General features: G+C 37.1%; 1 protein-coding gene and 1 long non-coding RNA gene across 2 annotated transcripts in view; both read right to left on the reverse strand.

Annotated features, from left to right (window-relative positions):
• Positions 1–4,379: 4,379 nt before the first annotated feature.
• On the reverse strand, positions 4,380–25,408 carry LOC129347448 (uncharacterized). The gene is made up of 3 exons (XR_008599563.1): positions 25,339–25,408; positions 25,179–25,236; positions 4,380–4,617 (listed from the first exon to the last, which is right to left on the reverse strand). It is a non-coding gene; the product is annotated as an uncharacterized LOC129347448 (long non-coding RNA).
• Positions 25,409–63,341: 37,933 nt separating this feature from the next.
• meox1 (mesenchyme homeobox 1) overlaps positions 63,342–72,089 on the reverse strand; it is a 19,318-nt gene continuing 10,570 nt past the window's right edge. Inside the window, exons 2-3 of the mRNA XM_023267939.3 lie at positions 70,620–70,792; positions 63,342–64,024 (exon numbers count right to left, since the gene is read on the reverse strand). Of these exons, the coding sequence (XP_023123707.1) occupies positions 63,902–64,024; positions 70,620–70,792 (296 nt within the window). The 3' untranslated portion in view covers positions 63,342–63,901. The remainder of the gene's footprint in view (positions 64,025–70,619; positions 70,793–72,089) is intronic.

Raw genomic sequence — 72,089 nt, forward strand, 5'->3', positions numbered from 1 at the left:
GTGGACTTTAACCTAATACTGAGAATATAGTGTTCTCACTTAATCTAACCAGTAAACATGAACTGTGTACTCAGTGGCTTTCCTGATACAACAACCTCCAAGAGCAGTCAAACAGTTTGTCCCAGCGAGTAGGCGTCCCACTTATGAAGTCATTTCCAAAGATAGGCTGGATCAGACTGGAGAACATGTGCAAGTTTCATCAGGGTTTACTATTTATTAGCATATAAACTGATGTCATGAAACCGCTTCTTAATTCCTATACCTGACACTGAGCTTACATCTAATGAGGACATCTATGAACAAGGCAGGAAAGTGATTGGTTATAAAATCCGAGGAGAAAACAAAAGCAAACAGTAAAAATTCTCTCTAAAGTCAGTTAAAAATCTCTGGAAGCAACATGAAGATCAGTTTGTAAAATCTAGACTGTGTTCTAATTTTGCAGTTTGCCCCCTTTTGAATTCTGTTTTTTTTTTTTAATAGTTTCCCCACTTAAATGTTTAAGACCATCAAACAAATTTAAATATCAGACAAAGATAATCAAATTAAACACAAAATGCTGTTTTTAAATGATTTAATGTTTTAAGGGATGAAAGCTATCCAAACCTACCTGGACTTGTGTGAAAAAGTAGTTAATAAACTAAATGAAGGTTTTGGAGTGACCGAGTCAAAGTCTCTCATGTGAGATGCATTCAAGTATGCAGAACTTTCAGCTTTTATACAATTTAAACTAATTAGTTATATAAAAATTTACAACATTCATAAATGAGGAACTTCGCTATAGACACCAAAACAGCTTTAGTACCAGGCTGTAATCGAGTGTATTTCTGCTGTAATGCTGGACATTTTAACATGGCGGTCTATGGGGATCGACTTGTTTTGTAGCCAGCCTCTAGTGGCCAACTGAAGAACTGCACTTTTTTTCACACTGCTTCACTTGTTGCCCCAGAAGTTGCCCTGGCTTGGGTTGTCACACGGTGGTGATGTACGCTCTGTTTTTCCACGGCTATAATAAACAAGGTAGAAGAAGTAAAGGCTGCAAACTAGAAAAAGAACAACTTGTTTGCCAACTGAAACAAACAAAACCTCGTTAGGTTGTGACTTTGTGTACATACAGTTTTTCTTTTACACAACATTGGATTTAAACAGGCATTGCAGGTGCACTCACTTTCAGTTCTACTTTCAACTGAAGTGATTCATAGTTTTTAAACTGTTGGCTTCTTTACAACCTCTTGGACCTTGTAAACATTTGTGTTTCTTGCCCTGCTGGATTCCTTTTTTTGCGATGTTGTTGCTTTCCCAAAAATCCAATTTCCTCACCAAAGTGGAAATAAACTGGAATAACACTTCAACAAACTCGCTTTGAAGCAGAAACCGGGTGTCATGTAACATACGTGGCACCTTGTTTTCACCTCCTTCGGTCCATGTTTGGAGGGTATAAAGCCATGCAGCATGACATAATAAAAAACACAACTCCCCCGAGAGGACTTGGGTCTTTTTTGAAGCGACCACTCCCTTCTCGTGTCAGGATGTATTTTCTGCGCTCAGGTAAAGCTGCGCTGATGTCAGCCCTCTCTCGGCCCAACATCAGGGTATGAAGTCAGTGGCGTTTGAAGCAGTGAGATCATTTTTCCATTGACTGCAGAGTGGGGCAGTGTAAGGGACACCTCTTGTGGCAATCAGGGAGATGTTGCTCGGCCGGCTGCTGGTCTGTCTATCGACCTGCCTTTAGACTCACCTACCTGTCTCTCTGTCAGATAAACTGTCTGAACACTTCTATGTCATTCTAAAGACATGATGAACATAACTGAGGCTGGTTGTGATTTTAGTTTTTCTTTTTTTTTGGGTGCAGTTTGGTCTGTATTGGTGTTCATTCAACATACAGTGTAGACCCAGTATATATAGCTAATGCTTTAGGTAATAACACCCAAAATAAAGTCACATATAGTATGCACTATAATATACATGGTCAAACAAACAGAACCTGTAGAGACACCAAAAAACAACCTATAATTTTCAACAAGGAATAAGAAATATGGTTTCAAGATTCACATTACAGGGGGTCCTTGACTTACGTCAGAATTCCATTCCTACGGCACGACGTAACTCGATTTTCGCCTCAAGTCGGAACTCACATACTGTGACGTAGGTGGCGTACAACCGGCCAATGTAAACAAAGCCGTCTTCCTCGTATAGCGCCGCGTGATGACGTATTCATCCACTCACTAACTAGTTCCCGCGCAAAATTTGTTTCAACGTCGCAAACGCCATACACAATGATGGAACAAGATTTTCTTAACCCTTTGATGCACACATGGGTCAAGAGAGACCCATTTTCCATTGAATATGGGTCACTGTTGACCCATGTTGTGCACCAAAGGGTTAATAAATCAATGGGAGATGGCGATGTAACCACAAAATGCTCAAAACATAAATACAGCATGTTTACGGTCAAGGACGTCGTGAACCGAGGACCTGCTGTAATTATTGACACTTCTACAAATAATTTCCTGCTCAACAGTTCTAAATTGTCACCATGAAACTAAATACAACATGCTAAAATTTAGAGGTGTATTTTTGCATCATAAAACTTCGCTTATCCTTGCCCTAATGAGTCAAGTCAATATAAAGCCACCTTAAACCTGCATTCTTTCTAACGGCCAGCAGATGGAGACTCCTCTGGCTGCAAAAGTCTATAAAAAATGACCTTACTTCTCACTTGATTTGTTGCCTCAGTAAACATTTTTCTAATGGGTTTATGGTCTCAATTGCTAGTTTGAAGTCTCCTTCAATACAAAATTATGCTTATTTAGTAAACAATGCTCCCAATTAATAAAGTAAAACAGACAATAAAGCAGCGTGTGTTTTAAGGTGTTGCTAGCTTGTGATTGAAAGAGTTTTAAGTCAGATCCACGCCTCATTATGTCCAGTTTCAAAAGTCCAAGATGGTGATGGACAAATTCCAAACTCAAAGCTTCAAAACACTTGTCTACCTTCAAGAAATAGTTGTTTAATGTGATTTCTCTGTCCAGTCGGTAGACTGATATGAGCATCAAGAAGATGCATCTCTATCTTTAGGTTCTATAAAGTCTGGTTTTCCTTTTTGCAATGCTTTTCTTCTTTCTTTTACATTTTATTTATATTTTTATTAATTTTATGGATTTGTAGATACTTCTAGGCTTTTAACTGTTTCTCCCATACACTGCAAATGAAGGATGGACCATGCAGTTATGGTCTTGAACTGTCCAATAACAGTACCCACCCACCACTCAAGCACCCACCCTGTTAGTTATGCATAACTTTAATCCTTAATACAATTTTTAGGTGAGTTATATAATAATTCATCCCCCATACAGTTGTCACAAATGGAGAAATTATCTATTGAAACCAAATTTGTATTTTGTGCCAGGTTTTAAATGTGTTTATTTTGGCTGTAAAGTTGGATATATTAACATGGAGGTCTATGGGGATTGGAGGCATCCTCAAGTGGACATTCAAGGTACTACACTTCAACATTTATTTCATTTTTCAGCACTGGAGGTTGCCAGTTGGTTGCCTCTTCTTTAAGGTTTTTTGGCAGCTCTGGCCTCTTGTTTTTCTCTGTATAATGCAGCCATGCAGCCTATAGCGCCACCTTCTGATGACACTATGCAGCCAAGTTTATTTGCTCGAAAGCAGTTCATGGAAATTAGCCAAATTTGCATTTTTTTGCAACGTTTCAAACGTTTACTTTCAATAGTCTTGATAGTCATGTGGAAACAGACCACACATTTCATACCTCCTGATGGTAAGACTAAGGATTTAGGAAGTATTAACCCTCAAACAGTCCCTTGAAGTTTCACAGACCGACCAAACTGTCCTCACAAAGCAGAAAAATGTCCTCACAGTGGTTTTCAAACTTGCACACACACTCACATTTCACCAGTGCTGCCTGTGTTACATCAGATGGTCCACAGTTAGTCATCCTCACATGACTTAACCTCATCAGCGGACCTCTGAGGACAATATAAGCCACACACTCAGACAAAAAGACACACTCTAATCAATCTCTGGCTCGCAAACACAAACTGTCTGATCAACACACCAACACACAAACCTCCTCCCCCCCTGGCTTCACCCATCTCAGCATGACATCAGCTCATCCTGGGTTACTCGGCCTCCCGAGTGTCCTGATAGCAGAGATAAGGTTGGAAAGTCACTGATTAGCTGGGAATCTCGTTACACAGGGAGCAACGGATCACTCCCTTCTTCCTCCTCCGCTGTTCTACCACCGATGCCATGCAAGAGTGAATCTGAGGCCGAATGATGAGTGGATAAAGAGGGAAATGATGGTAAAGAAATGCAAAAAAACTAAGAAATACATTCTTAGAGATTCTCACTTTAACACCAGACTTTGATGCATATTTTCTGTTTAAATTGAAAATGAAAAAAAGATATAAACGCCCAAGTAAAATGATTGTTTGGTAATATTTTCAGCCTGTCTGTGTACCTACCACAGTTGTGTAAATATTGGATGAATTAAAATCACATGATTCTTCCTCCTCCATCGTCTTCTACCACTGATGCCGGTCACGAGTGATCCTGAGGCCGAATCATGAGCAGAAAAAGACGAAATGAAAGCTAAAAAAATGCAAGAAAAAAAAGAAACATTGTCTTAGAGACTCACACATAAACACAAGACCTCTATCCATATTTTCTGTTAAAATTGAAAGTGAAAAAATAGAAAAAAATACCCATTTATAATCTGTCTTTGCATTCACCTCGCAATTACATGATTAAATACTGCACAGATATTCATGGTTCAGAGAGGATGAATCCAACCGAATTCAGATGTATAATGACTTTTCTTATAGCGCCACCAACAGGTCAGCAAGTTTTTATCTTGTACATGAATCTACATAAATTTTCATCTATACATTCATGGTTCCCAGATGATATACCCCAACAACTTTACTCTACATTCGACATTTCACGTAATGGCACCATTAGATTCAAGATGAAAGCTTGTTTATTGTTGTTATTTTTGTTAATTATCAGTATTTGGGAAATAAATTCTCATGAGATTCAAGATTTAAGCTTGTTATTTGCCATTTTTTTTGTTTATTGTCACCATTCAGGAACAAAACTCTCATGAGATTCAAGATTCAACCTTGTTTATTGTCGTTTTTTTTTGTTTATTGTCAGTATTTGGGAACAAAATACTCATTACCCTGCTGCTAACGCAACAATGCACACAATAAAAAAACTCATAATTCTCATTCTAGTGTCACAACTGTAGTGAGAATTATGGAATGTAGACATAAAAGTACACAATAATACCATACAACTGAATTAAACCTTTAAAAAATGAAATTTATAAGAATACCAATAAAATACTTCATAGTTTGTGTACTTAAATATGGTACAAAGGGATCATAAAGGTGCGATGTAAAGCATCTATACAATATAAAGAAAGTGAACATAGAATAATCAATGTGAATTTTCAGACATAAAGTCATGGTTCCCAGATGATATAACCCAGTTATTGTCATTACTTTTGTTTATTGTCATATTTGGGAACAAAATTCTCTTTACCCAGGTGTTAACACAATTTTTTTTCATAGAAAATACAAAATAAATAAAATAACTAATGAAAATTTTAAACTTACAGCAGCCACTCAGAGTTTTGGAATATAGGTATGTATACATATGTACAATAAACACAAAAGTATATAAATAATGCTGTGCAACCGAATTATAAATTCTGTGAGAATATAAATAGAATAATACCTAGCTAGTATAAATCAGAGGATAATGGGTGCAATATGAGGTTTATATGTGATATAAATTTGACATTTGTAGTCGTTTGAGCCAAATTTTTCCCAAAATACTGAATCCTAATTGTTTATTTCTTCAATTAATTTTAGCATTAGCTGGTTTAAATTCACATGTTGGTACTTTTTCAAACATTTAGGCTGTAAGTCCATCCTGAAGCTGCATGTGCTAACACAAGAATACAAAAAAACTAACAAAAATACACACAGTAAATAAAATATGTAATGAAAGTTCACAGTTTACAACAGCCATGAACATCAGTGAGTGTTATGGAATGTAGTTATGTATACACGTCTATAATATAAACAAAAGTATGTAAATAATACTTTGCAACTGAATCATACATTTTACAAAAATAAAAGTGAAATAATACCAAGCTACTGAATTCTGTGTACTTAAATAAATCAGAGGATAATGGTGCAATATGAGGTGTTTATACAATATAAATCTGACATTTGTAGTTGTTTGTAGCAAAATTCTTCCAAAAATACTGAATTTAATTGTTTATTTCTTGAATTAATTTTAGTATTAACTGATTTCAATTTTTAGTTTTTCAAACTTTTAGGCCATAAATCCGCCCTGAGGCTGCTCAGGATGGATGTTCTGTTGACTTTAGTGCCCTACTCTTGCGATGTTACAGCATTTCCCAGTAATGTCGGAGGGCGTAGTTGCTTTGCTGCTGCACTGGGCCCATTGTCTCGGCTACAAGGGGAGCAAACATATGCTTGAGGGAGCCCCTTTTAAGACTCAATCAGTCCTTTGGTGGGGTCCACTGACCCAGAAAATGGGTTTCCACAGCTAGAGGAAATGATACTCCGTAATCACCTTACTGGCAATGCTGGGGAGGGAAATGCACAGGGGGGATCTCACACATAGCTGCAGAATAGGACTGAACCGAATCAAACCTTTTAGCTTAAAAATGCCTGAGGAACTTCATCGATAACATTCAGAAACCGGTTTCTTTCTTGGAAGGTTTGCTTGTTGCGTCGCTCGCAGCTTCGGTTGCTTTGGTAGCCTGTTTCCCACACATTCCTGTCATATACTTATTATAAAAGACATTCTGCAGGTGGATCATGTGTCTTTCATGCTACTTTCTCATGGGAGATGTGTTTTAAGGCAAAATCTCACTCCAAACTGTTAATTTAAACTCTAAATCCGAATGTTTTTTTAACCCAAATCTGAGTAATTTGTTTGATTTTCATGACATTTTGTGTAGATATTTACTCTCCCCAGAGGATGAATCACTCAAGTTTCAAATCTTAGTAGCTGTTAAGTGACATAAAAAAAACCCTGAAACCAATAACGTCGTATTCTGACACTGCTCATCTGATCCGGGTGGGTCCGGTTCAGTGAAAACATTTTCCCTCTGCTATCCGGTTACACATGGTGTTGCATAATCACAAGTGGTTCTGAATAGGTCATTGAGGCACTCGTTATTTAAGATCTTTGGAGGACCTGTTTTGACAGTCACGCTGACTGATCAGGCCCGGAGTCCAGTTTCACATGGGAATTGATTATGTGATAAAGATAGAATGACTGATTGACTTGATTCAGGAAGCATTAAATTCAGCCAACGACTACGGAGTTCTAACTGCACTTTATGCATTTAGTTTTTTTTTGTTTAATAGAAATGACATAAATCTAAGGAGGAGCTCTAATTTCACATCTTTAATCTAAATGAATTTAAAAGGAGGCTGAAATCATTTTAAATAAAATAAATAATACTGAATGGAACCACTGCAAGAAGTCAACCTCATAATGCTTTTAGCAAACATTTAGCAATCAATTAGACCTCACTCATATAGCACTTTTCATACAGTAATCAGTTACAAAACTCTTTATAGTGATCCAAATACACCAAATATCACATAACAACAAGCTATAATTACCGTTTACACTTGTACATATCATTTTCACATTTTTTTGGTTATATTTTCACATTCCTATTCCTCTTTTTTGTCTGATTATGTGATTGCATTGACAAGTTTGCTGCTTATTCTCATTGTGTAACGACAGTAAAGGAATTCTATACGAACAGAATGTAACAGAGCGCTCAACAGAACAACTAGTAAAAATCAATAAAAACAACACCCCACCCCCATCTATTTGCCCGTAAATGCTTGCTCTATAAATGATAGACTGAATAACAGCAAGAAAGGAGGAAACCCTACCATGATTAACTCCATATATTGAAAACATTTGCAATAAATGAGCACCAGGTGCAGAATTAGTTCAGAATTTAGAGGATTAAAATAAGACATAGTGCAAAAAGAGAGATAATATTAAGAAAAATCTATTGAAAATCAGACTAAAAAGGTAAAGCTATACATATAACTTGTGAGAGAAGTCACAGAGTCTTCATCTTAGCTAAAAATGAAATGTTAAAGGGCGAGTTTTCCTAACTGAACATGTATGACAAATAGCTTGTTGACTATTTAGCTGTCAACAAAAGATGCTTTAAAGTGGCTAAAATCTAAAGTTTTATAACAGGAATGCGTGAAAATACATTATGAAAACAACAGATTATAAAAGAGATTACCGGTAGTAATAATTAAATGGATAATTAGTTCCTAAATCAGCTGGACGTAGTGCACGTGACTCAAACCTGCATTCTCTCCAACAGCCACCAGGAGGCGACTCTGAGTCAGTGTAAATGGCAGTCAATCAGAAAATGACCCCATTTCTCAGTTGAATTATTAATTCAGTAAACAAATGACTTTATGATCTCAATTACTAGCTTCAAGTACCTTTAAATACAGCACGATGTTTGTTTAATAAATTATGATTTTACTTAAAGTGAAGGATATGTCATAGAAAGATCAAATTTTTAGAAAAAAAATCTGTTTTTCTAAACAAATAGTTTGACATTTTGGAAAAACACGCTCTATTTTCTCTTTTTTTGCTGAGAGATACCTGGATGAGAAGTTTGATATTACTGTCATGATTGTGCTGTAAGTCTGAAGCTACAGTCAGTTAGCTTAGCTTAGCTTAGTGTAGCTAGCTTAATTGGCTCTGTCCAAAGCTTAAAAATTAATTTTCCAGAGACTCTGAAGCTCATTTATTAAAATGTCACATCTCATCTTTGTTTTTGTAATCCAAACTAAACCCTAAAAGTAAATGAACTATAAAAAATATGCAATAACTGGATATCTTTAAGGTAAGCTAAGCTACGTTAGTGTTTTCTACGTGTACGTGTAGCTTCATCACAAATTGGAAATTTAGCACAAATGTCAGACTGTTTTTTATTTTAATGTTTTTTTCTTCAAATTTCCTTAAATTCAAGTCTTTCTAATTATAATCTATTTTCTTAAATAAAAAGTGTAATTGATAAACACTTTCTGTGGAAAAATGCAGCTTTGTTCTCGTTTTTTTATCAGTTCAGCTTTTTCTAGTACAGTTTCCTACACAAAACTTTGTAAAAAAATTTTTTAAAAAGGCAGAAATAATGGGAATAAAACAGCATTGTGACGATAAATCCACCCTCTGACTGTGTTTCTACCTCAGTCCAGTATAACGTAAGTGAGAGCAGATGGCGGAGGTGATCGCCTGCAAGAGGACGATAAGGTTTATGGGGACGTCCCCAAGCAACGCAGATAAACTGCTGCTGCCGTGTTTGGTTTGGGTAAATATTTTTGGTGGATGTGTTGCGTTCAGCGCCGCCGTCAATGATGGAAGAGGAAGAGTTCAGCAGCTCCTAATCTGGTTATTGTTTTGTGAGTGGCTTCCAGTAATAATCTCTGAAAAGGAAGCTGAGGTTTATTATAACCTGAAATCAGATTAAGTCAACAGTGGTCATGTTGTAGACACAGGCGCCCCCATCTGGCCACTTCGGGTAGAACAAGACTTTACTGCAAGACTGTTTAATGCAATATTTGTGTCAAAAATATGAAATAATGAGCAGAGCAAGAATTAAACTGCAGCAGAATCAGAAATTACTTTGTAAAATAACATAAATATGAAGTAATATTAATTTTGCACAAACATTCTCACAGTACAACAGCTTAAAACTTTTTCATATTTTAAGAGCAATTTCTGCTTGACCCTCTCTGATTGGCGGGATTTTTTTATCGCATAAATTATGGATATTTGTGAAATTTATTTTTAAAAAATTGTTAAAAATATTTGTTTTGTGTTTTCTATAATTTTTTGCAACAATTCCTGCTCTAAAAATATTTTGATTGCATAAATTATGGACATTTGTGAAATTTAATTTATTTAAAAATATTTATTTAAAAATATTCTACATGTTTTATTTTTTGCTTTCTATAATTTTTTAGAACAATTTCTGCTTTCAAAAAATATTTTGATAGTCCAAAATATGGACATTTGTGAAACTGAATTTATTTTAAAAATATTCTACATGTTTTATTTTGTGTTTTCTATAATTTTTTGGAACAATTTCTGCTCTCAAAAATATTTTGAGTTTCAGCTTTGGCATAATGTTCACATTAGATCACCAATGTCATTAAAAATATTGCTATAAGATGTAGAAATACTCTGTAACAAGTAAAAGTCCTGCAGTCCTGTGGAAATTAACAGATCTTATCAGCAAAATGTCTGTAACCATCCTATATTCTTCTTCGCACAGGTAACTGTAAAGATATGAAGGATAATGCAATGTTCAGTCCTTTTGGAGTACTCATTTTTAAAAAAAAAAAAAAAAGCACATTTTGGTGGTAAGTTAGTTGAATTTTTCCTGAAAACAACCACTATAAAGCAGTGTAATTTTAAAAAAATGCTTCCATTTTATGTAATATACTTAATTTCTGTGTGTTTTGATGATTAATTCATCCAAATCCATCAAATTCACATCGTGTTTGTTGTAAATTCATTTGGAAATGCATTTTTTCATCATTTTGAGTCCTCAGTAAGAAAAAAAGAGCGAATTTTGGCAGCAAATTGGTTGAATTTTTACTCAAAACAACCACTATAATGCAGCAAAATTGATAAAAATGCACCACCATTATGCAGTATACTCATTTTCTGTGAGTTTGTGACAGTAAATCCATGTAAATCCATCAAATTCACATAATATTTTAGGTATATTCACTTGTAAATGTACTTTTTAGTCCTTTTTGAGTCCTTAGTATGAAAAAAGAGCAAATTTTGCCTGTAAATTAGTTGCATTTTTGCTCAAAACAACCACTATCATGCAACATTATTGAAAACATATCCTTTTTATTTAATATCCTCCATTTCTCTGTGTTTTTGATCATTAATTCATCCAAAACCATCAAATTCACATCATATTTTAGGTAGATTGTTTGACACAAAGAAAAAAATTATTAAAATATGAAGATTAATGTACTTTTTGTCCTTTTTGAGTCCTTAATAGGAAAAAAACTTAGTATTAGTATAAATTAGTAGAATTTTTGCCCAAAACAACCACTATAATGCAGTATAATTTTAAAAAATACACTAGCATTATGCATATACTCCATTTCTGTGTGCTTTTGATGATGAATTCATCCAAATCCATCACATTCACATCAGAGATTGATTGTGTTCATTTTGTTTAATGGAAAACTTTTAAATTTGCTTTAATCAAGCAAATTTAAGGATAAAAATAATTGCTAATCAAATTCACATCCTATTTGTAGTACATTCTTTGATAAATACAAAATCACTGTACTTTTTTGTCTTTTTTGAGTTCTCAGTAAGAAGAAAAGCTAAATTTGACTGTAAATTAGTTAATTGTTGCTCAAAACAACCACTATCATGCAGGATAATTGAAAAAAAATGCACCATCGTGACACAATATACTTACTTTTCCTGTGATTTTGATTAATTAATTCATCCAAATCCAAATTCACATATTTTGTGTAATATGCAAAAGCTCTACAAGTTTATTTCTGTGCATGAAAAAGACAAACACCATCGACTTTACTTTTATTCTCATTGCAGGAAAAAGTTTTTAGTGACTTAATTTAAACACCTGAGCAGAAATCATCATCAGGTGGATCAGAGGAAACACCTGAGTCTTTACATACAATCATCATTTACTGGAACACACAACTTCATTTAAACTCTAAAAAATAACTTGAGGCATCTAGTTTCAATTCCTAATTAGATGCATGATTGCAAAATGATTCTATTATTAGGATTATATGATTATATAAACCTTTGAAGCTGCAAACATTAATTTAAAGGGTTGGTTTGACAGATAAATGCTGCATCAACTCAATATTGTGTGGGTTCGCGTCGTTCACGGTGGCCCCGGTGGCTCTCTGGGGGTGCCGCCCTGTGGCTCCTATGGCCCGGGGGGAGGGATGCCCTGTTGACTTGGCCCTGCCTTGCCGTGATTGCTGTTCTGGGCTTCGGGGTTCTTCACACTTGCATGTTTGATCAGGTCTTGCCAACTACTGCCGAGTCCCATTTCAGCGATTGATGGGTCCCGCCAGAATGTGCTGAGAATTTCTCCAGTCTCTACCCTAAACTCATTCTCTCTCGCACTAGTATCCTTTTCTGGCCTATTCTATTCTATTCTATACTATCAAGACACCCACAATTATGGTGCTCAGTACCATTTGTTCATTTATTATTGAATCTCTTTTTCTTTTGTGTTGGTTTGGTTTTCTTTTCTTTTTTCAAATTTTTATTTATTTATTTATTTTTTTTATTGATGGGCAATTAGTAGTTGGGCATAACACACCACCTTACAATCTTTAATTGCAATAGCAACGCCTGTTATTTTCTATCCCTGTTCATCCTGTTCGTCCTGTTCGTCCTGTCCAGTCTTTGTTTCCCCGACACATCACTGAGGTGTAGCACTCCCCTCCCTGGCTCATAATAGGGAATTCTAATAAAGAATATCTGCTTAGCTTTCAGGGAGGGCCGGTGATGGTCACACACATGCACTAAATATTAAAATATTTGGCTGCAAGACTAAAATATGCATCAATCTCATATAATGTTGACTCCCCTTTTGTGGAGTTAAACAATGAGAACAAATGCAGACAAAAAAAAAAAAAAAAATATTGTGTATAATTAAAGCTCAAATTTCTACATAAGAGGATTTAAAATTCAATTAAAGTTCATGAAATTGACCTAATAGTTCATTTTTCTTCACTTTGACTTCATAATTTAATGCCACCTCCTTTAAAATGAACAAACCTGCACAATTTCAGAAAGTTAATTAAAATAAATTAGATTTTATAGAAGAAAAACTAACTCTAGTAACTCAATATAGCTTGTTAATTGAACATAATTTCATTAGAAGTTGTTTTAACTCAAAAAGATTCAGCAAAATGAGCCAAAACAAAGTCAAAACATAAAAGTTCTGCAAGATATGGAAGATTATTTGCTCCTATTTTGCTTGTCTTGTGATATTTAAGTAAATAAATGAACTATTCATGAACTAATTTACTAGCAAGTCAAATTATCCTTCAAGAATCACTTTTACTCCTCATTATTTAAGCAGTCAGGGAGCAAAAACAGACAGAAAATTACTAACAGAATTCATAATAAAACTCAAAATTCTCCATCCTGCTGACTTAAAACATAAATTTAAAGCTTAATATGGCTCCAAAAATAAAGATAATTACATTTAAACCTCACAAATAACGTGACTTTTGCATTAAATTCACATAAACAGAGCTTGTTCTGTGTCTGAACACTAGGTGGCGCCACTCAACTGTTATTTTTCTAAATAAAGCGACTACAAGGACACCAGAGTGAAAATATTAGAGCAGAACTAAAATATTCTGCAGCCAAAACACACACAGGACTGCGTTTTTCACCTTCAAGAACATAAAGCAGCTTCCAGTTAAAGAGTTTTATCATCAGATCGAGTTTCTTCGGTTATTTTTTGTCCAACGGAATGGAAAGTTTAAGTTCTGCCAGCGTCAGAAGGCCACAACGACAAAAATAAAACACTAAAAATAATAAAAAAGTAAAGCACAACCGCACAAACCGAGCTTCTATGGTATTTATAATAAATAATGAAACCTATATTTAAAATAAAAGGTCCATTCTGGGATGTTTTAAGCTTTTTTTCCCCTTAAATTTACACTTAAATTGACTCAGACAAAACAAACTGCAATTAAATGTCAAAAAGTAGTTATAGTTGTAGAAAATATTCATATCAAAAACATAAACAGGAATTCAATGACAAAATGACAAGTTGAGTCAAAACAACTCATATAATCTGGTGCTTTTCCTCTTTAAAATGGAGTTAAATGGACCAAAAAGTGATTTTTAAAGAGTAAGAAACTCTGAAATATGATTATTTATTTGTGTTTGTGTCTGATTTATCACTGGTATGCTCATATCGAGGCTGCTTAAGGGCAAATCTGATGAAAAAATGGTTCAAATATGTTATATTTCAACAAAAAGACGACAAAAATGCTTCACATCAGACATAACAAGAAACACGAGGCTAATTGAAAGTATAAAAATACAGATATCAGTAGGATTTGTAAAGAGTAAACTAAAAATAAGCTAAAAAATGAATAAAATAGACTGAACTTGGTGTGAATTATGATGCATTAGAGCAGATCAGACATATGTTTTGGCCACAATTCATTTAAATCACATCATATTTTAAGTAAATTCTTTAAAAACAGAAAACCACTGTAAAGCTGTCAGAAATTATATACTTTGTAAGGACTTTGGATGGCAAAAAGCAAATTTTAGCAGTTAATTAGCTATAGTTTTGCTCAAAACAAACACTGTCATGCAGGATAATTGAAAAATGCATCAGCTTTATGCTCTATATTTATTTTTTCTGTGTTTTTGATGAATAATTGATCTAAATCCATCAAATTCAAGTAATATTTTGAACATATTATCAAACAAACTGTAAATATATGAAGATTAATGCACTTTGTTGTCCATTTTCAATCCTTAGTGAAGAAAAAAGCTAATTTTGGCTGTAAATTGCAAAACAGTCACTATCATGCAACATAATTTTAAAAATGCACCAGCGTTATTCAATATACTCATTTTCTGTGAGTTTTTGACAGTAAATCCATTAAATTCTCATCATATTATAAGTAAATTCACTTGTAAATGCACTTTTTTGTCCTTTTTCAGTCCTTAGTGAGGAAAAATGCAGATTTTGGCAGTAAATTAGTTGCATTTTTGCTCAAAACAAACACTATCATGCAACATAACTAAAGAAAATGCACCAGCGCTATGCAATATACTTATTTTTTGTGTTTTTGATGATTGATTAATCCAAATCCATCAAATTCACATAATATTGTCAGTAAATTATGTAACAAGCTGTAAATATATGAATATCAATGTACTTTGTTGTTCTTTTTTACTCAATGGAGGGGAGGAAAGCAAATTTTGGGGTGTGTGTGTGTGTGTGTGTGCGTGTGTGTGTGTGTGTGTGTGTGTGTGTGTGTGTGTGTGTGTGTGTGTGTGTGTGTGTAAGTGTGGGTGGGGGGGATCAGATTTTGTCAGTAAATTAGTTGCATTTAATGAAAATCGCCACTATCTTGCAGGATAATTGAAAAAACGCACCAGAATTATGCAATATATTCCATTTCTGTGTGTTTCTGTTATTAAAATCTTCCATATCCATCAAATTCATGTAATATTTTAAATAAATTCACTTGTAAATGCGCTTTTTTGTCCTTTTTGAGTCCTCAGTAAGAAAAAAAAGCAAATTTTGGCTGTAAATTTGTTGAATTTTTGCTCAGAACAGCCACTATCATGCATCAGTGTTACGCAATATCCTACATTTCTGTGTGTTTTTGATGATTAATTCACCTAAATCCTTCAAATCGACATCATATTTTAAGTAAATGCATTTGAAAATGCACTTTTTTGTCCTTCTTGAGTCATTAATGGGGGGAATCAAAATCTGTATCTGTAAATTAGTTGAATTTTTGCTCTGAACAGCCGCTATCATGCAACATTCTTGAAAAAAATGCACCAGCATTTGTAATATACTACATTTCTCTGAGTTTTTGCCGGTAAATCCATCTAATTCCATCAAATTCACATCATATTTTTAGCAAATTCACTTGTAAATGCACTTTTTTGTCCTTTCTGAGTCCTTAATAGGAAAAAAAGCACATTTTGGCAGTGAATTAGTTAAATTTTTGCTCAAAACAACCACTATCATGCAGGAAAACTGAAAAAAAAATGCACCGGTGTTATGCAATATACTCATTTTCTATGAGTTTCTGATAGTAAATCCATTAAATTCACATATTTCCAGTACATTCACATGTAAATACACTATTTTTTGTACTTTCTGAGTTTAAATTAGAGGAAAAAAGCAAATTTTGTCATTAAAGGCATTAAATTAGTTGATTTTTTTGCGTAAAACAACCACTACCATGCCGTAAACTGCACCAGCATTATGCAATATACTAATTTTCTTGTGTTTTTGATGGTAAATCCATCCAAATCCATCAAATTCATGCAATATTTTAAGTAAATTCACTTGTAAATACACTTTGTTGTTCTTTTGGGTCTATAATAGGGGGAAAAAGCAGATTTTGGCAGTAAATTAGCTGCATTTTTGCTCAGAACGGCCACTATCATGCAGGATAATTGAAAAAATGCACGTGTTATGCAATATTCTCCGTTTCTGCGTGTTTCTGCTCATTTGTGCGACACATAATCTGCTGTAATGAGTCCATATCGAGATGAAGAAGATCAGAAACAGAAGCTGAGGTTGCGTAGCGTCTCGTTCGCTCTCAGATGCTTCAGATAACATTTTTTCAGGCCTGAACCCACAGAAGAGCGACTCTCCGGGTCCTGATGAAGCTAAACCACGTTCCGACTCCACATTTCTGCTCCTTTCACCACGTCTCGGGGCAGAATTTCCCGTCTTGCCCCCTTCCTTCGACCTCTCTGGTGGTGGTGATGTCACTTTTCCGAGCCCATCAGGATCAATTAGCGTCGGGACACGTGCACGCTCCAGCGCCCCGTAATGAAGAAATAGGCTTCCATAAACAGAGAAATATAATATCTTAAAACCCATTTAGAGCCCTGACTGCTCCTCAGACTGATTGGTGAAACGCTGAGCAGCAGATGAGTGAAAGGTCGCTGATAAAACCACGTCTGGAGCAGGAGAAGCAGGTAATAAGGAGGTTTTTTTATTCCTCTCAGAGTGTAGAATAACTCAGAAATACTATTTCTCTCTCCATCTTCCTCCTAAAGCCCAACGGTTTCCTCTTAATGAGAAAGTGGAGAAGAAGAAGGAAAAGAGAACATCGGATCAAATCATATCTGTGGTTTCCACATTTTCCTCTTTTAGAAATAGAACAGACCTCATGCTTTGTACCGAGGATGCATCCATAGACAATATTTGACATTATAAACATGAAAACAATTGAATTATTCTTCATATTTTAATCATTTTAACTAATTTACTCAAAGTTCTTGTCCAGTTTCTTGTGTTCAGACCGTATTCATGCTGTTTTTGAAGATCATATTAGCATATTTTATACTCAAAATCTATTAAAAGTGCTTTAAAATGTTTAAAAAGAAAGAGAAACAGCATACACATATATAATTATTATTAATAATAATAATTTTAACTAATTTCCTCAAAGTTCTTGTATAGTTTCTTATGTTTGGACAATAAATATGCTTATTTGTAGAGAAGATTAGCATATTTTATACACTAAGGCTATTAAAAGTGCTTTAAAATGTTTAAAAAGAAGAAGAAAACAGCGTTAAAAACATAACGCCGTTCCTTGGTGGAGTGATAAAGCTCTTCCATTCTGTTTCCATACAGGTTCAGAACTTTATATTACAGTGAAAAATGAGTCTGTACCAGGAGCAGTAATCAGCTAAAACTTGCCAAAAGTTAAGAGGATTAAATACGGCCAGAAACAACTTTTTCACAATATTCTGTTGTTTTTAGTGGCACCAGTATCTGGGTTGTTCCAGAACTGGAGACATTTTACATCAAATTTCATATAATCCATGCAGAAAATCCTAAAACATGCAGTTGTTGTGTAAATGTTCTTGTCCTGAGACCGAATCTTAAAAAAAAACAGGAGAAAGGAATGTTTGAAAATGTTTTTAAAATATCAAATAAGTCTGAAGTTCCCCTTAAAATGCTATTTTTCTCTTGTCCCCCTGATGACCAAACTGAACCTCTAATAAAACAGTTCAAATGAAATTTAAAGATCCTTTTTTTAGTTTTGTTTTTTTCATTGTTGTCTCTTGTAATTGTGGGAACATTTTTATAATCAACATAATATTTAAAAAAAAATAATTATTATGGATGGAATGTGTCCCACGACAACCGTTAACATAACCTGTTGATGAAGTTTTTGTCATTTTGTGTCTTTTTTTGTCATTTTATGTCTTGTTTCTGGCATTTTGTTTTGTTTTTGTCATTTTTTTTGTCTAGTTTTTGTCTTTTGTGTCTTTTTTTATCATTTTGTGTCTCATTATCATTTTGTGTCTCGTTTTTGTTGTTTTATGTCTCATTTTTGTCGTTTTATGTCTAGTTTCTGTCTTTTGTGTCTTGTTTCTGTCATTTTGAATCTTTTTCTGTCGTTTCATGTCTAGTTTTTATCACTGTCTCATTTTTGTCGTTTTGTGTCTTGTTTTTGTTGTTTTGTGTCTTGTTTTTGTTGTTTTGTGTCTTATTTTTGTTGTTTTCTTTCTTGTTTTTGTCGTTTTGTGTCTCATTTTTGTCTGTTGTGTCTTGTTTTTGTCATTTTATGTTGTTTTTGTCTTTCGTGTCTCGTTTTTGTTTTCTGTTTTGTTTTTGTCGTTTTGTGTCTTGCTTTTGTTGTTTTGTCTTATTTTTATTGTTTTTCTTGTTTTTGTCATTTTGTGTCTCGTTTTTGTTGTTTCCATCACCAAACAGTTTTCCTGCAGAATGTGTAGAGCAAAGCTATGTCCTCTCTTCTATTTTCCATATTTTCATCCCATTATCAGCCTTGATTGAATGTCTCACTCTACCTCATATTATCAGGATCAGACTCATTCTTTGGACTGTTTTCCATCAGTCAGTTTGTCCTCTTGGGCAGCAGTAACAGCAGCTAAATATCTAGCTTCTACTGCTGAGAAAAAGATCACATTAGCATGGATTAGCAACCCTGTTACTGTGATTAGAGTAGGGTTAGCAAACAACACAGAAAACATGGAATAAAAATGCTACCATTGATGTGGAAGCTGAGCCAATCAAGCCTTTGATAGTGTATTAACTATTATTAATCAATATGGAGTAGAAAACTGGATAAGAGAAGGTTTATTTATCAAATATTTTGAATCTCAGATGTCCTCCAGCTCTGGAATGATCCTTATATGTTGAATAAATACAGATTATTTCTTGGTTTCTGCACTCGTTCTAGCTCTAGTGTTCTGTCCTGAAGACTAAATCTGCTTAAAAACATCTGTTCATCCCCAACATTCTGTTTTTTAGACGCAGTAGTGCATGTCTAGAGTAAACCCAGGTTATTTCTGGGTTTATGGTCCAGAAAACAGACATATTTAGAGTTCCAGTATTGTGTCCTGAAGACTAAATCTGCATAAAAATTAACTTTTTCCCCAACATTCTGTTTTTTAGACGCAGTAGTACATGTCTAGAGTAAACCCAGGTTATTTCTGGGTTTATGGTCCAGAAAACAGACATATTTAGAGTTCCAGTATTGTGTCCTGAAGACTAAATCTGCATAAAAATTAACTTTTTCCCCAACATTCTGTTTTTTAGACGCAGTAGTACATGTCTAGAGTAAACCCAGGTTATTTCTGGGTTTCTGCGCCATCATTTCCATGAGATCTGGTCCATGTTTGTCCACCAGCAGAGCTCTGCTGTCAGTAGAAGTCGGGTTCATGCACTTTGCGCTGGACGCTGCATTTGCATCCGGCCAGACGAGGAATGTAGATTTACAAGCCTGCGTGGCCGTGCAGATGTGGAACCAAAGAGCAAGTGTTATTGTGAATCCCCCGGTGGGCGAGTCCTCCGTCTCCCCCGTCGCCTCCTCCCCCCGTCAGGAGCTGCAGCATCCCTGCTGGGCTCTGCCTGTTTATCTCTTCCGAAGTGGCCATGATTAATGAGGCCCTGAACACATCCTCTCTTTCCCCTGGACCTGGAGCCCCACAGCTGAGTAAACAGCTCCGTCTGAGCCGGGGAACCCCCACCCAGGCAGGTAGAACCCAGCAGTTCTGTCAGAACATCACGGAGATCTGTGGAGGCGTGCGTGAAAACATCACGCGTGTCCTCAAGCACACGTCCAGAAAAAGCCTCCTGAAGTTCAGACCTGCTGCTGCTGGAGGCGACAGACTCAGTCTCCTCTGAAGAAACTCAACGCAGATTCACGTCTTTTCTTACGTTCTTTAAAAAGCATTTAGAGGATTTTACATCACCAAGGAACACACGAAATGATGAGAAGTAACTCAAGTTAATACAAGAAATGAGCTCAAAGATGAGAAATCTCTACCTGAAACATTTTTGTTTTGGTGCCATCATCAAATCAGACTAAATTACAAGTAATGAGCTCAAACCATGAAGAACTTTCTCCTAAAAAGGTATTATTATTATTATTATTATTATTATTAATAATAATAATAATAATAATAATAATAATAATAATAATAATAATAATAAATCCAGGTTATTTCTTGGTTTCTGTACCAGAAAACAGACATATTTTGAGTTCTAGTATTCTGTTCTGACGACTAAATCTGCTTAAAAAACTAATATTTGATAACTTAAAAACACTGATGCAAACTGTAGCGTACAACATTATTTTTGAGGAGCCCCCATGGTTTTTTTCAGTATTCTTAGCACGTTGGAAAAATCTTCTACATTTCGACTTCAGGTTTTTATATTCTTTGCAAATAAAAATAAAAATAAAATGTTTTCCTCTTTTTTTTACTTTTGAAAGATCAAAATAAAATCTTTTATCACAAAGAGAAGCTGTAAAAACAGGTCGAATCATTGGATTTTTAACTTTCCCACTTGCCTTGAATGCACCATGTTTGGGGTACAGTTTGCAATAATCAGATTCTGCAAAAAAGTAAAAATTCTCTGCTTCTCGACGTAATAAAAATGCCATGACTGACTCAGTTGTGACCAACAGTCAGGTGGCAAAAATTTAGAATATTTTACAATTTTTATTGATCAGTTTTAGTGAGATGCACAAGTATACAAAAAAATATAAATTTTTTCACAATACTCAGTTTTTTTTAGATGCACTTGTATACATATTGAGGAAATACAGGTTATTTCTTGGTTTCTACACCATAATCTAATAAAATGTGATTCATAATCATTGGAATTAAAGCAAAAACAGGCTTGAAATATTTCACTTTACATGCAACAATTACAGAATATAAGAAAGTTTACCTTTATGAATGAAATTACTAAAATTTCTTGGCTATTTCTTGATTTCATTTCATGAGATATAGGGCAAAATTATCAAAATGAAAACAAAAAAGGCCTGAAATATTCCTCTTAATGTGCAATTAATATGGAATATATGAACGTTGAACTTTTTGAATGAAGTTATGTAAAAACAACTAACTTTTTCTCTCATTCTTGGCTATTTCTTGGTTTCTGCACCCTCATTTTCATGAGATATTGGTTAAAATCTTCAACATTAAAGCAAAAAAGTCTTGAAACATTTCACTTTACATGTAACAGATACAGAATATATGCAAGTTTATCTTTTTGAATTGAAAAAAACGAACTTTTTGAGATGCACTAGTAGATATATTGAGTAAAAAAGGCTTATTTCTTGGTTTCAACCCAGTTTTTGTGGAATCTTAAACACAGATCCGACTCAGATAAAAGGATTTTGACATTCCAAAATCTCCCATAAATCTTATAGAATTCCTGTGGAGTTTTTGCAGAAACCCTGTGAATGTTTGCGGCTGCTTATTTGGCGAATCCGTCCGACATGAGTAATAGAAGAAGCTTTTGTGTTGGCAGCCGGTCTGAGGATTGATCCGTTGATCCGGCGCTCTGACAGGACGGCTAATCTGAACAGATACCTCCACGACAAACGCATCACTTGTGGGCAGAAAACAACATAATTGCCGGCAGCGTATGGAATCTAAAACAGCCTCCTTCAGCAGAAAAACCCAATAGTTTCCACGTCGAGGAGCGCCACGCGTCAAATAGGATCTGACAGATTCCTCCTGCTTCTGTTTCTATCAGATTCCTCCAGCAGTTTGTCTAGAAGATGGATGCCAGGAGTTTGTTTCTGCCCTGATCTGGATTTAACAGCCTCTAACGGCTTCTTCACAGGTGAGGCAACGTTCTACAGCTTCATGTCTGGGGCCATTTGTCGGCAGGCATTTCCTCCTCTGGGTGTGTTTGTGTAGGAAAGTGTCGAACGCGACGCCTGCAGCTTAACGGCGGAGCAACAAACAGGTTTACTGCACCTTTTGACGGAGTTCCATCATCTGATTTGTGCTTCTAAATCTTTAAGTGGGTTCATGGAGAAGAGCTTGGCTTCTCTGGACAAGACATGAGCTTCACTGACGACAGGATTTGTGGAGTTTTGTGGAGTTTAGTTCTATTTTTCTCCATCTTTCATCATCGTAGGTCATAAAATTACCATCACGCATGAGTAAAATCATAAACTTTACTCACTTTGACCCCAAACATCGGAAAAAAACAAACCTGCTTGATGTGAACTGCAGTAAAATACAACAAAAACTCAAACACAAACCCTCCGTGCCACTTTTCAATTGTTTTCTAATCTTGTAGGGAGGTTAAACCCACAAAACAGGTCTTTGACTTCAGGTCATGATGCAAAGGTCCCCTTTGGTATGGAAGCACCTTAGGGTTATACAAATAAATTTATCCTAAGACATGAGAGAGATCACTCTTTGTATCGGAAATAAACATGTCTTTTCAAAATGGCCGCCAATGCGCCAAAAATGCTCTGAAGCCCATATCTTTGCTTCTCTTATAGGTATAATGACAAATTTGGTGTCAAAGTGTACATTTTTGGGGTCAATGAATCCAATAAAACAGGTTTCAAGTTTTATATAACCAAGCGTTTTCCCCTTACCATGACAGCTGGGGCTAAATATGAACATTTCACATAAAAAATGTCTAATCTTTAACATTGACATTAAACTTCTTAATATTTCTATTTAGAGGTATATTGTTAAATCCAGTGCTCTATCGGGGTCGTATCTGTTATTTTTGACCATGACGAAGTGAAAAAAGTGAACTCCTGAGAAAGTAATGGTGAAATTCTAACATCACACACTTTGTATAATAATCATAGACTTTAAAATCTCTGGTTGTTAAACTCAGTCTCCTCATTTAAATCTCTTCCTAAAATTCACCAACACCCAACTTTTTGTCTGGCAGTATTTTCTATATTAAAAAAAAAAAAAAAAGATTTTATCTAGGTTACCTGTCAAGTTCAAGTTCATATTTACTTTTATGACAGGTATCTCCATGTATTTTCTTTACCAATGAAGTTTGTTATCCTTGTTATTAGAATTTCCATTAGTTATGATGAGATTAAACTCATTAAATTATGCCAGAAACAAGAGCAAACAGGTTGAAAACAAGACAAAATGACATCCAGATTATCTGAACCGCTTCACTGAGGCTGCATCCACTATAATATGTTTTTGTTTTAAAATCCAAAATGAGCGCATTAGCTCAGTTTCTTAAATACTCAGAGGCCTTAAAACCATGACTCTTCCTGTCCAGTCAGGATGCAGGTGCTGGTTAAACATGAAGCAGGAGGTTGGTTTGCTTAGTTAAGTTTGTATGGAGGAAGAACAGCAAGGGCAAAAAGTCAGCTTCATAGATGTTTAGTTATCTGAAGCCTGGTGTTTTTGTTTACATTCAGAAGACCTGATAGCAGCCTGACCAACCAGGGAACAACACGCAGTGACAGTAAGACCAAACCAGAAAACCAACAATTCCAAAAATCTCTGCTACCGCTCATCCAGATTAAACTGCAGCCCTGAAGTATTCAAACTTAAACAGTTTCTGTTTTAGGAGGCGTTGTGTGAACATGAGGTGTAAACACAGCAAACGTGAAAACAAAGTGAGTTCTAAACTCAAAATACACAGCCTGTCCAAAAAACAAGTCTCCATCTGGATTTAACGAAGCAATCAGGTAAGAGCCTTTCATTGGATAATTACTGCAGTGATGACAACTTCTTTAACTCTAGCTGATGCAGTGAGCAGCTTCTCATTTCTTAAACAACCATGTTGGAAGTCATATCCTGTGATCATGGAAAGGATGTTAATCTGTCTCAGAAGGGTCAAATTATTGGCCTGCATCAAGCAAAGAAAACAACTGAGGAGATGAAACTACTAAAATCAGGTTAAGAACCGTCCAACGCATCATTAAAACCTGGAGGATAGTGGAGAACCATCATCTTCAGGAACAAACTCTTAGATGATCATAGGAAACCAACAGTAGAACTCACAGCTGTTTAATAGTGAAAGTAAGAATATTTCCACATGAAGGGAACTCAAAGGATTGGGACTAAACAGCTGTAGGATTACCTCCATGTTCTTCAGGAAAACCTAAAACCATCAGCAGAAGGTTGATCTTGAACACAGTTGGATGTTCCAACAAGACAATGAGCCCAAACACACATCAGATGTGGTAAAGAAATGGTTCCATCAGGCTAGAATGAAGGTTCTAGACTGGTTTCCACAAAGTCCTGACTTAAACCCATCAAGATCTTGAAGAACCAAGTCAGAAAGATGACAAATTTACTGGAACTGCACCAATTCTGGTGCAGTTCCACTACATTTGTCGTCTTTCTGTCTCAGACTTGAGTCAGTTAAATTGATAGTATTATGATACTGCCACCTCCATGCCTGTCAGAAGGTATAGTGTCCAGAGGAGTCGTGGATTAACCAGCAGATGGGTTCATCAGGGTAAGAGAAGAGGTGGATGAAGTGATGCCCTCATCATGTGTAGTGCCTACCAGCCTGTGGGGGTTCAGGTTATGATCTGGTTTCGGTCAGGTTCAGCAACGTTATATTCCCAAAGAATATTCCCAAAATTAGAGCAGGAAAGACGTGAGGCAAAGAGGGTTTAAGGTGCGTGATTCATGAAAGTAAGCAGCGTGTTTAAATCAACTATGCGCAAACATCTCGTCTCCAATCTCGTTATAGACGGTATAATGACAATAAAGCACATTCTGTTCTAGTAACACGAGGCGAAAAGTCACCAAGCTACAGCAGATCCGATGTACAGGAAAGACTCAAAACTAAAACCCAACCAGGAGTGTTTCCTAGTGGACACTGGGAGCAAATCCTGTAAAAGTTCTGTGTTTTTAAATGAAAGCATCTTAGCGTGGAGTCTGAGTAACCCATAATATCAGCAGTAGCCTCTGAGCACGTAGAGATACTGAACGATCACAGCAAGTATCACAGGTCAAAGATAATTCATGACAATTACAGAAGAGTTATCGGTAATATTTCAGCTTCTAATGCTCACCTAGAATCTCAGTGACGTCTTCTCCACTCCAGACCAGTGTGATTCTGGATTCACTCCCCTGTAAAACAAGATTTAGAGGAAGAGTCAAAGATTCTGTCCAACAGAAACATAACAGCACTTGATTTTAAAGATGCCCTCCATTAAAAATTATTTTTTTTACCTCATCAACTTGTTTTTATGGTGTTTTTGAAGATGTATCATAGGTTGAACTGAGTATTTCCACCTTAAAACTGCAGAGAAACACAGATTTGGACTTCAGGTTGAGGCTTTTTATATCATTATTCTTCTTTAAAATCAATTTTAAACATGTTTAGCTAAAAAAAACACCAATATTACAACTTATTGTGTAGCACTGAGTAGTTTTACAGTGTTTGAGCAGAGTTGTAGGTGAGCTGGTGTGCTCGAGAGGCTGGAACTTCATAAATCCACACATTCTAGGGCAGTGTAGAGTTACATGTGAGCCATTTTAGGGCAGTAAGGGACTATTTTAATGGAGAAAAACTCTCAGTTTGTAACTTTACAGTGCAGAAATTCATTTTGGAGGATTTTAGGGACATGTTAGCATGAGAATCTGCAGATTTATAGTGTTTGTTCATTTAGGACATCTTTTATGCCTCTTGTCCTATTTTAAGATGAATTTTGGTGCATGAAAGTGCAGTTTTTTCCAATTTTGAAGAATATGTGCAGCTTAAAAAAATCAAAAAGCTGCTTTCTAGTTCAACATGTGAAGCAGATAAATCAACTTCTAATTGGAGATACGTGCAGATTACTGAATAAAACCAGAAATTATCTAAATTCTCCATTTGTCTGTCTTTCACATTACACCGTTTAGTTTGTATTTATTCTGGAAAACTCTGCTCACTAATCTAAATAAAATAATTTGACCAGTATGAGGTTCAGCTGGCATGAAAGTCGCCCAAAACTACTAAAAATCTGCCCAGAATGATAAATTAAACACAGATTTCTACTGAATCTTTCCACGTGCTTGGGTTTATCTGACGATAACGGCCTTCGTACTCACTGAGGAGGATCCATTAATTCCTCTGCTGCTCTGTTTGGACGTGCGCTTGCTTCCTCCACATGTGTGAGTGTGTTTTTTAAGTGCATCAGAGCATCGCTGTGAGTGCTGAGGATTCCCCTGGTAGCCGGTGCCACGGTCCGGGATCAAGGAAGTGTCTAATGGATCCGGTGGTCTCCAGGATCGGGGCCTGGAGGACCGGCTGGAGGACTGGGGGACGCCTGGCCCGTCCGTCCCCATGTCTGCCCATCTGTCTCTGGGCTCGGCTGGAGGAGGTGTGGGCTGAAGGATGGGGAGTCGGGCAGATGTACAGATATTAAGTGGTGACATGGGTGAGAGTCGTAGTTCTGAGAGTCTGTGGGAAACAGAAACCGCAGATCTCATCCTGGAACCTGGTGGACACCAACGAAGAAAAGACACGGATCACATACATGTAATATTCTACATGTATTTATGTACTTATACTACCAGTCTACAGTTTAGGGTCACTTAGAAATGTCCTTATTGTTGAAAGAAAAACATTTTTTTCAATTGAATGAATGATAAATGAAGATAACATTAATGAATGATAAATCCAGTCTAGACATTGTTAATGTGGTAAATGACTATTCTAGCTGGAAACAGCTGATTTTTAATGGAATATCTCCATAGAGGTACAGAGGAACATTTCCAGCAACCATCACTCCTGTGTCCTAATGCTACATTGTGTTAGCTAATGGTGTTGAAAGGCTCATTGATGATTAGAAAACACTTGTGCAGTTATGTTAGCACATGGATAAAAGTGTGAGTTTTCATGGAAAACATGAAATTGTCTGGGCGACCCCAAACTTTTGAACGGTAGTGTGTTATGAAACAGAGCTGTAGTGTTTATCTCCACCAAATCTACTCTGTGTGTATGTTCTGATTACAACTCTGAGAAATAAGTGAGATTTAAGGGAACTGATCATAATAAACTTCAACAGAAAAACAGCTTTTAACCCTCCTGTTGTCCTCATTTATGGGCATCAAAAAATATTGTTTCCTTGTCTGAAAAAAATCCCAAAATTCAGCAAAAAAATTCCCCAAATTTCTGAAAATTTGCAAAACCTTCAGGAAGAAAATTCCAATACTTCCTTAAAAGTTTCCCTTAAAAGTTTTATTAAAAAAAAAAAAACAAAACAAAAAAATTCCCCAAATTTGGCAAGAAAATTCTTGTAAATATTTTCAAAAAATGAGTAAAAATCTTCCAAAAAAATCCTAAAAATATCTAAAGTGATTACATATATATCAGTAAAACTTCTAGTATTTCCTTTAAGAATATTTTTTTTACATTTCTTTTTTAAAAAATTTTTTTGGGTGGAAAAATTTCCCAAAAACGTTGAAAATGTGGAAATTTTCACTATGACAATATGGTTTTTTTTCCCACATTTTCCAACTTTAAAATGGGTAAATTTTGAGCTGCAGGACGACACGAGGGTTCATTCTTGCCGTTGTGCTTCCTGTAACTGAATCTATCCTCCTACTGTGAGGTGGCAGTGAGAAACAGCTGGACTGAAGCTAGACGTGAGTGAACTCCACTGAAGATCGTGTTTCTGCTGGATGTAAATGGCGTGTGATGGTGTGTTGCAGATTGTGTATCCGTGCTTGCGTGTATTTAGCGTGTTGTCTGGCGTGCGGGTGTTCGTCCGGCGTCGTGTCCTGAAGTCTCGGTTTCTGTAAACCCAACCAGACTAAAACAGGGTCCACCACGTCTCCGTTTCAGGCGTCCTAAAACACTGGAGTAGTTTGGACACGAGGAGGAAGTTATGATTTGAAACTGTAAATATATTACTAGTGATGTAGCTTTAACCCTCACAAAATCAACCAAAATCCCACGAATTTCGCTTTCTCATTTTTATAAATTTTTGTCTCATTTTTGTCATTTGTCTACTTTTTTGTCAGTTTGTAACTTTTTTGTCAGATTTTTTTGTCTCTTTATGTTTTGTTTCGTGTTGTCTCATTTTTAGTCATTTTGTGTCTAATTTTTGTCATATTTTATCTTGTTTTTGTCTTTTTTTGTCCAACTTTTTTGGTTCATCTCTTGTTTTTGTTGTTTTGTGCTTCCTTTTTGTCTTTCTTGTGTTTTTTGTCTTATTTTTTGTCATTTTGTTTTGCTTTATTCGTTGTTGTATCGTTTTTGTGGTTTCGTGCTATTTTTTTCCCACTTGTGTCATTTGTCTATTTTTTTTGTTGTTTTGTTTCTCGCTTTTTGTCATTTTTTTGTCTCATATTTATCGTTTACCCAGTTTTTTGTCACTTTGTAACTTTTTTGTGTAATTTCTTGTCTGTTTTTTGTTTTGTTGTGTTGTTTGGCTCATTTTTGTCATTTTGTTTCTCGCTTTTGTCATTTTGTGTCTCATTTTTGTAATATTTTGTCTTATTTTCGTTGGTTTTTGTCTTTTTTTCCTCTAACATTTGTCTCATGTTTTTGTCCTTTTTGTTTCCTTTTTGTCTTGTTTGTGTTTTCTGTCTTATTTTTGTCATTTTGTGTATGAGGTGTGTACGAGTATGAGGTTCTGCTGGCATGAAAATCGTCCAAAACTACTACAAATCTGCCCAGAATTATGAATTAAACACAGATTTAGACTTCAGGTTGAGGCTTTTTATATCATTATTCTTCTTTAAAATCAATTTTAAACATATTTGGATAAATTACTCCAATAAAACAACTTATTTTGTCGCACTGAGTAGTTTTACAGTGTTTGAGCAGAGCTGTAGGTGAGCTGGTGTGCTTGAGAGGCAGGAACTTAATAAATCCACACATTCTAGGACAGTGTCGAGTTACTGAGCCATTTCAAGGAAGTAAGGGGCTATTTTAATGGGAAAAACTCTCAATATGCAGCTTTACAGTGCAGAAATTCATTTTTAGAGGACTTTAGGGACATGTTAGCATGAGAATCTGCAGGTTTTCAATGTTTATTTGTTTGTTTAGGGCGGTTTTAATGCTTCTTGGCCTATTTTAAGATGGATTTTGATGCATAAATGTGCATTTTTCCAACTTTGAAGAATATGTGCAGCTTAAAAATTCAAAAAGCTGCTTTCTGGTTTAACTTGTGAAGCAGCTAAATCAACTTCTAAAGGAGATACGTGCAGATTATTGAATAAAACCAGAAATTCTCCATTTGTCTGTCTTTCACATTACACTGTTTAGTTAGTATTTATTCTGGAAAACTCTGCTCACTAATCTAAATAAAATAATTTGACCAGTATGAGGTTCAGCTGGAATAAACACATTTGGATAAATGAGTCCAGTAAGACTGTCGTTGTGTTTTATTGACTCGTGTCTCTGCATTGTTCTCTCGGTGCATCGTAGAGGTTAACTGATCAGGACCCGTCTGTCTGAGCTCGGCCTCCCCCAGAGGTTTTCGCCCTTCGTTGGAAAAGCTTGGTGACGCTCTTCCTCGGCCTTCCCCTCCTCTCCCACCGTCGGGAGGAACACAAACAGAGGTGCTGCCTTCGTGAGGCACAAATCCCCACTTCCTCTGAAACTTCCAGCGCCGCTTTTTTCCTGTCCAAATTCCACAGCCATTAAACTTTCCTGGCAGGAATTCAGAAAACAACTCAGAGGAGAGAAGAGATGGAGGAGGAGGAGGAGGACGGAGCTCTCCAGCCTCCCAAACCTCCTCCTCCTCTGGATATCACAGATCTGAGCTCCTGCTGACGACCTTAAACAAAGATCTGACTTCATTCGTGTTTTCTCTGCCGGTCGGGTTTCCTCCAAAGTGTCTACTGGTTTTAGCAGAAGGTCACGTCTGATTCCGTGATAGAAAGCATGAACAGATGAGTGTGAGGTAAATATGACGGTCCAGCTGTGACGTCGGGGCTTTATTACTGCTTCGGTTCTCCAGCGGTAGCTACACAACACTAACAACATGGCCTCCCAGGCAGAGCTGCTGCTACCGAGCTGGACGGCTTCTCGCTTTCTGTCGGAAAGATTCAATAGAAATCTGTGTTTAATTAATAATTCTTGGCAGGTGTTTAGTAGTTTTGGGCGACTTTCATGCCAGCAGAACCTCATACTGGTCAAATTATTTTATTGAGATTAGTGAGCAGAGTTTTCCAGAATAAATACTAAATGGTGTAATGTGAAAGACAAATGGAGAATTTAGATCATTTCTGGTTTTATTCAATAATCTGCACGTATTGTCATTAGAAATAGATTTAGCTGCTTGACAAGTTGAATTATCAAACACTTTTTACATTTGTACTTTGAGTATATTCTTCAAAGTTGGAAAAATGCACATTTATGCATCAAAATCCATCTTAAAATAGGACAAGAAGCATAAAAAAAATCCTAAACAAATAAACATTGAAAACCTGCAGATTCTCATGCTAACATGTCCCTAAAGTCCTCTAAAAATGAATTTCTGCACTGTAAAGCTGCATATTGAGAGTTTTTCCCATTAAAATAGCCCCTTACTTCCTTGAAATGGCTCAGTAACTCGACACTGTCCTAGAATGTGTGGATTTATTAAGTTCCTGCCTCTCAAGCACACCAGCTCACCTACAGCTCTGCTCAAACACTGTAAAACTACTCAGCACTACACAGTAAGTTGTAATATTTGCGTTTTTTTTTAATCTACATATGTTTGAAATTGATTCTGAAGAAGAATAATGATATAAAAAGCCTCAACCTGAAGTCCAAATCTGTGTTTTTCTGCAGTTTTAAGGTGGAAATACTCAGTTCAACCTATGATACATCTTCAAAAACACCATAAAAACAAGTTGATGAGGTCAAAAATTGTCATGAATTATCTTTGACCTGTGATACTTGCTGTGATCATTCAGTATCTCCATGTAATCAGAGATCAATTCAGAATCCTAATGCTAAGATGTTCTCATTTAAAAACAGAGAACTTTTACAGGATTTACTCCCAGTGTCCACTAGGTCACGTCTGCGTCCATCCCATGATATAAACCAGATGAGCGTGAGGTAAATATGACGGTCCAGCTGTGACGTCGGGGCTTTATTACTGCTTCGGTTCTCCAGCGGTAGCTACACAACACTAACAACATGGCCTCCCAGGCAGAGCTGCTGCTACCGAGCTGGACGGCTTCTCGTCCGTCGGAGGGAAATTACACAGAGCTTAGGTGTCTTTATGGCCACAGCTGGTGTTTAGGAAATAAAAAAATAAACTGGCATAAATAGCACATGAAAATAATTTGACAGTTTCAGGTGTTTTATTGACTTCTCTGCTCGTTTGGCAGAACGCTTTAACCTGCAAACTGCTGCTGGAGTGAAACCCAGCTCAGGAAAAAAGGTTGTTATTGGATCATTCTGCAAACCCAAGGATATTTTTTAACCAGGCGTGTCCAACATGCGGCCCGCGGGCCAAAAGCGGTCCTCCAGAGGGTCCAGTCCGGCCCTCAAAGTGTAAAAATTACAGAGAAGACATTAACTGCAGATTGTAAATTAGTAAAACTATAAATATAAAATAATATCTAGACCATGACAAGTTGTTCTGATCATGAAGTAAAATAGCAGATTGTTGATTGTTCTTTTGTCATTTTGTTTCTCGCATTTCTCATTTTTTTGTTTTTGTTTGTCACTTCTTTTTCACTGTAACTTTTGTCTCATTTTTTGTCTCTTTTTTGTTTTGTGCAGTTTGTCTAATTTTTTGTCATTTTGTTTCTTGCTTTTGTTGTTCGTTATTTTGTCTTGCTTTTGTTGTTTTTTGTTTGACTTGTCGTTTGTTTTTCATTTTTGTCATTTTGTGTTTCCTTTTTGTCTCGCTTGCACAGTTTGTCTATTTTTTGTGATTTTTTTTCTCACTGTTGTCATTTTTTGTCTCGTTTTTGTTGTTTGTCCATTTTTTGTTGCTGTAACTTTTTTGTCTCGTTTCATGTCATTTGTCTCATTTTTTGTCATTTTGTTTCTCGCTGTTGTCATTCTGTCTTATTTTTCTAATATTTTGTTTTGTTTTTGTCCTTTATATTGTCTCACTTTTTTTGTTTCTCATGTTTTTGTTGTTTTGTGTTTTGTTTTTGTCCCGCTTGCATAGTTTGTCTATTTTGTCATTTTGTTTCTCACCTTTGTCATTTTTTGTCTCGTTTGTCCATTTCTGTCTTCAGAATCTGTCCACTGCAGGATGGTTAAGAATCCCTGTTGAGGTTTGGAAAAGTGGCAAACACTAATTCCTCATCTCTAGCCTCTTCTATAAAAGTAAAATATGCTGCGTATCCACCAACCCAAAGCTTCACATCCTTCCTTTCCTTCCTCCTACGTCAGGACACTCGACTCCCTGCCGTGACAGTGAAGGTTGTGAGTTGTGTGCTGCGAAATCACCAAATATGTGTGTAATTCCTGAGATACCAGGCCGGTGTGTCCACAATAAGCCAGCTGAAGATGAAAGCTCATCTTTCTATCTCAGATATGGCGCTCCGTCAACGATATATTTGAGATTTTCTTGCTTGAATTGAAGTCTTGAGCTAGAATGAATCTAAAAACATGAAGAAATTCTAGAGAGAAAAATGTAAAGATGATGTATAAAAGATAGAAGATGGTCAGATAGAGTAGCTTTACCTACGAGATTCAGCTGAGTCCATTATTTTTAGATGCAAGTTTTGTTTTCAATCGCTGTTTGGTTTGGTCTCGGGTTCAAGACTAGTAACAAATGTCATGTTTTGGTTTAAATTAGCCTCACATAGCCTGACCTACCCCCATAGTGCAGTAGAATGGTCTGACTGCACCCCATTCTGCTACAGAGGGGAAAAATGCTTGTATTTCTTTAACGAGCAAATTTTGCTGGATTTTGGTGGATTTTTTGTGAATGTTCTTAAAGAAAATATTAGAAGTTTTACTGATATATATGTAATCACTTTAGATATTTTTAGGATTTTTTGGAAGATTTTTACTCATTTTTTGAAAATATTTACAAGAATTTTCTTGCCAAATTTGGGCGATTTTTTAAAAATAAACTTTTAAGGTAAATTTTTAAGGAATTATTGGAATTTTCTTCCTGAAGGTTTTGCAAATTTTCAGAAATTTGGGGATTTTTTTTGCTGAATTTTTGGGTATTTTTCAGACAAGGAAACAATATTTTTTGGTGCCCGTAAATGAGGACAACAGGAGGGTTAAACCAATCACACCCATCTTGGGTGTCACTCAGCCCAGGAAGCAGCAACGGTGCCCCAGTAAAACACTGATGGTGGAGTTGTTTTAATGGAATATTTGCACACAGGGATGCAAGAACTGTCATTAAAACTGATTTAAAAAATACATTTTGTGTGCATTTTTTAATTTTTTTTTATGTCTCTCTGTGTGTAGTTCTGTCTTTCTCTGGGTGTTTTGTGTCACTTTCTGCTCTTTTTGTGTGTCTTTGTAGATTATGTCTCGTTTTTGTCTGTTTAGTAGCTCTCAGTATTTGTTTTGAGTCATTTTGTGTGTCTTTGCTGTTGTTTTGTTTCATTTTGCATCAGTTTTAATCTCTTTCTGGACATTTTGTGTTTGTTTTTCACCTCTTTTTTATTGTTTTACATCTTTGTATGTCTAAAAGGTGGTTGTTTCTGTGCTTGCAATGGTTTCTGTTTATTTTGCGTCTCTTTTCATCAGTTTTGAACTCTTTCTGGTCATTTTGTGTGCATTTTTATTGTTTTGTGTCTCTGTATGTAGTTCTGTCTTTATGTGGTCATTTTGTGTCACTTTCTGCTCTTTTTGTATGTCTTTGTAGATGTTTGTGTCTCTTTTTTGGGTGTTTTGAAGCTCTCAGTATTTGTTTTGAGTAAATTTATGTCTCGTTCTGTTGATTTGTTTCTGTTTGTGCTCATTTTCCATCAGTTTTAATGTCTTTCTTGACATTTTGTGTGCCTTTTTCAGCTCTTTATTTTTTTGTTTTGCTTCCATTTTGCTTCTTTTTGCAAATACCAAAGTTTTATGCCAAAGCTTTCTCTGTAAAATGACTGAGGAAGCTGCATTTTGTTCCAAACTGAGCTGAGATTTTGAATATCATTTGGACATTCTGGATGACATCTTTAAGAAAACAACATTTTAACGTGCAAACAGTGTTTCCTAAATGATCCATTTGGAGCGTTAAAGGAGGGAGGGTGACTCGGGGCAGATGAGGTGGGAAAAGGTCTCACTTTCCTTTAAACATTTAACCAGCAACACACATACATCCCTTTGGTGTTGAGCCTTGAACTTTCCCTCTGTCACCTTCCTCGGGCTTTATCTTTTTAACTATCCCCAATCCCCAGAGGTGCAGCGGCGGTTAAACCAGCTGCTCCGACCTGTAAAAACCCCCTGAGAAGGATTGATGGAGAGAGGAACATGTGTGAGACGGACGGGCAGCAAACTGCAGCGAGATAACGACTAAATGAGAACAATCTGGACGGCCTGAGCGAGCCGGCTAACCCAGAAAAAGAAGGAAAGAAAGAAAGCGAGGAGCGTGGGAGGGAGGACGGGGGAATTAAAGCTCCTCGTCAAAGAGGAGAAGGATTGACAGGAGGTGGAGAAGAAAGTCTCAGACACCTGTGGCGGAAGCAGCGCTCGGCCTGAAGGGGGAGGAAGCTGAAGGGGTGAGGTGACTGACTGCAGAGCTCAGAGCCGGGCCGGACCAGACCAGACCACGCTGGGTTAGTGCTGCTGTGAACAGCCGCACTGCAATAACTCAGGGACTGGGGGGCTGAAAGGTGATAGCCTGGCAGGAGTTGGTTTACAGCCAAAGGCAGCGCTGGATGCTCAGACTTCCCCTTCAGACAAACTCCAATGTAAGCGGTGTAAGAGTAGCTTTCCTGTCTGTGAATGGAAACTGGATGATGGAAGAGGACAGAGCGATGAAGACCGACTATGGGGTTGTGAAAGGCGCTGATGATGATGTATAGCACCGAGGTGGCATTTTTGGGCTCCACCAGGTGTTTTGCAGAAAAGGCGTTGGACAGCCTCCTCGAGAGTTGCTGTCGTCTGTGGGTCGGGATTAAGAAATAAGATCCAGGCCTCCGGTTTCACACCAGCTGGTGCCCGAGATTCCAGCGTGTATTTGGTTTATTTACCGCTGGTTTTGATGTGGTGTTAAATGGCCGTAATAATCGGGCGGCCTGACAGTAGGAAGTGTTGAGACCCAAAGAGATTACTTCCAACCCGTAACTACAAAATACTTTCCTGAAGACTTCCTCGGATACATTTCTTACTTTAGGCGCTCACATCCTCAACAGATTTTCAAAGATATGATTGTGCAGGGCCAGTTTTCTTAACCCTCGTGTTGTCTTAACATCCTGAACATTCCCCTAAGGGTCAAAAATGACCCGCTGAGCCTCTAAAATAAAGCACTTAAATTGAATTTTCAACCCAAAATCTATCTTACACGTAGAAACAACCTGTCATGTATCACACACTTTGTGAATATCTGGATTTTCCCTCTTCAGAGGGCAGAAAGACTGTATGTAATCAGTTTTCTTTACCAAAGTACAGCTTTATTATCACTATTGTTGCTGCTAAAGGTACTGCATAGGTGTAAACATCATTTGTTTCACAAGAGATACTACTTCTACATCCTAAAAAGCAACCAGAAATGTGCAGAAAGTAGCTTTAAATGCATTTTTTTGAAGAGAAACAACAGCGCACATGAAAGTTGATGCTAATGTTGGGGTCACTTTAGGAAGAGTCATCAAATTTCAAGTTAAAAAAAAAGGTCATTTAAGGGTTTTTCTCTGCTGTTAAACATACTGGCCAGGTCATTTTTGACCATAAGACGACACAAGGGTTAAAATAAAGGATCAGAAGTTAAAGAGAAGCCATGTCCTCACAATACAAAAGAACTAGATTCTACCAGGGAAGAATCTCAGAGAATGTAAGGCCAAATCATGGTTTCTTTGAAAGCTGTAAACACAGAAAATACAAGTGGATGCTTCTGAAAAGCTGCGACTTTACACTTTCTACAGAGTACAGCAGATAATTACACACTGGAGTTTAGTTTTCCTTCTCTGTGTCTGCAAAGGCATGCATGACGTAAAGTTTGTCATCCATGTCAGCAGGAGTCCATGTGGAACCCAAAGTTTGTATCCGTGAGAAATGACTTTACTGCAACTGCCAGGAAATAAAATGTTTTTTGTGTTTTTTTTTAATATGGCATGGCCATATGAGGAGATTCTTCCCCATAGACCCCTTTATAATTCATCATTACAAGAGTTGTGATTGAAGTAGTGACACCCAAACTATTGGGAAACAGTGAGAAACTCTAAAATCTCCAGATATCCTGTGCTATTTTCACCCTTTGCTCAGTAGTGAAGCCCAAAGTTTGCAACTGCGTCCTCACTGCAAATGTGCTGACTGAACATCAATGAGGAAATAAAATGGTGTTTAAAATGATGTTTGTTATAAGGAGAGTCTGTATGAATAGATTCTCTATCATGTAGACCTTTATAATTCATCATTTTAAGGGCCATTATTGAAGTAGTCACGGCACAACTTTGCGCAGACACAGTGGGAAACCCTAAAATCTCCAGATATCCTATGCTAATTTCAGTACACCTCAATCTGTAACCATTCTGAGGTATACTTAAACCCAAAATGTGTAACTTTATGGACTCACCACACTTCAAATGCAGCAACTGCACATCTGCCAGGAAATCAAACGGTGCTTAAAATAATGCTTGTTACAACGAGAGGCTGTGTAAATAGATTCTCCGTTGTGTACACCTTTATAATTCATAATTTTGAGAGTCATTACTGACGTAGTCGCAGCCAAACTTTATCCAAATACAGTGGGAATTTCTAAAATCTCCAGCTATCTTGTGCGATTTTTATTCACTATTTTTATTCACTTTGCTATATGACAAATTGTTGGTGTTTTAACCCAAAATTTGTAACCATGTGGACTGTCCTCACTGCAAATATGCCAACTACACATCCGCCAAGAAATTAGAGTGGTAAAAATGCTAGCTATTAGGAGTAAATCATGTAGACATTCATAATTCATCATTTTAAGAGTTGTTATTGAAGTCGTCGCTCCAGAACTTTGCCCAAACACAATAGGAAGTTCTAAAATCTCCAGATATCACGTGCTATTTCCACTGTTCTCAGTACACATTGATTCCTAACCTGCATAATGTTAAATCTTTTCAAGAACATCACTTTTGAAAAAGAAGAAACAAAACCATTTATCATCTACGAGATGTTCTTGAGAAATTGTTCTTGAACTAGAAAGTCGTAATTGTTTTTGACGCAACTGGTATCGGCCATGTTTCATGTTGTCCATAAGCGAAGACAATGAAAGTCCTGTAGTTAAATGTCTGGTTATTTGGTTCAGTCTCCTATAAAAGGCATTATGTATTGTTTTTCGACAAAGTCAGAAACCATCTCAAGAGTGTGGAAACTTTTGAGAAATTGTTTCTTCAAATTTTGCAAAATCCATCAACTTTATCTACTGCAATAACTCAAGATACACATAAAAAACATTCTGGAAACAAGGCTATTGTAACATCATCTACTAAAATGTGTTCAGCAGCACATTCTTAGCAGGCATAGTGATGTTGTAAAATGAGTACTACATTCATTAATGCTATATTCCCATTTTCCTGACAGTCATTGTGACAAAAAATAAACGGTTTCTGTGATCAATTCACTATAAATTGATGGATTTTGGTGTCTAATGAGCCAAAACATCGACTCTATTACTCAAACTTGTCCTACTGGGTCATATTTCATCATCTCACCAGTATTCTGAGTCATTAGGAGGTCCAGTAGGTGTTTAAATTCTCACATAATCAGTTACAAATATCTGAAACTATCTAAAACACTTCGTACGGTTAAACCCACGTCCTTAGCCCATGTGATTTCCAGAAAAACTAGATAACTGTGAACATGCAGCCACCATACTTCCTCTCTGAGCACATTTGTGCTGCTGCTGGCCGGACTCCCCCGGGGTGAAGCTGCTGGTGTTTGCAGAGCGGTAAGTCAACACTGACCCGTGTCCACAGATGGTCTGCAGTAATGGCTCGTGTTGCCGTCGGAGGAGGGGGATGTGAACCTGGCCCAGAGTAAACAGTCAAACAAACACAGAGGTAATCCCAGGGCTGTTTGGTTTGGGCCCAGACCGCCTGCTGATCGGCAAAACAACCTGTCAGTTTACCGAGACAACAATCCCAGAGGCTTCACTGATCTAAACCCAACAACGGTGCCTACAGGCCGCCCCTGATTACTGCTAATGAAGTGTTTCTGATTTCATTTGCAAAGAAATTAAACAGAGTATAAAGAGCTTTATCAGAAAAACAAAAACAGAGCTATTCAGTCATTTACTTGATTTAAAATCTCCCACGACACACTGAAAGACAAGCCACATTTCCAATGGCACATCCAATAATTGTAGACCTACTAAAAATCAAATAGCAATGTAAGAAAACCCAACTGTCATATCAGATATAAACAAAATTTATCAATGCTACAAGTGTAGGACTCAACAGTAAGACAAATACATAGATCATTCCAAAACTGGAGAACATTTTACCATCAAATTTCAAATAATCCATGTAGAAAATCCTAAAACATGCAGTTGTTGTGTAAATGTTCTTGTCCTGAGACCAAATCTAAAAAAAACTAAGAGAAAAGAATGCTTGAAAATATTTTTAAAATACCAAATAAGTCTGGAGTTCGCCCTAAAATGTATTTTTCTTTTGTCCCACCTCCCTGATGTCCAAACTGAACCTCTAATAAAACAGTTCAAATGAAATTTACACACATGGACAAAATTGTTGGTACCCCTCGGTTAATGAAAGAAAAACCCACAATGGTCACAGAAATAATTTGAATCTGACAAAAGTAATAATAAATAAAAATTCTATGAAAATTAACCATTGAAAATCAGACATTGCTTTTGAACCGTGGTTCAACAGAATTATTTTAAAAAATAAACTCATGAAACAGGCCTGGACAAAAATGATGGTACCCCTAGAAAAGACTGAAAATAATGTGACCATAGGGACATGTTCAATCAAGGTGTGTCCTCTAATTAGCATCACAGGTGTCTACAAACTTGTAATCAGTCAGTCGGCCTATTTATAGGGTTACAGTAGTCACTGTGCTGTTTGGTGACATGGTGTGTACCACACTAAACATGGACCAGAGGAAGCCAAGGAGAGAGTTGTCTCAGGAGATTAGAAAGACAATTATAGACCAGCATGTTAAAGGTAAAGGCTATAAGTCCATCTCCAAGCAGCTTGATGTTCCTGTGACTACAGTTGCATATATTATTCAGAAATTTGAGATCCATGGGACTGTAGCCAACCTCCCTGGATGTGGCCACAGGAGGAAAACTGATGACAAATGGAAGAGACAGATAATATGAATGGTAACAAAAGAGCCCAGAACAACCTCTAAAGACATTAAAGGTGAACTCCAAGGTCAAGGTTCATCAGTGTCAGATCACACCATCCATCGTTGTTTGAACCAAAGTGGACATCATGGGAGACGACCAAGGAGGACACCATTGTTGAAAACAGATCATAAAAAAGCCAGACTGGAATTTGCCAAACTGCATGTTGACAAGCCACGAAGCTTCTGGGAGAATGTCCTATGGACAGATGAGACAAAACTGGAACTTTCTGGCACATCAGCTCTATGTTCACAGACACAGAAATGAAGCATATGAAGAAAAGAACACTGTCCCTACTGTGAAACATGGAGGAGGTTCTGTTATGTTCTGGGGCTGCTTTGCTGCATCTGGTACAGGGTGTCTGGAATCTGTGCAGGTACAATGAAATCTCATGACTATCAAGGTATTCTAGAGAGAAATGTGCTGCCCAGTGTCAGAAAGCTTGGTCCCAGTCACAGGTCATGGGTCTTTCAACAGGATAATGATCCAAAACACACAGCTAAAAACATCCAAGAATGGCTAAGAGGAAAACATTGGACTATTCTGAAGTGGCCTTCTATGAGCCCTGATCTAAATCCTATTGAACATCTGTGGAAGGAGCTGAAACATGGCGTCTGGAGAAGAAACCTTCAAACCTGAGACAACTGGAGCAGTCTGCTGATGAGGAGTGGACCAGAATACCTGCTGAGAGGTGCAGAAGTCTCACTGACAGTTACACAAATGGTTGGATTGCAGGGATTGCAACAAAATATTAAGTTAAAGGTACCATCATTTTTGTCCAGGCCTGTTTTATGAGTTTATTTTTTCAAATAAATATGTTAAACCACAGTTCAAAATCAATGTCTGATTTTCATTGGTTAATTTTCATAGAATATTTATTTATTATTAATTTTGTCAGATTCACATCATTTCTGTGACCATTGTGGGGTTTTCTTTCATTAACTGAGGGGTACCAATAATTTTGTCCACGTGTGTAAATCATTTTTGTCTTTTTCCATCGCATTTCTATCTGTGTTATTTTTGTTGTTTTCTGTCTCATTTTTGTCATTTTGTGACTCGTTTTTGTCATTTTATGTCACGTTTTTTTTATTTTGTGTCTGGTTTTTGTTACTTTGTGTCTTGTTTTTGTCATTTTGTCTCGTTTTTTTTTAAATACAGACTATCATTAATTCTAGGATTGGAAATCCAAAATTATTGGCTTTAATAATCGATAAATCAATCAATATGAGTCTAAATGTAAAAGGAGAAAGACTACGGGACCCAGTATGGAGCCCCGAGGAACTCTGGAATGTACTTATATAGTACCAGGTCATTTCATTCAAGTTAATTCCTTTAGATTTTACTATTTTCTACATTATAGGAAAATACTGAATTTATTAACATAACAACATAACACATGTGGTGCATCACAGCATTTGACTGGTCCTATATATCAGCCTTGTCTGCTAAAAATGTTCACTCCTGCACTAGTAAGTTTGATTTTTTTTTTTTGTATTTTCTTCCAGATTATGTTCGTTTTTGATGTTTCTAACGAACATTTTGTCATTTATTTTATTACTTTACTGTTGCTCCTTTCCAACCAACACCAAAAATTTCCCTGCTGCAGGATCAATAAAGGTTTAATCTATCTATCCATCCATCAATCCATCCATCCATCCATCCATCCATCCATCTGATTAGATGGAACTTCAAACATGTTCTGAAAGGGTCACATTTTAACCTTCCCTAAAACCTAAACAACCACTAAGAACTGAGGAAGCCTCTTGGACGAGAGTTGAAACATCTTCAAGTAACCAAAGAAGTGAAGTTGCTTTTTACTGGAGCTCTTAGGATTAGGAAAAAAAAGTGGCTTGGATGATTGAGAATCTGCACAGATGAAACAACTTGTTTTGATGGCTAAACCAAACCAAATCAAACAGCGAGTGATTATTAAAATCTCACTTCCAACATCCAAAAGAACAGACTTTGCGTTTTTTTCCTACCATGTCCGAGTCTTAGCTTTTGCATTTTCACTTTTAATTGTGATCATGTGTCACAGGCAGAGCGAGCAGATGAATTAAACCCCTTTAATGACGCACTTTTCAACATGACAGATCAGCTTTACTTTGTTTCATAAAGACAAAGAGAGGAAATGCTTTGCATCACTATTAGTCTCATTACTCACAACAGTTTGTAAATCTGTTCTCTTCCCACTTTGGAAAAACATAAATGCTTTAAATAGGGCTTTCCCGCTGCTGCATGTTTCCCACAGATCCCCTTACTGCCCCCCTCTTGGGAGTGTCTGAAGGCATCGACTCCCACTGAAACCAGAGGGTGTGGAGGCGACCAGCGACACACAATGACCCTGGCGGCTAACAATGGGCACACACACATATTGTGTTGTGTTCTGGCCCAGCGTCGGACCCCCTCCTCCTGCCGTGGACCTCCGGTGATGGATGGCTTTCCTCACTCTCGTTGCTTGGCGTGTGCTGAGGCCTCGCCGGACTCCAGCCGGCCGCTGGGAGCTGCCCTGTTTTCCCTCCAAACAGTCAGCAGCTCCGCTCATTACCCGGCCGCCTTCTCCACCGGATTGTGTTATTTTACTGGCAGATGAGCACAACGGGTTCTGCAGAATCCAGACAATAAAAGAGATCCCGGGCCAGAGCATTTCCTTTGTTTCCAGTTCAAGACATGGCGGGAGAAGCAGGAAGATGTAACAGGAGACGTCTGCAGTAACCAGCAGCTAATTTTCTGCACATACATCACACATCTGTACCTGAACAAACACAATCCAGCCCAGCAAGACTCAACTAGTACACTGTAAAAAAAAAAAAAAAAAGATCTGTAAGAAAATTTGGAGCAAGTGGAGGTGGAGTGGAACGAGCTGTCCTTAAACAACATCCCACCACCTCCAAAAGGAAAAGACTGTCATGAGGCTAAGTTTGGATGAATAATTGGATTTAAAAAATAGCATTTTATCTATCAGTCAATATGGAAAGAGTATGGGACCCAGGATACAGCCCTGAGGAACTCCAAAATGTGCGCAAGTTTCAATTCTGTAAGAAAACTGTGTAAATCTGGTAGAAAGGTGCCAGAAAAATATGTTAAAAAACCGTGGAATATTGCAATATTTAAAAACTGTAAAAAAAAAAGTGAAAATAATGTCTGTAAAATATGTGTAAAATGGTATATTATACATTAAAATGATGTAATTTTACAAGCAGGCATTGTTAAAGAACAAATTACTGTGTGTGTGTGTGTAAAAAGACAGATTTTTGATTCTTTACAGTTTTGGCAAATTTTTATTTATTTTTTAGAGACAACATGTAAAGGGATGCTTTTTTCCCTGTAATTTTTCTATATTTTATCTGTAATTTAACAAAACAGGGAAAAAAAGACAAGCCATTTTTCAATCCGTAATATAATTACGATTTTTTCACAATTTGTTTTCATTTTAGAAAAATAACGTGTTTTTTTTTTTTAAAGCAAAAATAAAAAGTAGAATTTTATTTATAAACAGTATAACTTTACAGTCAAACATTATGAAAGAAAAGAATTATTTCAAAAAATATTGATCTTAGATGTGGCCAATTTTTTATTATTATTATTTTTTAGTCAACATGTAAAGGGATATTTTTTCTGTAAATTTTCTACATTTTATGTGTAATTTAACAAAACAGGAAAAATCTGTAAAATCACATATGATAATATAATGTATTTTTTTTCTTGATCGGTAAAACAACATATTCTGTATATTATGTTTTTTTGTTGTTTTTTTTCTGCAATTTTTGCACTGTGTTTCTTTTTCTTATCTATTCTTGCACTGCCTTTATACTTTTTCTTTGGAGCTGCTTTAACGGTGAACTTTCCCCACTGTGGGATCAATAAAGTTTATCCTTATCCTTATCCTTATTGTTGATGTTTATGTACAGTTTTGGTCAGTTTTTATGGTTAAAATGTGAATGAATACTTTTTTCTTCATCTGTAAATTAGCAAAAGAGGAAAAGTCTTTGAAGAAGTTGGTTATAAAGTGTTGAAAATGCTGATTTTTAATAGTGCAGTGCTCAGAATGAAACCAGTATAATCCCATGGACATTCGCCAGCCTTGTCACGCTAATTCTGCCAACTTGCTAACATGCAGACGGCCCAGACGTCCTGCTGCCCACATGGGGATGAAGTGTTGCTTCTCGCTTTCAGGGAGGGCGGAGGTGTCACGGAAGTCAGATTGCTATCCGCCAGGCGTGCAAGAGGCCTGCAGCTGGAGAACGGCTGCTTTGAGAGGCCTAATCCTGCAGCTTTAAGTGGGATTTTGTACATGCAGGATGAACACACATGCCCCCACACATATCTGCAGACATATACAAGACTTCCTGAAACACCCTGGAACTGGCGTTTAAAGGGAAATTTGGCATCCTACGACCTGGATCTGATGTTTTGTGTCTCTAATGTGAAGTTATTTGCCAACATCTGGGAGCACATTAAGAAGTGTGATAAACAGCTGTTTCTCTGTGCAATGAGGGATAATTACTGACACTTTGGGTGAACTCACTTTCAGTTTTACTACTAAATAACATGACTGAACACTCTGAAATGAGAAACCCACCAGCAGGTTTGAAAGGCTTGCTATCATTAAAAAAAAATCACAAAATGGACAGTATTTATCAGAAGTATGAAGTCCAAAAACAGAAAGAATAATCGGATTTCTAACTTTTTGAAGAAGTCTTGAAAACAATATTGGACACATCTTGTTTTGTTCAGTTTGACCACCAAGATGGCTTCATTAAGGGTCTCTAGATCTTTCTCTGGTCTTCCTAAAGCACAATCAAACCACAGAGAAGAGCAACCTCCCTATAAGATCTACTTATTTTCTATCAAAGTGTCTTTCGTCAGAGAACTAGCGAATGAATTGGCCTCAAACTCTTTAAAGCGGATTGTTTTTCCACATTGTCACTGAAGACCAGGAAAAAAAATCAAAAAATCTGCCCAAAAATATGGCATACTGACTGTAGGACTGCTGTTATATGGGTCTAAACATTAAAACCAAATACCTAATATTGGGTAGGTCCTCCTTCATGGTGCCAAAAACAGCTCCAAAGACCTCTGAAGATGTTTTGAGATATCTACAACCAAAACATTAGCAGCAGATCCTTTAAGTCTTTGAAGTTGCAAAGTCGGGCCTTGTTTTTCCAAACATCTCACAGATGTTCGATTAGATTGAGATCCGGGGAGAAACTAGCAAATTCATTGGCCTTAAACTCTTCAAAACGGAGTGTGAAATCTACCAGTTTTTCCACATTATCACTGAAAACCAGGAAAATATCAACGTATCTGCCCAAAAATAAGACATACTCACTGTATGACTACTGTTATATGGGTCTAAACATTAAAACCACCTACCTAATATTGTGTTGGTCGTCCATTATGGTGCTAAAAACAGCTCCAAAGACCTCTGAAGGTGCCTTGAGGTATCTACAACCAAGATCTTAGCAGCAGATCCTTTAAGTCCTGGAAGTTGCGAAGTGGGACCTTGTTTTTCATCTCACAAATGTTCGATCAGCTTGAGATCTGAGGAATCTGGAGGTCTTCAAGTCTTTGTCATATTCCTCAAACTATTTCTGAACAATGACTACATGTTTAAAAGAAGCCCTTATGGATACTCCTCCCCAGGTAAATCCATTTGTCCATCCATCCATCCATTATCTATACACCGCTTAATCCTCACTAGGGTCGCGGGGGGTGCTGGAGTCTATCCCAGCTGACTCAGGTGAAGGCAGGGGACACCCTAGACAGGTCACCAGTCTGTCACAGGGCTACATATATAGACAAACAAGCACTCTCACATTCACACCTACGGGCAATTTAGAATGATCAATTAACCTCAGCATATTTTTGGACTGTGGGAGGAAGCCGGAGTACCTGGAGAAAACCCACGCATGCACAGGGAGAACATGCAAACTCCATGCAGAAAGATCCCGGGAAAGCCGGGACGTGAACCAGGGACCTTCTTGCTGCAAGGCGAAAGTGCTAACCACTACGCCACTGTGCAGCCCCTCCATTTGTCCACATGATGTAAATTAAAATCCTCACCTTCTTCCATTGCTCCATGGTCCAGTTGTGGGAGCTTTTGGTGGTGGACTCAGTTGAACACAAACCTTTTAACCTGTTTGGACCTTTCTATCAAACCAGCATTAAGGTTTTCTGCAGATTTTGCTACAGAAGCTCCTCAGTGGGCCACATAAACCAGCCTTCACCTCTCTTGTCCTTCCTTGAACCACTTTTGGTTTACCTCTTCATACCAGGAATGCGCCACAAGACCTGCCGTTATGGATGTTCTGACCCGGTTTTCTAGCCATCACTACTTGTCAAACTCTCTCCTCAAATTTCCTTTTTTTCCTACTTCAAACACTTAAAACTTCAAGAACCGACTGTTTCCTTACTGCCCAGTATCTCCCACCTCTAGACAGGTGCAGCTGGAACGAGATAATCAGCGTTATTGACTTCAGCTGTCAGTGGTTTTAATGTTCCGGCTGGTTGGTATACAAACTATCATTACCCTTCCTGAAGACCCAAGTTCTAATAACAGCATTTAATAGCTGAGTTTGACCATCTAGATTAAGAAGGTTGAAGAAGTCTAGCTGGTTTCTCTGCTGCTGAAACATTAAATTTAATGTATATCGGGTCAAAATATCGGTTATGGTCGATCACTAATTTGCACGCTCATGTTCATGAGTAGTATGAGCCAAAGGAGGATTTCCAAGTACCACCGTCATGCAGTAATCTCCAGTGGACGCTCCTCTATGCATCCCACCGACTGGAAGCCAAGCAGTGGGTGGACGGAGCGTGGGTGGGTGTGAATGAATCTGACATCATCACCGCCTGCCGTCTCGTCCTCTTCCACCGGCCCGACGCTGACAGGTCCTCTATTGTTCCAGGATTGCATGGGCTCCCAAGGTTCCCATGTGTTAGAAATCATCCGCCCACGTGCTGCAGCAGACGGAGGCCCAGGACTATGAAACCGTAAACCGAGAGTCTGTGGGCTGCAGGACGGCTGCTGATGAAAGACAGCGTGACTGCAGAGAGAATAACAAACGCCAGGCCACTCGTACCTGCAAGGCACAGAAACCCAAAAGCAGAGTGGGGTGGAGGGATGGTAGCTGGGGGGAGATGGATGGATGGATGGATGGATGGATGGATGGATGGATGGATGGATGGATGGGTAGGTGGCGGCGCTCTGGATGGATGAGGAGGTTTAACAAATCCTGGTTCAGGACGGCTGAGCTGGTTTCTGGTTCTGCTCAGAGCTGGTTTGGACGGCGGCCAGGCCGAGAGCGCTGGCACAGGTGAGCAGAGTGGTTGGCCCGTGGTGCCTCCACAGATCATTAAAATACAGAGAAGACAGGAGCAAAGGAGTCTGTATATCTTCAAATGGAGCTGGGCTCATTGTGTGGCTGCATTTCCATTTATTGGAATCATCTGCAGACCTGGACCAGAGACTATTTGCAAATAATTCAGCCGCGGGACCAGATGTCGGGGGAAACCTTACACTGTTTGGAAATTAATGTGGCATAAAAATGTGGTCGGTCGTGTTGGTTTTCTGCAACTTTACACCACGTTTAGATTTAATATTTATTTGCATTTTTCTGCATTTCACAGCAGTGTCATTTATTAAGAAACAGGCTCTGCCACAAAAACGTCCCAATGGTGTTTCTGCCTCCACGCCCTCATGAGGAGCGTTACCTCATGCAGGCCGGATCCTCGTCGGCTCTTTTATGACGGCACCTGTAGCCGAGAAGCTCCACCATCTCGCATCTAAGAGTCTACATGGAAACCCAAAACCCCGGAATTTACTGGGGGGTAGTAAAGGTGCAGCTGATACTCAATAACTGCTATTTATTGATCAGCTAGCGAGTGTTAAAAGGTTTCCATGATAACACAGAAAAGCTCTTTGAAAATCCACTCCTGCTTTTGATATAATGTACGAACAATGTGTACAATAGGATTATATGATATTAGGCTTGGTTTATCTAATTATTTATGATAATTAAACCTTTTCTAACTCAGGATTTCCAAACAACAGAGAGTCTTTGTTAAAGATGCTAATATATCCTGGCATTAAAGCTGCCATTAGCACCGAGCTAATATTTTATGTTTGTATTAAAACAATCTGAAAACATTATGACTTGAACTGTTTGCAAATCTAGTCAACAAAGACTAGTTATGCATTTACCCTCCTTTTTGCTTTGTTTTAATCTCGGCCAACTTCAAAGCTATGTGGCTAAAGAGAGCTAAGCTAGCTTTTACTCCACATAAAGGAAGCTTCACTACACTCCCTACATAAATGCACATAAAAAGTAGTGAAAACTACCTCAGAAGCTACTTTAACATGAGTTAATTTATTTTGTATGTTTAAATATTCATTTGTTGCCTGAAGACAATAAAAAATAACTTGAAACTAGCTAGCAGTTAGCTGCTGAGAAACTGCTAGCTAACATTGCTCCTGAAAAGCTAAATGATTTGGAAACAGCGCCGTTATCACCACACTACTGAGAAGTATAGTTAAACTAGTAGAGACACTGCTTCCAAACGCTGCTCTTTAGCTGCTAAATGTTTGACTTTCTTTACTAGCTAGTTGATTAGTTTGTCTGCTGTTTAGTGCAGTTCATTTACAGCTTTTTCACTTAAAATGGCTGCTGCTAGTGGCTTAAACATCAAAACAATGAGCTGAAAAACACAAAAACGGCACTTTATATGCATTAGTGAAAGTTAGCAGAAATACCAAAATGTGAAAAATTCTTTTGCAAGAAACTTTGTACGCCTGGTAGAGGTGGTTTTGTTTGTGTTATTGGGCATAATTAGTGACATTAACAATGTCTAGACTGGATTTTTCATTCATTTAATGTTATCTTCATTTAAAAAAAAAAAAACAACTGCTTTTCTTGCAAAAACAAGGACATTTCTAAGTGACCACAAACTTTTGAATGGTAGTGTATAAGAATATTTACAGCTTTCCAGATGAAAACAATTCATGAAAACCTCTCTACATGTTTTTCTCATAAACGCATAAAGTTTTATTTCTTCTCCTTCAAGGTTCCTTAGCGGCTGGCAAACAATTGCTTTTTCTACTCTGTTTATCACGACCATGCATAGCGTAGACGATACTTCCAACTTGTGACAACACAGCGCCAAGTTTTCTTCTTTGTGACCTTTCAAATTTGCTTGAAAGTTATATGGAAACACAACTAGAGACAGTCACCATATTTTGGTGTAAATGTAAGTTCTGCATGGCTCTATTTTTATCAGTCCAGATTAGCTTTTTTATGACTTTCTGCAGCTTACCTTAAAGGTCTTGTCTGGATCCTGCATCCTCTCGAGCTCCTAATCCTCGGATGCTTCACTGAAACCAAACTCCGCAAACCCAGACTTGCTTAAGATCTTTACATTCGAGAGACTCGGGTGTTTTTGTTGTCGTAGGTTCATAGAGGAAATTACTGCACTTTGTCTAGGGCAAGTTTTTCTCGTGTTTTGATAATGAATTTTTAACCTAATTTTAAAGTGTTGCATTAGTAAAAGTTAGCAGAAATAGCAAAATTCGAAAAATTTCTTTCGGAAGCAGCCTTTTATGCTTGGTAGAGATGGTTTTGTTAGTGTTATTGGGCATAATGAGTGATGGAAACACCATTTTTTCATCATTTCAGGCATGCCAACATTTAACTTTTTCCACTTTTTTCATCGTCTTTGTTTTTGCACAAAACCAATATCAGCTGACCCAAGATAATTATCAACACTTGTTCATGTAAGTTTATTTCTAAGTGACCCTAAACTTTTGAACAGTAGTATAAGAATATTTACAACTTTCCAGATGAAATCAATTCACGAAAACCTCTCTACATGTTTTTCTCATTAACACTTAAAGTTGTATTTCTTCTCTTTCAAGGTTTCTTAGTGGTTGGCAAACATCTTCTTCTACCCTTTATATTACGACCATGTGTAGCGTAGATGATACTTCCAACTCCTGACAATGTGACATGTCAGTTCTACATGGATCTATTCATATCAGTTCAGATGGTTGGAAGTTAGACTTTGTATGATCTACTGTAACTCACCTTAAAGGTCTTGTCTGGATCCTGCATCCTCTTGAGCTCCTAATCCTCAGATGCTTCAGTGAAACCAAACTCCAGACACCCAGACTCGCTTAGGATCTTTACAGTCTCGGGTGTTTTTGTTGTCGTAGGTTCTCCTGTCTGGCAGCCATGACACCTTTATGATGGCGTTCTGATCCCAGTGCACTCTGGGAGCCCTGGTGTTGATGGATGGTTCCTCTGCTGGCCGATGCCATCGACTGCTTGGACTGTTTGGACAGGGGAGGCCGGTGAATGGAGGCCGGGTCACAATGGCTGAAAGAGCTCCAGTGTGTGACGGAGCGGCTGGAGGTTCTGGATGCAGGATTGGTTTACCACGAAGACAAAGTCCACTGTTCTGCAGAGAGAGCGAGAAGCTGCTGATGTGTTTGATTGATGTGCTTTTCTATGGTTCTGCAGCCTTTATGGGCCGCTGTGCATTTTATGATGTTTCACTGGTAATCCAGTGAGTTTTCCTGACATGTAAAGTTAGATTTGGTGCAACACTGAAGCATAAATAAGCTGGAAATGAGGTATATGTTGCTTCGATGTCAGGTTGATGAAAGAGGCAGTTCTGAAATGTTAAAACCTTCACAGAGTCTAGTCGGTTCAAGTTCTGGGAAACCAGTTGGCCTTTTGAAACCTGATTCACTTCAACACACACCATCAACTGTTTGCTGTAATGTTTGGTCAGTCCATTTATAAAGATTTAAACCAAACCAAGGCTGCAGCCACACCAATATGTTCTAATTCATAACACAACTTCTGCATAACATTTCAGCCTTGCACCCAGTTCATTCAGTCTTACAACTGAGACTTTTGTAAACACTGCTGAACCACGTTTCAATTTGAAAACACCGGGGTTGCAGTTTAGTCTCGATGACCAAAACTGAGAATTTTAACCCACTGTTCCGTTTTCGGATTTGGCCGTACTTTCACTGCCTTGTTGTCAATGCTAGCAGCTACAACCAAAAACTAATTCCCTGCTCCATGTTCCCACTGTGCAGAGGATTATAGGTCCAAGTTGTCAGAAAAATAAGCTGGTTTCAAAACTGTAAAAGGCGAATAGATGTAGTAGGACATTCAAGTATTTTCAGTTTAACATTAAGTCTGAAATGCTGGATATAGATTATGGGCATGAGGCTGCCATCACACATTCATTTTACATAGCTTTCTCCTCCTCTTCCATTAATTATGTAAAATCTCCTTTACTACAGGAAACAGCAACCTCAGGGCAGCTGAGTAACACGCCGAAAGTTTCAGGTTTAGCTAAAAATGTGGATTGTGAATTAAAGCAAACAATGAAATATCTATTTTAATGGCAGAGCACAACTTCCTGCATGTAAATGTTCCACCAAAACATTTACCTTATCACTATTTTAAATGAAAACCATCAGTGCATTCTGTTTAGTCTTGCCTAAAGCAAGTGTGATTGGTTTAAAGAAACACAGATTTTAGCGCTATAGCAGAATAAAGATGAGGTGCAGTCAGACCATTCTACATTGTGCTGTGTTAGCGCTAGAGACTGGCCTGACTATACAAGACTATGTGACACACTGAATCTTTTCTGGCATACTATGTAAGGGTGGTAGAATGTTGCAACGCACCTGAAAAATCTGCACAGTGTGTCTGTTGTGTAACTGAAGTAGCCTACTAGTGTCGCACACGCCAGTGCCTTAGCATCACACCAGAAGAGTCCATAGAGTAAACAGTCACAAGCTAACATTAGCATTTAATCAAGAGGATTGCTAGGTGAAAGAAAAGGCTGGTAAAGAGCAGAATCATGTCCAGATTCTGTCACAAGCAAGCAACATGCTAACAGCTAAGCTGGCTAAGTTAGCAATGTGAAACTCTGTTACCTGAGCAACTAAAGCTATCATCAACAACAAATACATAAATACATGGCAGATTTCTCTGACATACTGCTGAACTAGTTTACCTTGAAGCTCACTGACTCTGGTATAATTCTGTCAACTAGTTGGCTAGCTAGCTAACTGCTAATTTTATCAGGTATCAGGTATTTTGCCACAGGTGTTGTTATTTTTCATACTTCGGCTGGATTCTGGTGTCTTTTATGCCATGCAATAAAGACTAACTTTACCTAGAGAGCTCTGTCTGAGCTAAAGACCTGACTTTTTTCTGTTCTGTGTATTTACTATTACTATTTAAAATGTGTTTTTAGCAACAAAGTGAATACTTGATTAGTAAAATAATTCAAAGCTGTTTCAGAACTTTCAAACTTATAATCATGGTTTGAAGCTCTAATTTCGAAGATAGAAGTCTTTTTGTTTGTGCACCTCAAACTTTTAAAAATGTTATCTGACCTAATGAATAATTAGCATCATTTTTAAAAAAAATAAATGAGTTAAAACTGACTGAAGTAAGTTTTCTGAACCTCTCTTGGTTTCACCAGTGTGCTGACTAAAGGAGGAAACTAGGATGAAGACAGTGAATGTCTGACATGCAGTAAAATCTCATCTGGTCCACTGGATTTCGTGAGGTTTTCGTACTCCTTCACCTGCTGCACTCAGGCCGGTGTTTATTTTGAGAACTCGGCGCTCTGATTCGCCTCCAGCGGCTCTCGCAGCGAAGGATCTTGATGGATCGCCGGAGGTGTGAAGGTCAGCGCTACAAGAGGAGACCGCAGAAATTAAAGCATGTCCTCCTCCTGCCAGGCCCTGAGCTCCACTCCACCAGCTCCATCTGTGCGCTGTTATTGTGTCCTGAGACGGCAGCTCCAGGTCGCTTCAAAGAGTCCTTCTACTCGGTCTGACAGGCCGATAGCGAAGGACACTGCTGGGAAAAACGTGAGACAGTGAGAGTTAAGATAACATCATAATGGAACAGAACTGCAGGCTGGTGTGTCTGAGGAAAGAGAGGCCTGGCGTGTCCGTGGGAATCAAGTCTTCTACTCTGTTAACATCTACAGATGGTGGTTGTTTTATAAGCAGTCATGGCTGGACATTCTCACCATGAAACTGAGTCAAACTTTTGGAATTTCATACATAACAAACCTAAGAAGAAAAGCACTCAGATAGTACAGTCCTCCTCCAAGGCTGCTCATTCCTCCATATGTCAGAAATGCAGCATTTGTTTATTAGTTATTGATGATCAGAAATCATGGCAACATAGAATGTGTCCATTTAATATCGATGTACCCACAAACTAAATGACCTTGCACTGAGGGCAGGCGTGTGTTATGCATGTGTATGTAATGTACAGCTACCGAATCACATGACCTAAATATGCAGCGGAAATTGATGGAACTCAGAAACACCCCCACAATTTAATCAGTTGTGGATTTGTAGTTGGATTACAATCATGTGATCGTCAGTAGGCAGCTGACGTAGTGTTCACTTGCACTCAAAATTACTCAAAAGCATGTCTAAAATGACTAAAGAATAGTGTCCAAAATAACTTAAAACATGTCCTAAATTACTAAAATGTGTCCCAAATGATTTGAAACTTGTCCAACATGACTGAAGATTGTCCAAAATCACTTGAAATGTGTCCAAAATCACCCAAAATGGTAAATATGGGTCAAATAATGTCCAAAATGATTTGAAAAAGACCTAAAAATTGTGAAATGACTTGAAAATTTTCCAAAATGACTCAAAGATGTTCAAAAATTATTCAAAACATTATTCAGAATTGACCTAAAGCTATTTTATTCCAGTATTACAACCTGTCATTGTTCATCATAGTGCAGTGTTGCAGTGCTTTACCAGATTTGCAGGTGAGCTGGTGTGCTGGAGCTGCAGCAAGAAGAAGCCATTTAAAAGCAAATGAACTACTGTCCTACATACACTACTGTTCCTAAGTTTGGGGTCACTTAGAAATGTCCTTATTATTGAAAGAAAAGCATTTTTTTTTCCAATGAAGATAATATTAAATGAATGATAAATCCAGTGTAGACATTGTTAATGTGGTAAATGACTATTGTAGCTGGAAACAGCTGATTTTTAATGGAATATCTCCATAGAGGTACAGAGGAACATTTCCAGCAACCATCACTCCTGTGTTCTAATGCTACATTGTGTTAGCTAATGGTGCTGAAAGGCTCATTGATGATTAGAAAACCCTTGTGCAGTTATGTTAGCACATGGATAAAAGTGGGAGTTTTCATGGAAAACATGAAATTATCTGGGTGACCCCAAACTTTTGAACAGTGGTGTATATACTCGAAAGGGAAACCTACATTTTCTGCCTTCTTGGGTGTTTTGGCAGGTCGAACGTCCCACAATTACAATACCAGGAAGGGGGTTTAATTTATGAGCAGAGAGGGACTTTAAAATAAAAATAAAATTAAATAATAGTATTTATGGTTTCGACACTTGATCATCTCTGACAGACTTTTCCGATGTGACCTTGGGAACGCTGAGCAGGAACCTCGGCCGTCTCCTGACTCTGCCTCTTGTTAATTGTCATCTCCTTTAACCTGACAGTAAGAGTCTGTCCCAGAAACGTCCGTCTCACCTCTCATGGCTGCTTGGGACCTCAGATCGCTGGGTTTTGTCAAACGAAACGCACCCAGGAGATGCTCGGCGCAACAACAACTCTGCTCTTTCTCCCTCCTCTCCTGCAATCCTTCATCCACTTACTTCCAAAGCAGCTGGGAGGCGGTGGACACACATCCCCTCTTTACTTTCATCCTTATTGTTATTTTAGGCCACCTGCAAATCCATTTCTCTGTACTCTCTGTTGTCGTCTGTTTTCGGCCACATGTAAGACGGAAAACTGCCGAGCAGCAGCGAGAGAGAGCGAGGGAGGAGGAAATATGCGATGTCTTCCACATATCCTCCCCAGATGGCCGTTGTGTTGAAGGAGGCATACGAGCAGCGAGTGTTTGCATGTGTGTCATGTCAGGGTGAGCAGATTTGCGTGTGTGAGCTTGCATGTCGTGAACAAGGAGGCCGGCGAGCTCTCGGTCGGACATATTCGGCGTTGAACACCGATGCAGCTCCACTCTGCTCATCCCTCCCCCCAAGCCTCTTGTCTCCGGTGATTAGCGACTCCTGCAGGGGCTGTAAATCCTCTGTTTCCATTGCACAATCAGTCAAGACGGGCCAAAGTTGAGGAGCTGCGCAACATTAAATTATCTGAGACTTCCTGCTCAGGCTCCTTTGGATGCTGCGCCTGAAGCTGGAGGTGGATGCCGGAGCCTCGGGCCTGGGGACTCGGTTCGACGGCTCCCTCCGGTTGGTGCTTTTGACCTGCTGCGTCCTGCCTGGTGTGGAACCAGGAAATCCAGAGGCAGTTTAACTCTTAAAATCATCACACAGAGGAGCACTCAATCACGGTGTTTGCTGAGCAGAGTGAACATAGAAGGCCTTGTTCGCCAGAGAGCACTCGGAGAGTCCGCCCAGCGTGAAGGCATCTGCAAAACTAGTGGAGAGCAAACAAACAAAGAAAATTCCACATTAATGCTTCTGACGCTGCGGGAGACCTTTCATCTTTTTAAAAATATCTCTTCTAAGGCCTCATATTTAAACAAAAATATTGAATTTATTAATGACAGTGTGTCAAGAGAGAACATGGAGCTGATTTGTGTTTTCTGACCAGCCAGTCCTGTGGTTCAGACAGATTTCAGACGTGGTTTAAAGGCCTCTACATACCGTCCCAGACCAACACTGCAAAAACTCTAAATCTTACCGAGTCTGTTTGTCTTATTTTCAGTCAAAACATCTCATCCCACTTGATTTAAGATAAATTCACTTAACAAGAGACATTTCAGCAGATGGAGGGACTTGTTTTAAGACAATGCATCTTAAATATCTTGTTAAGTCAAACAATCTTGAAATTATCTTGTTTTGAGTTGTTTTTTACTAGAAAGCTCAAAATAAGTTTAATACATCTCAAATTAGGAGGTTACATGAAAGCAAAATCTATTTTTGAGTGAAAAACTGCAATTTTTTTTTTTTTTTTTTTTTTTTAAGCATATCTGGCTTATTTTAAGACACCTAAGCTTGACAATCCTGGTAAAATATATCTTAACATAAGTTTTCCCAGCTAATTTTAAGGTCTCAATATTCTAAATATCATATCTTATTTCAAGAAAACTGATCAAGCCATTTTTCACTTGTGCTGTTGGCAGATTTTTCACTTATTTCAAGGTAAAAGTTCCTTGAAATAAGTTTTTTTTCTTGTTTTGAGAGGGACATTTTTTCTAGTGAAAGATAACAATACTGAGAGAATCGTGGAGATATCTTTGGTCTTGGCTCTGAATCAGTGGTCCTACATCGCACTGTCAGCAAACTTCACATCGTGCCCAAAGATTATTAGATTCATGTTGTACAGCATAGCAAGCTGTGAACTGATAAGACTTAAAATCACACAGTGTGTAGTGCTAGACTAAAAGAAAACTCATTTAAGGTCTCCATGGAAGAAAGTTTTTAATCTAGGATCAGGCTTAGCTTATGTCTGGGAAACTGAGCTTTTAAATTTAGATAAATAAGACTATTTTGTTGAGCTTAGGTAAAGCTCAACCTCATTAGACCAAACCACGCTGTTCTCTGTAAAAAAGTGTTCAAACTAAATACTGTATATTGACTTTGAACACATTTAGTATTCTGTAGATTTTAAAATTATCCATCCATCCATCCATCCATGAAATTTTAGAAGCAAAATTACATCTAGTCAAGGCAAAAGTTTAGAAAAAACGCAAACCTTAAGTGGTGCTAACTGAAGCAAAGACGCATGAAGGCATGAAAATGTTTTAGCTCAAGTCACCACTTCACTCATATCTTTCGATTACATGTTTACAGACAAGAAAACGTAACCAGAAGACGTTACTTATTACTTTGTGAATTTGAAACCAGATGCACAAAAGTAAGAAGTTAATCCTTGAATCAAGAACAATGCAAGTCCACAGCAGCGACCTGTCAGAAAGACTCAAACATACTGAGCTTTATCATCTATTTTCTTCTAAATTGGACCAAAATGTACAAAAGAAATGCCATATTGTAGTGAAAAAGACTTAAAACTAGCAAATGAGACCATAAACTCTTTAGAAAAATGTTTACTGAAGTAACAAATCAAGTGAGAAGCTGCCTACTTTTCTCACAGAGTTCTATATAACCAGTGGACAAAGAGTCGCCCCCTGCTGGCTGTTACAAAGAATGCAAATTAAAGGCGTCACTTTTCAGACTTGGAGGCTACATCCATCTTTTATAAACAGTCTGTGCTTTCTACGTAGCTTTTTTGATGTCTTTAAAGTTTGTATAATATACAGGTGACGCCCCCTACTGTTCATTGCAAGAAAACTTTTGGGAAACTAGGACCAAGAAAAAAAAATGAATAAAACTTTTGCGAAAACATCGGAGAACATGTTCTAGTAGGAGTTCCAACTATGTTCTAGCTATGTTATAATGAGGCGTAGCAAATCTTCACATTGGTGACTTTTAGGATTTAAGGTACTCTGGTTTTTGAAGTATTGTTTCAGCAGTTTTTTGGTCATACATTTTAACTTTTCACAAGAACATTAAAACGGTTGTGGTGGCCACTAATTAGTTTTAGTTTATCTTGGTCATAAATCAAATAAACCCTTTGAATTTGGTGTTAAAATGTTAAAAACACAGTAAAAACCAATCCCAAACATAGAACTGCTGCTGCACCAAGTGTTAAAAATTCCGTTTTCATGTACTTCTTCTAATAATGAAGCATTTAGATGATGTAGGATTACATGCAGTGACATGAATAATGGTCCATCCAGCAGGTTGTCAGCACTTTGAGGCGCTTATTCATCGATTCTGCTTCAACCAGCTGAATGAGTCACGACTGGAAACGTTTAAAAGTGGAAAACGTAACCGCTGGTCGCATTCGTTGGTGAGCATTTTGGCCAAAACCCGTCTTCTTTTAGCAGCATTGCGTTGTTCATGCTGTCTTCAGGAATATTCCTGTCGAGTGCCGAGGGTGAAGTCAGCCTGACGAATGTTTTCTTATTGCTCTTCGCCCACAGAGAAGGTTGTGTTCAAAGATGAGGAGTTATTTCAAGAATGCTTCCTGCAGCTGAATCTGCTTTTATCATCACAGCTGTGCAGATCCGAGTCCGTCTTTACTTCTGGTGGCTGAATTCGATGCTGCAAAAGTGGGATTTCTGTACAAATAAAAATAGAACGAGGCGTACGAGCGCGTTGGACGGGTAGGAAAACATCTTTAACAGACTTTCTGCGAGAGAAAACCTACATTTTCTCGGGTGTTTTGGCAGCGTCCGACATCCCACAATCACAACACCACCAAATTAAATCTAATCCATAAATTTGGCCACCCCTGCTGCCTTTAAAAGGAGCCTCTATGGAGAAAGAACAACATTCCAGCTTCATTAGTTTACACTGCTGATATTAATACTATCATTACAATTGGACACGGTTTATTTTGACTGCTATTACCGCTAATGCAATAATAGAGGCTAATAGCGGGGATCGGTTTGGACTCCTTCCACCCCCAGCAGCTGCAGCCGGAGGCCCGGAGGGGTCAGGAATACAGTAACACTTGACCCCGGCTCTACGTAGATGTGTTTGGAACGAGCCTCCCAGCATCCCGCCAACCGAGGTCCCAACAGACCGGCCAGAAAAAAGGGCAGTAACCTCTGAAGGCTTTGTTTGGTTGGCCGGACTCTGAGCATAGGCCCACCATTGTAAGTCTGGGGACTCCTCTGCTTGGAGCTCTTGTTTTCTTTGGGAAGCAGGAAATTGGATGACTGGCTACCTGCTACAACAACATCCTGTACTTGAGAAGCCGTCTTTTCACCCATACCCACCTATTATTTCCCTTTTCCATCATACACAAGTGGTCAGCCAGCGAGCTTTTCCCTTTTTTTTCTTTTCCCTCCTGCTCCTGGGGGCCCCTGAGCGTGGGTTTGTCTCGGTTCCACTCAGGTTCAGATCAAATTGGCCCCATCCAGATGCTTCCGTTGCAAATAGTGTGCAAGGGGCCAAATACTTGGACTCCACCTTGCCAGGTTAATGGCCCTTTGTGAGCAGCCTGGAGTGACAGTGATGGTGAGCACACATGAATGTTCCTATTCAGCTTCTACTTTTAGCTCCGCCGGCGCTTCTCGGGTCACTTTGGTCCAATCAGAGCGATCTGGTATGAAAACATTCTGCAGGATTACTGAGCTGATGAGATCCGACCTCCACGGCAGATATTAATGGAGAGAACTGTGCCATCGTCGGACTGTGTTTTACATGAAAAACATTCAGGCCGATAACATTTTGTTTCAGGAAGGTTTTTTACTGAACTCTGTGATTGTTCCTCTGCACCGGGGAGCAACACATACAAGAACATTTACATAAATTCCTTCAGCTGAAGCAGAACATTCATTATTCAGGGTGACATCACGCTGATGCAAAGCAAGTTTTCCTGAAGTAGATTCTTATTTAAATCAGTATCGGTTCTGCTGCTGTAAAAATAAAAAGATAAAGGAACATAGTGTTGAAGAAAATCTGGCAGCAAGGGTGTTTAAAAATTTTTAAAAATGTGTTTCTAAAAACAAAAAATAAACTGAAAGTGTCAGCAAATATCTGTAATTTGTTTTAAAAATTGGATTTACAGACAGTAAAGTTGTGCATTCTTACAGTCACACATGGTGAAAAAAACTAATTCATTCTTGATTTTTTTTAAACAAAAAAATTGTAGAAGCATCTGTGAAAAATGTATGTTTTTAGTAGATTTACAGACATTAAAATTGTGCATTTTTACAGCCACACATGGCGAAAAAACTAAATAATATTTGCAAAAAGTACCATTTTTTGATGTAGACATTATTTACAGTTTTGGCCTGTTTTGATTTTTTGTTTCATTCTTTTTTTTTAAACTCTCAAGAGGTAAAGTAATATTTTTTTTCTTGTGGTTTTGCTAGATTTTTTTTATATAATAAATATATGTAATTTAGCAAAACAGGTGAAATTTTTATTTTTTCTTACATTAATATAATTTCTCATGAAGTAGATTCTTATTTACAATCAGTATTGGATCTGCTGGTGTCACTTTCAGTCAATGCACAAGGTTTAAAAAAAAACACAAAAAACACCATGTTAAAGAAAATCTGGCAGCAAGGGTGTAAGAAAAAATCTTTAAAAAGGTGTTTTTAAAAACAAAAACAAAAAACTGAAAGTATCTGCAAATATCTGTGATTTTTTTTATTTTTAGTAAATTTACAGACATTAGAATTGTGTATTTTTACAGCCACACATGGTGAAAAAACTAATGAATATTTGTAAAAATACCATTTTTTGATGTAGACGTTATTAATAGTTTTGGACTTTTTTATCTTTTCTTTTTTCTTTTTAAATTATTTTTTTAAAACATTCAAGATGTAAGAGTTACTTTCTTCATGTATTTTTGCTAGATTTTTATAATTTCTAATTTAGCAAAACGGGAAATCTCGTTCTTTTTTTGCTGTTAAAATAATTTTTATGTTGTTTTACTAGATTTTTGTAAACTTCAAGCTGATGCAAAGCAATTTTTCATGAAGCAGATTCTTATTTACAATCAGTATCGATTCTGCTGGTGTCACTTTCGGTCAATGCATACTGTAAAAAAAATACATCTATGTAAAAGAAAATCTGGCAGCATGGGTGTTGAAGATTTTTTTTTAAATTTTTTTTTTAGAAACAAAAGAAATAACTGCAAAAGTATCAGCAAGTATCTGTGAAAATGTATATATTTTTAGTAGATTTACAGACAGTAAAATTGTGTATTTTTCAGCCACATATGGTGAAAAAAATTCATAAAAATACAATTTTTTGATGTAGACGTTCTTAATAGTTTTAGCCTGTTTTTACTTTTTCCTTCTTTTTTAATTTTTTAAAAAAACAGTCAGGATCTAAATTTATATATTTTTATGTGGTTTTGCTAGATTTTTATAAATATCTGTAATTTGCCAAAACAGGGGAAATCTTTTTTTTGTACATTAAAATAATTCTTTATGAGGTTCTATTAGATATTATCTCTATTTTAACAAAATGGATTTTTTTTAATCTTGAAATATTCTTTATGAGATTTTACTAGATATTTTCTGTATTTTAACAAAATGGGAAATCTGTAGAATAAGAGTTAAGAAATTATTTACCATTTTTTAATCCTTATAATATATACATTTCAAATAGCAATTATCTGTAAAGTTATGTTTTTTTTAAATTAAATACAATAAAAACCTGATATTTTATGGTCAAACATTGTAAAAGATCTAAAAATGCTGATATTCAATGTGGACATTCTTTCACATTTTTAATTACTACTTATCAAATTAAGTAAAAAACAAATTCAATCAATACTTCTATAATTAATACTACTCTAAGATTTTACTAGTTAATATATCTCATTTAACAAAATGTGGAAAATCTGTAAAGTAACTGTAAACTGCTTTAAAAATCATGGGTAAAAATGATTAAAAACTTTCATTTTTTTACAGTGTAGAATTTGATAAATCCAGCTTTAAATCTACAGATGTCATCAGAATCCCTCAGCTTTGGAGCGACCTGCCTGCCAAAAATGTGTATTCTGAAGGCACACTTTGTGGTTTCAACAGTTAAAACGAACTAATTTAATCCTACGTGAAGAGTTTCAGTATACAGTATAAGAAAAATATGTTTTATGAGCATTAAAGCGAGCCAACAATTCTAGTAGACCCCAAAAATTAAATGATAAACCTGTAAATGTGCATAATATGCGCCCTTTAACAACACGGTGCGTTTTAATTTCTTTAAACCCACCGACAAGTTTAAAAGGCATTTTACCTTTAAAAAAAATCAACAAAATTGCGACATTTATTGGTGAAAAACTAAAAACAGAAAGAGTCTCATTGCATTTTCACTTCATTCAAGTTGCCTCAATTAAAAAGTTCACCAAAATAAACCGTTTGCACCGGATTTTGTGTATAGAAAACTGAATTTTCTGGGATTCTTAGCATGAATAAGAAGCCATTCATGACTTATCTGTGACCAACAGGTGTGACGAAAATATTGAATGGAATTAGGGAGATTTACAGGAAAATTAAACATATTAAATCAATAAAACAAATGTGGCACAGCTCAAAAAAGTAAACAGAGGAGCAAGTTGTTGGGAGATACATTCAGCATGGTGAAACATCTTTCTACAGCTGATGAGCAGAGCAGAGAGAAAAAGTTTGAAGAGGCTGGAAACATGGAGATAGTTTAAACATCTGTAGTACGTGGAGACAAAACAACCACAAAGAGACACAAAACAACATAAATGAGGCACAAAATGGTCAAAGTAAGACACAAAATGACAGACGCAAGAAAAAAAAGACACAAAACCGCCTAAACAACACACAACTTGTCAAAAATGAGCCACAAAGTGACCATAAAGAGGGAAAAAGTGTCCCAGATACAGAAAATGGCCAAAACGAAAACAACCAAAATGAGAAACAAAGGACAAAATAGAGACGACAAGAGAGGCTGAGAGGAAAGTCAAAGCTACCGGATGAATAAAATAAATGCAGCATGGCTCAGAAACAGTGAACAGAGCAGCAAGTTGTTGGAGATACATTCAAGAGGCTCAAAACTGAACTAAATACAGTCCAAAGTGAACAAAAACGTCCACTGTTACTCAAATTGCCCATATTTACTTGAAAACTGTAGTTTGGAACTAGTTTCAAGTAATTTGACAGTTTTTTAAAGTTATTTTGGAAAAGATACCTTCAGCACGGTGAAACATCTTTCTATAGCTAATGAGCAGAGTAGAGGGGAAAAGTCTGGAGAGGCTGGAGACATGTGACATGAGACAAATGATGAAAACGACAAAACCGAGACATAAACTGAGGAAAAAAAATGACACCAACTGACAAAAACAAGATACAGAACAACAACAAAAAAATAGAAACAAAACACAAATGAGACAAAATGGCAAAACAGACACAAAACAGAGACAACAAGAGAGACTGAGAGGAAAATCAAACCTACTGTATGAATGAAATAAATGCAGCATGGCTCAGAAACAGTGAACAGAGGAGCAAGTTGTTGGAGATACATTCAGCATGGTGAAACGCTAAACCTGTAGAGGTTGTATAAATGTAAATAGTTAAATATCTATAGTATCTAGAGCCAACATTTGTTTCTAGTATTTTTTATATAAGTAATCAAGGAAATTCAACTTCAGTTTTTGTCTTTTTTTTTGATTTAGAGGACATTTCTGAGTTTGTTATCCTTCTAGTCATGGTTGTTCTGTTTTCATTCAGGACTTTATATTGCAGTGAAAAATGAGCCCACAGTGAGTAAAAATGTGAAAAATCACCCAAAAACTAACTGGAGTTTAGGCGGTTAACTTGCAGGCCAAAAGAAAAGCAAACTAGATCATTAAAATGCATGAAGCTCTTCCTCTAGTCTTCTTTTAAACTGCACATACATTAAAGATAGTGATTAAAGAGTGACGTGTTTGGACGTCATTTCTCTGGCTTCGGCGCAGAGACGTGACGTTTTTAATCAAAGCTGCGATCGGTTGGTTGTTTTCCATCCAGACACATTTGATCTACAACCGGCACATCTTTGGAATCAAAAAATATTCCTGAATCACATTTATTCCCCTCGAAGTCACTTCAAAAGCAAACTGCTGCTCGGAAATTATTGGGTCTGAGCAACTGTCCACGTATAATTTCCCAGCAGAAGGTTCGCACGTGATAAAAGCGTCGGCCAAGAATACACATGTACTGTACCTACTGTCCGGCTGTAACTCAGCCGCCGCAGGTGGAAGAAATTATCAAAGTATGTTCCCCATTTTTGCAGATGATTTATTCTATTTGCAGAAACAGTCAACATCTGAGTTTTATCAATAACATTCAAATAATATAAAAAAAAGAGTAGTAAAAAAAACAAAAAGGCAGAAAAAACTATATTCGAGGAAAAAGAAACTGACAAAAACGGAGGCACTTATGGCTTGGCAATAGTTGTGCAGTCTGAGTTTTCCCAGGTGGTTGTAGTCAAGCGTCAGAGGCCATGATTACATTATTGGAAACCAAAGGGGATGCACTCAAACACAATCACATCACGGCCCGACATGTCATCGCCGCCACTTATCGCTAACCTACATCTTTAATCTGGAATATTCAAACAGTCGAGGCCTCTCAAGCTGAGTACTGATCAAAACTGCAGTTCGTTATGGACAGAAATCGACTATTTACAACAGAAAAACTGCAAAAGGACGATTTTTAATTCCTGGGAGTCTCCTGAATTATTTGGTTCCAACTTTCCATGAAAATAAGGCTTCGTCGGCGTCCGTTGTGACGTCCGACTAAACAGTCGTATCTTTCTCTTCCTGTACAGTCCTCCGTCATTCAGAGCTGGGAGAGGCAGCTGAGTCTATGTCGTCGTTTTCCAGGTCGTTGGGCGAAGCCGACTGTCCTCCCTTCACCCTCTTCCACTTCATCCGCCGGTTCTGGAACCAAACTTTGACCTACAGACAAGAAACAGGAAGTGTTGAACACGTCTTTCACCAAGAAGTGCATTTAGTTCTTTCAAATGTCATCAGTAGGATACTCATTGTTGAAGTGATATAGATAGATAGATAGATAGATAGATAGATAGATAGATAGATAGATAGATAGATAGATAGATAGATAGATAGATAGATAGATAGATAGATAGATAGATAGATAGATAGATAGATAGATAGATAGATAGATAGATAGATAGATAGATAGGAAAATAGGTAGGTTGGTAGGTATATAGGTAGGTAGGTAGGTAGTTAGGTTGGGAAGTAGGTAGGTTGGTTGGTAGGTAGGTAAGTTGTTTGGTTGGTAGGGAGGTAGGGAAGTAGGTTGGGAGGTAGACAGGTTGGTAGGTTGGTAGCGAGGGAGGTAGGTCAGTAACTAGGTTAGTTGGTTGGTTTGTAGGTAAGCAGGTAGGTAGGTTGGTTGGTAGGTAGGTAGGTAAATAGGTAGGTAGGGAGGTAGTTAGGTTGGGAAGTAGGTAGGTTGGTTGGTAGGTAGGTAAGTTGGTTGGTTGGTAGGGAGGTAAGTTGGTTGGTTGGTAGGTAGGTAGGTAAGTTGGTTGGTAGGTACGTAGGTTGGTAGGTAGGCTGGTAGGTAGGCAGGTAAGTAGGTTAGTTGGTTGGTTTGTAGGTAAGCAGGTAGGTAGGTTGGTTGGTAGGTAGGTAGGTAAGTAGGTAGGTAGGGAGGTAGGTAGGTACGTAGGGAGGTTGGTAGGTAGGGAGGTAGGTAGGTAGGTAGGGAGGGAGGGAGGGAGGGAGTTGGTAGGGAGGTTGGAAGGTAGGTAAATACTCTATTCATCCTCTTGGGTATTTGCCATTTAGCCAGAAAAATGGGTGAATCTCAGCTCAAAATCATGATGTTTCATTAAAACAGTAAAAGGACTGAATTGCAGGCAGTGTTTACACAGAAGAGAGCGGAAGAAAATCAGTGAACAGAGGAGCAAGTGGTTGGAGATACATTCAGCATGGTGAAACATCTTTCTACAGCTGATCAGCAAAGTAGTGTAACAAACGCCTAGCTTAGCGCAGCAGTAAAAATATGAATAGTAAAACATCTGTAGTATGTGGAGCTACCATTTTTTTCCACCACTGGTGAAACCTGTGGGCACTCAGGAAAAATGAACATACTTGTAGAATGACTAATCACAGCAATTTAATTTTCATTTTTCTTTATGATTTATGACATTATAACTGAGCCATACATCACAGAAGGAATTTCTTTCTATGTCTAGTCCTGGTTGCTCTGTTTCCATTGAGGTTCAGGACTTGAAAAATGAGCCTCAAGTGAATGAAAATGTGATGGGAGCAAAGAAACACTCAGAAAGTCCTTAGAATTTATGGCAGAGATCATCACAAAATAACTGTTGGTCACTGATCAACCATCTAAGATCTAATCTTAGTGTATCTAAGTTACATATTTAGTAGATTTTTTTCAGATGTAAGTGTGTATTTGCAGATGTATGAGGTCCTCCACCATCCCTTTATGCTAACACATGCTTAAACCTGATGCTGAAGAAGAACGATGATACAGGAAGTCCCACCCTGTAAGCTGACGGGATTGGTTTATTGGGTTTGTGATGTAAAGAAACCCAGGAAGTCTGAATCTGTGTTTCTGAGGTTGTCATCAGTTCACTGTAGGTTCAAGGTGGAAATGCTCAGCTATGGTTTTTACTTTTTATTTTGGTCATTATATGTCTTTTAGTATATGAAAAGCACCGTACCAGAGGGGGTCGTTTGACTGTAGTTCTTTGTCTAAACACTGAATTTATGTTTTAAATGAAGAATTAAATGGTTTTATTTTGGTCTTCTATTGGTGCCACCATATTTCATCGCTATGATTGCTTCCCTGTTTAGCCCTGATAAACCAATCATCGTCAATATAAAATACATTGCGACCAGTGGGCCAGCATGAGACTATCACCACAGAAACCATTTAAAACTCCATTATAGTGTACATTACAGAGATTTACCTGCCACTGATAGGCTAAATCTGTATTTTTTGAACCAATTTGGCCTAAATGTAACATCATCTATATGGGAAAATCCCAAATTCCAGCTTTAATTATTCTATCCATTAATATATCTATGGATAATTAATCATAAATTGAATTTTTAAGCCAAAATTCATTAATTGTAGCCTCTCACATGTGAATATTTGCTTGTTTTCTAAGTCGTCTGTGATAATAAACTTAAAATCTTCAGGAAATTCCTTCATTTTTATGAACCAGTCATTGAGAAAATGAACACAAAATGAATCAATAAACTAAAATTAATCATTAGTTGCAGTTCTGCTCGAAACAATAAAACTCTACCCTGGGTATCATTCTCACAGCCCTGAGTGCAGAATTTCTCACTGCATTTCAACTGGTAACGTGATCGCTGTGGCTTTTCTCTCCATTTTGCAATTTTTGAGAAAAATTTACAGCTTTGTCAGCAAAAAAAAAGACAAATAATCCCCCACAAATCTCCCAGCGCGGTGCATAAATTCGCTCGGTTTGCCTTGGCCGTGCAGGGAGCATGAATCGTCAGCGCAGAGCTCCCAGGTCTGGATCTGGAGTCGCTCTGAACGCAGCCTGAGAGGATCGGATGGACGAAGGGTCATAAAAGTCAACTACGAGGAAGCCGGCCTATGCAGGAAGTGACTTTACTGTAGTCGCTGCTCATCTGTATCACCACAGAGCTGAGAAATGAGCTCATAGTTCTACTGTCCAGCCAAAAATAGCTGCAAAAACACTTCCTGAGAGTCGAGAAAATTTCAGAGAAAAGCTGGCAGAAAAACAAAAACAGGCGAACCAGGAATGTTCAGTCAGAGCTCTAGAAAATAAAGACCTCAGACTTTATCTCAGGTCAAGTTTCATCTTCTAAAAATGAGTCATTTCTGTAAATGCAGCTGAAGATGGTGAGTAAAAGTACCAATTTAGTGAAGTAAAAATACTCCATTACAGGTGAAAGTATAGTGAAAGTATTGCAGTGAAAGTCTTGATTTTCTGACTGATTATTATATTATTGATAGTGAATCATGCTGCAGGTTTAAACTACTTTAGATGCAGTTTTTTAATGTAGGAACAGCACATAAATCTGATGATTAACAGGCAGGAAAGAAGAAGTTATTTGGTTTTTGCTGAGATACTGGACAATTTTATAGAAATTAAACCATATGAGAGGTTTGGAGGGGGAAAAAAATTACTATTTAGGAGAATTTCAAACAACTAAAATGTGACACAGAAGCCAAAAAATGCTGGAAATCACTGGTTTAATCTGTTAAACTCCCAAACTGCATCTTAAAAAAGCTGTCAGGTGAATGTAGTGAAGTAAAAAGTAGAAGATTTCCCTCTGAAATGCAGTAAAGTGGAAGTATAAAGTAATACAAAATGGAAATACTCCAGTAAAGTACAGTTCTTGACCAAACACTCTCCACCAATAAACTGGAATAAGCAGTACATTTACTGGGGACTACTTTTAGCTGAGATCATTCCTGGCCTCATCCTTATGCTAAATAGTAATAATAGTTATATTAAAACTACATGAAAATGCTCAAACATGATGTCAAAATCACTAAGAAAAGGTTTTTATTTAGAAGATTCATTGTTTTTACACAAAATTCATAATAAAACTCTGAACTCCAAGTAGTTTCTGGTCGTTTTTGTTGTGCTAGTGTCACATTTTTACTCACTTTTTGGTTATTTTTTCATGACTAGAAGGAGAAAGAACCACTGTGCAGTAAGATACAGTTAAAATGCAATAAATCATGAAAGAAAATTGAATTTCTGTGATTATTTGGCTCAAAAAAATGGAAAAATCCTGTAATCGTCTACATGTGTTACCAATACTGGAATAAAACGACTCTGCATAATATACAGATTGTACTACTTATATTTACAACCTCTACAAATTTTTTCTCACTCCTCTGCACCAGTAACAGCTCTAGATAGATGTTTCACTGTGCTGAATGTATCTCCAGCAACCTGCTCCTCTGTTCACCGTTTCTAAACTATGCTGCTGGAAACAGCTGAGTCACTCCTGGTTTCTCTGCTGATGAAAGCACATTTTTTAGCTTTTGTTACAGATTTTGAGTTTATTTTGATGAAACATAAAACATTTTTAGCTTAGATGTGGATTCTTTTTCAGTATGTCATGTTTTTTTCAGTACTGGATCTTATTTTTTTCAGTTTCAGATTTTCATTTTATTTATTTATTTATTTATTTATAACAGTATTTTTTTCCCCCATTTGTCAGGTCTTGGATCTTATTTTTTCAATTTCAGATTTTCATTGTATTTTACTGTATTTATTTATTCATTTGCTTATTTTTTTACACTATTTTTCCCATTTTTTAGGTCATGGTTTTCATTATTGGAGCTTATTTTTTCAGCTTCAGATTTTAATTTTATTTATTTATTTATTTATTCAGTTTCAGATTTGTATTTATAGTTTTTTACTGTATTTTTTCCGTTTTTTAGGTCTTGATTTTTTCAGTGTTGGATCTTATTTTTTCAGTTTCAGATTTTTATTTTATTTATTTATTTGCTTATTTATTTATTTATTTTTTACAGTATTTTCCCCCCATTTTTCAGGTCCTATTTTTCCAGGACTGGATCTAATTATTTCAGTAAACTTCAGCTGAGTTGTGCAGGGAGCATCCTCCTCCTATCCGGCTGCTCTGGGGTTCAGATAAATCTGCTCATGTTGCAGCCTGCTGGTCTGGGAGCATCGTGACGGACTGAAAGGACGGCAGACGGCCAGAGCGTGTAGGATGAGCTGGAGGAGGCAGCAGAGGGAGCTGGGAGTGGAGATGTGTGAGTGTTTAGAGGTCTGGGGAACAGCTTTAGCGGCAGACGGCAGTATGTGTGGTCAGCGTGGCCTCATTAGGAGGAGCTGGGACAGCGAGGCCTGACAGGCAGACTGGGATCCATCCAGCAGCGTCACACATGTTCGGCCCATTTCACCCAGTCTGGAGCTGCCGCCCACTCATTAAAGCTGCGTGTCGAGAACCGCAGGATGAAAAATGCTGTGGAAAAAAGTGCTCAGTGCAGCTCTAATGCAGCCGTGTTTATGCATCAGTGTTGTGGTCAAATCGAAGGAGACGCTTTTAGAAAACTGTCAGATGAGTGACGACCGCTGGACGATTTCAGATAGTTTGTTCCATTTTGTATTCTCCTCTCTTATGAACCGTGAAAATCTGAAGAAGTTCAAGTTATGTGGGGTGATTTCCTGTCTCTGCTTGGTGAAGAATAAAAGATTAATGACAATACTCTGGATTCAAGGAAAAAACTGACATGTTTAACCCTCTGAAGCCATGAAAACAGGTTTAAAAGCAGGTTAATGCTCAACCCTTTAACCTGGAAAACCCACTGCTGCAAAAATACATCAGTTTACTTTTTTTTAGTTATTTTCTGTCTTTTGATTTATTTGTATGTATATATATATATATATATATATATATATATATATATATATATATATATATATATATATAAAAAAAATTATTATTATTTTTAGTTTCATTTCTTTGCTCATTTTTTCTATAAATGAAAATTTCTATAAAATCCTCCACCTTCTCAGAAAAAACATAATTTCTTCATTCCTTTCAGTTAATCATCAGATTTATCTGCTGCTTCTGCATAAAAAACTGGATCTAAAGTAGCTTAACCATCATGTTGCAGTGAAAAAAGAGCTGACAGTGAGTAAAAATGAGACGCATTTCTTCCCATGTTGTATTTCAGAATAAAGTGCCTTGAATCCAAAATCTTGCAGCTGTTTTCTAATCATTTGCTTGATTTTACGGGAATAGTGATGCTATATTGTAAAAAAAAAATTTGTTTTTACGGTAAAATTCCAGCAGCTGTGGTCACCAGAATGCTACCGCAAAATAACAGTAAAACGTTTTCTACATTAACAGTAAAGAAATGTATTGATATTGTTGATTTTAGGGTTAAAAAACATGCTTTATTTCATGTTTTATTGTCAAAAAAATATGTTTTAGCCTTTAAAAATTAGAAAATTTACATGAAAATGTCATATAAAATAAAGTGCGTGTAACTTATTATAAATATTTTTCCTTTATCGGCACGTGTAGCTAAAGCTGTCATAAATATTAAAGTTTATGTCCGTTATTAACACAAAAGTAACAAAATGTATTTTTTACATGTAATAAACGCAGAAATTGCCATGTTACTTGTTAAATAAATATTGCAGCATGTTTCCAGTACAACAATATGTACATTTAACTGGGAAAAACTGTATTTTTTTCAAAAATTAAATGCAAAAATTACAGTATTGTTCTACATATTACTGCATTTTTCCATTAAAAACTGTGCAGGAGTTGTGAAATCTAAATCTAAAAAAACCACTTTTCTCCTGATTAACCTGTTTACGGTGATTCAGTGTCATATAAACTACATCAAACTGTCTTAGAGTTTACAGATTTTTACCGTCATAGTTTGACAGTGTTTCACTGTAAAATTCTGAACATTTTCTACAGTGTGATTCATGTGTAGTTTCTGTTGAATGAGAACATGGACAGGTTTTTTCATCCTATGCGTGACAGGAAGTGGGCGTACCTGTCTCTCCGTGAGGTCCAGGTTGACGGCGATCTCGTAGCGGCGGAGTCTGGTCAGGTAGTTGTGGTGGGTGAACTCGGCCTCCAGCTCCCTCAGCTGCTCCTTGGTGAACGCCGTGCGCTCCTTCCTGGCCTTGCAGCTGGAATCCACCTTAAAGCTGGACTCCTGGATATCTGGGGCGACAAAATCAGTCCACATGGTGACGTGACACGCTTGAAACCTGTCCGATTTATCCCACTTTGACCTTTAGTGTCCTTTTATCCGATTTAACCCTCCTGTTGTCCTCATTTACGGGCACCAAAAAATATTGTTTCCTTGTCTGAAAAAATCCCAAAAAATCTGCAAAAAAATTACCCAAATTTCTGAAAATTTCTAAACCTTCAGGAAGAAAATTCCAATAATTCCTTAAAAGTTTCGCTTGAAAATTTTATTTTAAAAAAAATCCCCCAAATTTGGCAAGAAAATTCATGTAAATCTTCCAAAAAAATCCTAAAAATATCTGAAGTGATTAAACATATATCAGTAAAACTTGTAATATTTTCTTTAAGAACATTCACAAAAAATCTACTATTTTTTTGTGAATGTTCTTAAGAAACGTTTTTAACATTTCCTTTTTTCCATCAAAAAATGTTCAAAAATTTCCCAAAAATGTTAAAATGTGGACAGCAGAAGTTTCACTGTGAAAATATATTTTTTTCAACATTTTCAAACTTTAAAACGGGTCAAAAACGGTGTCGTCCTGTGGGCCAAAATTGACCCATTTAAAGTTTGAAAATGTGGAAGAAAAAAATTTCACAGTAAAACTTCTGATGTCATTTTTGGGAAAACTTTGAACATTTCTTGGTGGAAAAAAAGAAATGTTAAAAATGTTTCTGAAGAACGACTGAAGGGCGAATTTCGCTGGATTTTGGTTGATTTTTTGTGAATGTTCTTAAGAAACATTTTTAACATTTCTTTTTTTCCATCAAAAAATGTTCAACGATTTCTCAAAAATATTGAAAATGTGGACATCAGAAGTTTCACTGTGAAAATATATTTTTTTCGACATTTTCAAACTTTAAAACGAATCAAAAACGGTGTCGTCCTGTGGGTCAAAATTGACTCGTTTAAAGTTTGAAAATGTGGGGAAAAAAAAAAATAAAAAATTCACAGTGAAACTTCTGATGTCCACATTTTCAACATTTTTGGGAAATCTTTGAACATTTTTTGGTGGAAAAAAAGAAATGTTAAAAATGTTTCTGAAGAACAAACGAAGAGCAAATTTCGCTGGATTTTGGTTGATTTTTCATGTGAATGTTCTTAAAGAAAATATTACAAGTTTTACTGATATATATGTAATCATTTTAGATTTTTTTAGGATATTTTTGAAAATATCTGCAAGAATTTTCTTGCCAAATTTGGGGGATTTTTTAAAAATAAAACTTTTAAGGGAAACTTTTAAGGAATTATTGGAATTTTCTTCCTGAAGGT

The sequence above is a fragment of the Amphiprion ocellaris genome, chromosome 18 (genome assembly GCF_022539595.1).
Source record: "Amphiprion ocellaris isolate individual 3 ecotype Okinawa chromosome 18, ASM2253959v1, whole genome shotgun sequence".
In the NCBI taxonomy this organism is placed as follows: Eukaryota; Metazoa; Chordata; class Actinopteri; family Pomacentridae; genus Amphiprion; species Amphiprion ocellaris.